Raw genomic sequence first — 72,089 nt, 5'->3', positions numbered from 1 at the left:
CTGTATCATACCTTCAATATATACATCAAAATAGCATGTGCTCAATACCTAATCATTGTGGCAGCCTACTTGTAAACACTGTATACTACATCTTTGAGTGCTGTCCACTTTCTCTTGATTTTCGTGCTAGCCAAGCAACTACTTGTTCTTCAGTCTCTTATTATGATGACCTATGGATGTCAAACTCTTGATTTCCATCCATGAAAGTAGTACTTGGGGGCCACTATTCTTTTCTCATCAACCGTGCAGTGAGTAGTATCTGTATTTCCATCTAGTAAACAACCCTTAACTCTCAAGTCAGCACTTTGCCACTGAATCTGGTGCTTTCCTTTTTTTACCATTTGCAAATACTGTCAGCACACTAATGGGGAACAAGCATACTACCAATTGACACACACTCTACCAGTGACATGCACTTTTAATTTTAGAAGTAATTATTGAAGGTGCAATGTCTACTAACCTTGAGTAAGCAAGTACACTTATGTTGAGCATTACATGCCCATTGACCATCCATCACATAACACATATTTGATATTCGTGATTTCAATTTGGCCTCCATATTTTCCATTGTTGCACACTATTTTAAATGTTCTAAAACCATGCTGTATTATCTCAAATGTGTTTCTGAAGATACTGTCTGACAATGTATGAATGTCATTCCAAAAGGATATAAATAATATATATTTATGTATAGTGTATTGTATTTTTACTTGCTTGAGATTTCCAGCCTCTTAGTGTGGTGCAACAAAACAAAGATCATGCGGCAGATGACACAGGATCAAAAGGCTGTGTCACATCACTTCCTGTGATGACATAAGGCCCGAAGGTAACATAGTGTCACTTCCTATGATGTTGTCAGGTCAAAGGTCTTGTGATGTGATTTTCTGTGCCATCATTGAAGAGGGTCAAAGGGCATGTGATGTCATTTCTGCTACTCCTGGCATTTTGGTGAATCAAAGTCCAATATAGCAATGATACCAGCCTGCCTGTACTCTCATTACTCAATTATCAGTAGTGCATTTGCTGTTGAGCTGTTGGAGGATGAAATAAAAATAAATATCTCCCAAGGTTGGACTTCTCTGGATTTAGAGTAACACAGAGTAAGTAGGCAAAATACTTTTACATAGACTACTTGATGTCCTGAAGACAAGCGGTTGTCTGCTAGGCAGAACGAAACACTGGCAACAAAGTCAAAGGCTGAAGAGGGCCAATCAACTGCCCAATTGAATGTGTGCTGTTCTGAAGGGCTGAACTAATATGTGAATGACACTGTCCGATGAATAACTGAAGAGGGATTTTCTAAAGTCCATTTCCTCCAAGCACATTTATGTATTATTTTTGAGAAAACGTGGCTGGTAAGACAGCTAAAACTTTCTTGAGACCTAATTCAAAGAGAAATAGAGCACAGGGAGCAGGAGTGCAGGGGGCCATTGGCCTCCTAGTCATAAGACATATATCACTAGTCAAGAGCATCACAATCTTCCCTGAAAGGCATGCAACAAGCGCAGTACTGCATGACCAGTGCAGATTTCCTTTAAAGACATGGAAAAAGTGTGGTACTACAGTGCCGGACAGTGCACACTTATTTCAAAGACACAGAACAAGTATGCTACTGCAGGGCCAGTCAGCTCAGGATTCTTTCAAAGGCATGGAGAAAATGTGCTACTGCACATCCAGTGCAAGTTTCTTTCAAAGCAAAGAACAAGTATGGTATATAGGGCCAGTACGAGCTTGCTTCAAAGACAGAGAATAAGCATGGTACTGTATGCACCATTTAACGCCTCACTTAGATACAAACAAACAAGCATCATTTCAGATTTTGTACAAGTGTAAGGAACCGCACTGGGGTGGATGAGTGCAAGCTGGACAAACATGCATAGCAAGATTTCCACACACAAAGCATGTACAGCACTAGACAGGAACACACACTTGCCTCACACCCATAAAACACGCATTGATCTTGTCAAAATCAATGTAAGCTTCCCTCACATGCACAGAACATGGACAGCATGTACAACAGCAGCAGAAGCCTGTTTGTAAACATGTACAAACACACACGCACAATGTGCTGCATTTGGCAACAATGTAAATTTCTTTCACACTCAGCACATGCACAAGATGGTCATCAACAGTACAAGCCAAGACATCTTCCAATGCAAATCAGGTATGACACTGTCAGCATCATCTTGATTTTTGTACAGGCATAGATTACCCAGAGTAAACTAAAGAGGCACTGAAGGCTCGAACCAGATGCTAAGCTCCAGTTCAGCTCGAGTTCCTTGTGAGCCCTCAAGCCCAAAATTAGCTAAGTTTTTTTGTGGCTACTGCCTGTTACCCATGCACTAATCTCATGCGCAGAGAATGAAACACAAAAAAATAAACATTGATGTCAAACAGGAGTGAGAAAGGGATACCAATTCAGTGGCTGAATTATACAATGTGAGACAGGAAAACCACAGCCCAATCCCCGTTTGGCCACTTGACCGAATTGTTTGATCCAAAGCAAATATTTAGAACTACGGGGTCTCCTATTTTTCTCATTATTGCAAATGAGAAAACATTGTAATATGTGAGGATGTGTGCTGCACAAAAACTCTCTTGTGCTATGAAATATAATGTTGCTCTATGTAAAATAGCAATATAGCCCATGTATGGGGTGCACATAACAACTGAGTTTCCTCTCAGTTCGTTAAAGGTATTGTCATCAGAGTGGGGGGGGGGGCATGCATGTTTTAAAGGTTATGTTTAAAAACTATCACTTTCAATCACTTTTAGTAAAGGCCTTTCAATAGTTATATAATCTGATATACTAAGTTGAAACACATGTCAAAGAAGTATTCTTTTTAAATTTTGATGACACTTTATCATATTATCACATAATATTTGTTGTACGATTTCCATGCCTAATGTTCCCATGGCTCAGCTTGTGCCTGGGCTCTTACAGCCAATATGGGCTCTTAGAGCCAAGACAGACACTTAATTTGTCTCTCCCTGTTAATTTGTTGGCTTGCACACCTCTACCACAGTATTGTGTATAACAGTTTCTCAAGTTTCCCTTCTCTCAGTATCTCGCTCTCGGAGTAACATCTTTCTGATATACTGTCCAGTTTCGCAGGTTTCAGAGGGATAACTGTTCTTGCTTGTGGTTTTAATGAGAAATAATTGTGCATTAATGACCCCAACAGGTTTAAAAAAAGTTTTAGGTGCATTTGTTTTATCATAAAATGAAACAAACATCACTCAAATCATTAATTTTCCTGGTTCCAGCAGTCTGTCCTAGATAGGTCTATTTTATTTTCACTAACCACCATCGTCTGCTCTCCACCCATCGGCCTGAATTCAGTTATTACTGTGATTGTCTTGTGTTCAGAAGACACTCAACAGCATGGACACTATTTCTTCTTTGACCTATGCTGGACTCAGCCAGCCAGAGCTGAATGGCACACTCTGCATTTACAAAAGTGAGAATGCGCACAGCTTGGCCATTCAGTACATGCACAATGAGGTCTTTTCAGGTCCCCACAGGAACTTCAGTAGATTCTGCTGCTCAGTCTCTGAATCCTGTAGCCGAGGGAATCAGATGGAACAGACAGGAAATTCCCAGTGCTGTAAGAGCTCCTGAGGCCATTGTGGGCATTGGTTCTGGAACCATTTTCAGATTAGGGGTGCAGTAATCGGTGTTACATCATTGAACTCTTAGGAATTCTGAAAAATCCAAGCATCACACGAAAGCCCAAGTGTTGCACATGAGCCACACATGTTCAGCAGGTGAGTGGTAAAGGTGTAGTATCTAGCTGGTGTTGCATTTAGGAGCAAACTGTCACAAATATATTACTTAATCATGGTGTGTTAGCCACTATCATTTATAGACAGCACAGTTTGCATTGAAATGACCACTACACTTGCACAAATATGCAATTTTACTGATAAAACTATGTAGCGCACAAACGAAAATGTGTGGGAATTGGGTTTCAGCAAATATTTGTCATTTGTGCACCATCAAGTAAAGTGTCTTGATTTGTTTTGACACTATCAAAATCACTTTTTCCATTACATGTTAGAGTTAGAAAAAAAGTGATTAATTTGGGCTTTTCTTTTTATTTATTCTGAAATATTTGTAGTTCATTTATAAGTATTTAAATTTTGTTATGTGTTAGAAGAAAATATCATACTGCTTTTCGATTCACACCAGCAAGATTCTCAAATAGTCCACTTTAGATAATCATCACATAAGTAAAAAAAAAGAAAAGAAACTGTCTCCTTTTTAAAAGGATAAACAGCAATTTATCAGAAGATTAGCTTGACACTTGACCATTGTCTTTGAATGCATAGCAAATGGGGCAAGATAAAAACAAAATTTAAAGTCATCTTTAATGCTTGTTCACCTTGAGAACTATAGCATGGTTAATTAGGTGCCCTGCCTGGGTTCAAGGGGCTATTGTAGTTGCCTCCCCTTTCACCTCTGGGCCCTGGGCTTTGCAACGTCTGCATCACTGGTAGGTATGCCTCTGAATTTATCTTATGTGGATATTGTGGATATCTGGCATCGATTCTCTGTGTTTTAATGCATGGGCAAAGTGGGCTCTGGCCCAGGGCCCCAGCCCTTCAGGGGGCCCCCTGACAGAGTCAGCTCCGTTCTCCAGAGTTTTGCGCTAATGACCTTGAATATTTCTTAAACAGATTATTTTAAATACTGTTTTCCTTATATTTGTTTCTTATGTACGTGATGTGTGAGAGTCTGGTACAGCCATTTTGAAGAGAAGAGAAATGTTGGGGCAGATTTACAAGCCCCTCGTGCCACTTTTGCGTCACTTTTAACATGGGAAAAGTGACGTAAGCGTGGCTCAAGGTGCTCGTAAATAAGCCCCGTTGTGTTTATGTTTCATGCAATAAACATTAAAAAAGTTTCTTTTAGATCAAAACAAGGCCTAATATATAAGAAATGGGAGGGCGTCACAAAGATTATTTGAAGTAATATTGGTGAGCTGCTGATGTGTTACAATATTGAAAACACACGTAACTATCCCTGAATATTAGATGTAAACACATTTAGGGCCTTATTTATGAGAAGTGCTGCATCGCGGTGTGAAAACAGAGATGCGTCACTTCTTGCGACATGATGGATGCGTCATATTTACTGTATGACGCATCATGTCGCAAGGAGTTACAGATACGTCAGTATTTCTGACGTATCTGTATTCGTGAAAGTGATGCATTGCTGAGGTGTGTCTGAAAATAGACACAGCTCCAGCAATGTGTCCTTTCACATGGGGCAAGCCCCATGTGAAAGGGCCTGCATCAGTCTTACGCCTGCTGTGAGGTAGGTGTAAGATATTGATGCAATGGCATCCTAGAAGTGGTGCACTGAGTTCTCATAGATTTCAATGCGCCACTTCTACGAGGCTTTTTGCGGGGGAACACCCAGCCTGCATACATTATACCTGGCGCAGGTATAATGTAGTGCAGGGGTTTACAAATGATGCATTTGCCTAGATGCGCCACTTTGTAAATAGGGCACAATATGGCACATTTTTTACGCTGCCAGTGCGTCACAAAAAGTGACGCACCGGCGGCATAAAAGTGAAGCAAGGCCTCATAAATAAGGCCCTTAGAATTTGGACGAGTGTTCCTGTGATCGGTTCGTGGATCGACCTGACCATTCCAACATGGCGCCGACAATGACCCCGACCGGAAGTGCAGGCAGCGGTCCAGTCGCGAGGGAAGAGGACAACAGAAAAGGGGCAGAAAGGAGGATAGTGGTAGATTCGGAGACAGCGAACGCGGAGACTAGAGAAGAGAGACCGGAGGACACTACGGAGGCAAGGGAGACCCAAGACGAAGTCGCCAGCATCAGAAATCCTCACGGAGAGGTGGAGGTTGGTGAGAACGTCGGAATCCAGGAACTGGCCATCACCAGAGAAACCAGCTCAAGGAGCAAAGCGAGCGGGTCCAGCACTCTCCCAGTGGAAGAGGAGGCTGCGGCTCCCATCCCCATGGCCAAGGAGGGTCATGGGCTCAGGCAAGTGGCACAGAAACCTTTGCACTATGTAAAAGGGTGGTGGGCAGGGTTAAAGGGCACCCAAGTCTAAACCTGGCACAATTTATCCCCGCACTAAGGCACGAGGCAGAGCAGGGACGGTAAAGGGTGCACTTGACCTCTCCCCCTTGTTCAATCTTAGAGACACTTCCCACTTCCTTACCCCTGCCTTTCTTTACTTTGTTTTTCCGGTACCTTTGAAAGGAAGAGGAGCCGGACTGCATGGCCATCAGGAGTACAAGACGGGAGCCAAGATTACCACTGACTTACCTGCTGGCCCAGACTATAATTTAGGACTATGCTAAGAGATGCCCCTGCATTGTTTGTGACTCATTACTTTCCCACCCCTTTCCCATCGCATCCTAAGGACTGTGATGGTATTGCGATTGATAAAACAAACACTAACCATATGCCCCGGGTCGTGTGATTGTAAGAAAGACATCTTTTCCGGACCCTCCGGAACCGGGGAAGCTTACAGTTCCTTTGCACTGTCAGGGACCTAATGAAATTAAATTAAATGAAATAGTGTATTTAATAAAGCACGCACCTACTCGGACTAGAGTGTCCTGGCGCATGACAGCGGGAGGAAAATGTGCGTAAAAGACCCATTAGTTATTAAAAAGCCAGATTTTAAATTTCTTCCTGAAAGACAGTTGGTCTGTGGTTAGTCACAGATGCTCAGGGAGTCTATTCCACAATTTTTTGCCTAGAAAGCCGAGGAATCTGCCTCCAGTGCAGGCACAGCATATTTTAGGCAGGATGGCCAGGTTGGCATTGGAAGATCTTAGGGGTCTAGATGTTGTGCAGCAATTAATGCGCTTATTTAGGTAGTTGGCTCCTAAGCCGTGGAAAGCTTTAAAGAAGATAGTCATCGCTTTACAATCGATCCATTCTTTCATGCGGAGCCAGTGTAGCGATTTAAGGATAGGGGTCATACTAGATCTGGGTTTAGGTCTCAGGATGACTCTGGCCACCGCGTTTTATACCACTTGTAGGTGCTGGATAAGGGATTTGGGAATACGAGGTACAAGCTGTTGACATAGTCAAGCTTTGATGTCATCAGAGCCTGCACCACAATCTTTTTGCTCTCAAGCAGTCACAGTGGCAGGATTTTTTTAACCTCTGGAGTATACCCAAGCTAGCGCCAGTTAGATTTTGGATTTGAAAGTGCATGGAGAGTGTCTTGTCTATGACAATTCCTAAGTTTTTGACTTTCTCCTTTTCCGCGGGCGGCAGATCTTTTGGTCAACAAGAGCTCCAGTCAGGCGTTTCTGGATTACCAAAGAAAACTACTTTAGTTTTGTCAGGATTGCACTTCAGCTGATTGATCTTTATCCAGTTAAAAACCTTTGTGAGGCAAGATCTAATCATTGCCCCATCAAAATTGGTTACTTTTTCACATGTAAAAATCAGCTGAGTGCTATCAGCATAGGAAACTATTTTGGAGCCCTCTTCCTCTACCAGAAATACAAGGGAGGATAGATATGTATTAAAAAAGGTAGGACTGAGAATGGAGCCCTGATGGACACCTATATTTATGGCCGGAACCGGGGATGAGAAAGGGGGGAGCCAGATGTCCTGAGATCTATATGCCAAGAAGGATGACATCCATGTTAAGGCGGTCCCCCCCGGCCGATGTTAGCAAGTCTCTCCAGGAGCCTCTCATGTGGGACCGTATCGAAGGCTGCCGACAGATCGAGCAGTATCGGAACAGCCTTGCCTCCCTGGTCCAGCTTACCCTTGAGAAATTCAGTCACTTTCAGCAGAGTGGACTCCATACTGTAGTTAGCCCTAAAACCAGATTGGGACTCATGAAGGAGCTTCCCATCTTCAATGTGCTTTTGGAGGGCCTTGTTTAAATGCTTCTCTAATACTTTGGAGAGGGCCGGAAGAAGGGAGATTGACCTGTAGTTGGCAGGGTCCGTCGGTTTGGCGTTAGCCTTTTTATCACTGGAAGAACCTTAGCATTCTTCCATAATTTTGTCATGTTTCCTGAGGAGAGGGAACCATTAAACAGCTGGTTTACAATGGGGTTTATGGTGGGAGCTGATATGTTCAGGATATTCGCTGGACATGGGTCGGTAGAAGAGCCAGACTTATGGCTTTTGAGAAGGGTCAGTGACTCTTCAAGCTGAAACTCAGGGAAAGCTAGTAAAGATAGAGGATCCAAGAGGTGATATTTGCTATTAGAACTAAGATAGAAGGTCACTTCTTCCTCTGAGATGTTAGTGAAGGCTTTTTGGATCACAGAGATCTATTTGTGGAAGAATTGAGCTATTTGTTTAAACCATTCTTCCGTGCATGGCCCTTCCTTTGTGCCGGCTTTTGGGGCGGGAAAGGATTTAACTATGCTAAAGATTTCCTTACTCCTATTTTGGGCATTTTCTATCTTGGTTTGAAAGAAGTTTTTCTTGACTGCCTTCACGAGAATGTAATGAGATTTTAAGGTGTTCTTATACACCTTCCTGTCCTCAGATACATAGGATTTACGCCATTTCCGTTCCATTTTTCTACAATTTCTTTTGCTAGATCTGAGGGAATTGTTAAGCCATGGAGCTGGTGGGCCGACCTCTTTGAGGAGCAGGAAACAACAGGTACCGCTACACCAATGTTGGTTCATAGCCATTAATCTATTGAGAGGGCGTCCGAGTCAGGGCAGCTAGACAGCTCCGATGAGGAATAACCAAGGTCATCTGCTAACATCGGGATGGATATTTTATGGATCGTCCTGTAATTAGGGACCCTCTGCCCTGTGTTAGCCCGAGGGGCTGTGGCAGAGTTGGGAATGACGAATTTTAATAGGAGGTGGTCAGATCAGGTAATGGGAAGAGGTAGGCTTACTGATATGTCAAAGTTGTGAAAGATTTGGTCTTGGGTATGGCCCTTCTCATGAGTGGATGAAGAAATAGATGGAAACATGTTGCAGACCTGCAGCGTCTCCATCAAGGAAATAGTTTGAGGGTCTTTTCCATTGTCCATATGTATATTGAAATCTCCCAGAATAAGGCAGTTGTTGTATTTTAAGGACAGGGAGGTGGTGGCTGTATTAAGCGTAGTAATAACATTTCCAATTGCACTTGGAGGTCTGTAAATCAGAAAAACAGCTATGCTATGATGGGGGGATAAGGTACAACGGAAGCCTAAGAACTCTGCACACTCAATGTTTTCCATCGGGATGGGAGAGCAGTCTAGTTTTTGATTATAAATTATGGCGACACCGCCCCCCCTTTCCACTTAGTTGGTCCCTCCTAAGGATTTTATAACCCGTAGGGATAGCCGAGGTGATAGTAGGGTTAGAGGGTTCAGACAGTCAGGTCTCAGTGAGAAAAAAAGATCAGGCTGTTCATCTAAAAGTAGGTCATAAATGTGTGGTTCATGCTTTTGCATAGAGCCACGAATCCTCTGTTTTCTTATTCTTTTTACACTTATTATTGCATGGGAGGATCTTGGGTGCAAGCTTCCTGGGCTGGAGGAGAGACCAGTTGCACTAATTGCATCGAAAGTCTACCTCCAGGCCTAGATCAGCCACTGTACAAGAACTTAATGATAGCTGCCTAAGGCTAAGCATTTTTCCCTATTGTAATATAGTGGAAGAAACTCACCGTAGGGGGAACTGTACAGCATGGCTGGCGCTGGACGCCTCCGGGACGCTGACGGGCGCAGACAGGCTTGCCTTTGGCGCGCCTTCAGCATGCCAGCATCGCGTCCGCTGCGCGCGTCCGTTTGCATCAGGAATAAATAGGCTAATGCCTATGATGCAAACTGGATCGCTAACGCAGCTGAGGAAGCGGAAACTACGTGGGCGGAGGTGAGGAGCACGATAGTAGCCCTAGCCCTCCGCACAATTGGCCTATCAGCCGCGGTGGAGCAGGACTGGAGGAAAAGCGAGATGAAAATCGGAGCTGCTAAAGAGGTGTAGGCAAGCAGAATCAAGTAAAGTGCAACTGTGCATAGGTAGGAGAAGTTGGTAAAAAGCACAGAGTAATTCAGCCACTCATATACAATTTTAAAAGTATTAAAAACCTAGTAGCAGGGCAGGAAACACTAAATCCTACCGCTGTCAGCTGCACGCGTCCTTTTACATCGGGAATATATAGGCTAATGCCAATGATGCAAACTGGATCGCTAACGCAGCTGAGAAAGCGGAAACTGAGTGGGGAAACAGGGGCTCAAATTGGATCATAAATTCAAAGCTATTCTGAACAGGGGCCCCCAAAATATGTTTGGCCCAGGGCACCCAAAATCCTTAAGATGTTCCTTCCTCTGGGAACTAAACTAGAAAACTCGAGCCCAAAAGCAAATTGCCCCTAAAATCCTTGAAGCTTATCTTCTAATTACGAGCTGTGTGATACCAGCATGATATGAACTCTTCTCTTAATCACAAGTATTATGAAGTATAACTCCACCATTACAGTCCAATTGCCACATCATCCCACAGAATAGGAAATCATTTAGGGGCTTATCATGATGTCAACCTCACCGACATCTGCCCCTGCGTTCCACCCGCCGCATTACTATGCGGCGGGCGGAGGCATAAGGTGGGTGGACCATCTGCTGTTGTTCCGAGCCCGTCAGAGCAACAGAAATGCTCATAATCCCTTAATGATGGCGGCTCGGCCATCGGGATTATTATGTCATTTTCCGACAGTCTTTCGGGTCAAGATCGCGCTATAAAAAATACCTCAGAAAAAAAGAAAATCCTGTATTTTGTTACTGTGCTATTTTACCAACCATACAGTGTTGACATGGGCAGACTAGCCATAATACTAAACGCGCGTTTTGTAATCCATAGTGGTAAAACAAATTCTAGTTTTGCTGCATTCCTAATATTAATATTCTCATGGAATTTCACTTCGGATTTTCAAAAAGGCACTTTAGTGGAAAAAGTAATTTTGCATTTTAAACCTACCAGATATTTTCTCAGACTGGGTTTGCCTTTTAATATCATAGACTCATTACCTACCCATCCTCGAATTTCCTAAAAAAAAGACAGATTTTTTATAGGGTTCATCTCCTTCTACCGAGCTCATCGGAACTTCGAACCATACCCTGCTGATTCTCTGCTACTCAGATGGCAAGTTCTGGCTTACAAAAAAGGGATTGTATAGAAAGCATGTCTTCACCAAGCCTTTCATCTATTATTCAATTTTTTCAGAAAACCGGACATGAGATTGGGAGATCATTGGTTTGTTTTTGTTACAGTTTTTATTAATTTATACAAGCTTTACTCAACTGAAAGCATTTAAGCAACGTATGCAGGACTTGTTTCTGCTCACGCTGTTTCACAAATGGGAGGGTGGGTTGGCTTAAGGGCTTTAAATCCCACCAATCAAGGAGGCAATTCACAGTTTAACATTACAAACTGGCTTAACACACAGAGAATTCCCTACGCAATGCATTCCCTCTTACTGGTTAAAATATATTTGATGCTTATGCATGCATGTAAGAAAGTAGAGTATTAGTTGAGGGGGATGAGAATCCACCACAAATAATAATAACAATCTTTTCCAGGGTGAAGCAGTAAGGTCACTAAATAAACATGGATACATTTCTGGTCGCTTGCCACACAGCAGTCCGGCTTAATGTAGGGGGAATGTGTATACTGTTTATGTAGTAATCAAAGCATAATAAAGTGAAAAGACCACGCAAAAAAAATCCTAAACTAATTTAGAATATTAGTAAATATTTTCATAAACAAAATGACAAAAATCCAGTAACGGGAACTAGTGATATTAGTTTTTAAAGTTTGAGTGAAAAATTGTGCTAAAAATCACAAAGCACCAACCACGATTATGTGGTCAGTCTAGACCGGGTCAAAGTCAAAAGATAATGACAACGGTGAAGAAGCACAGGTCAAATAAAATGACTAGGTTCATCCCAGTGCAAAGCTTGTCTTCTGACTTACAATCTTTTATGGAGAAAAAGTGGTTGTCAGTGAGTGGTTGGTGGGGTAAGCTGCAAGTTGTATCCGAAGTGGGGCTCAACAATGGTGGGTTGCTGAAGAGCAGAGTCCCTGCGCAGTTGTAAATGAAGGAAGGAAAACTCCAAGTGGGAGAAGTCTACAGTACATGCCAAGGAAAGCCTTTACTTTGGCTGTATGCTGCTCGGAGTCGGTCCCAAGGAAGCCCTCTATGTTTGGATTTAAAAACTTTTCTGGAAGTCAGATTTCATTCAGCAGGGCAAATCAGCAAGCTGAGACCGACCATTGATTTGTCATCGAGGGCTGTGACTTCAATGGCAATCCCAGTTTCCCTCGTTCCCAGGCAAAATGTTAGCAAAAGGTTTCTAAGTGCCACTTCTGACAGTTTGGGGAGAGAATGAGTACACTCTAATACCAGCCAAGGGTCCAGGAGACTTTAGGTAGGGAATAGACTAGCAGGTTAGATATGTGTGATGAAATATGATGGGGCCCATCTAAAATTCACCCTTGTCTGCCGATTAGCTGCAGAGTTCTTTATAATAACCATGATCATTCAAAAAACACTTGCTTTGTAGAACATTCAGGCAAATAATATTCTTTCACAGGTTTGACAAGTTTGTGGGTATCCTAACACTACTTGTTTAACGCAGCATACCTCTTAAGAGAGGGAAGGTGAGAAATTCACATATTCTCCTGTGCTCTGAAAAGGGTATATTTTCTTTTGGGTCTAAGGGGATCTACCTTCTGTGACCCCCAATGAAAGCCACAGTTTTGTGGATGTTTACTGACAACAAAACCTGGTTCAATTTTTGAACACAATATTTTGCAAATATTGGGGCTTCTTTATTCAGCATATTATAATATTTGACCTGTCATTCTGAAAACTCCTTCATCCCATCTTCAGATCTCACACTTCATGTCAGTGGATTCTTTTGGTTAGGAAAAAAGGCACCAATTTCAAATTTTGGGAAAAAGCTTGATCTCTTTGTGAACTCCTGTGTGAGTAGGGAACAGAATTTTGAGGTCGGCAAGTTTCACCACAAGGAGAAATTACAGAGAGGCCTATTCACAAATGTGACTTTACCTGTGAGTTAATCTACACTGGTAAGGTTATTCGTACACTTGTAAGTAACTTTTGCTTTTTACTGTTCACTAACACAAGTGGAAATGTACTCATAAGTGTAGACTTACATGTCTCCAGCCCTTGAAATATGTGGTGTAGACCATAGAAATGTTAAATACAATAGTAAAGGTTTTACTTGTAGTGATTTTATGACTGTATTTTACGTTCTGCAACACTTAGCAGAGTCCTCTACAATCGGGGAGGAAATCTCCTTATTTTATTTTCATTGCTCTTTATTGATTTTTATTTCTAGTAAAACTAGTGGATTACAGTACATATTATATATTATCATCTAGTATCAATTTAATAATCAACATAAGCTGTAAAATAGTCATAATTAGGGCTCTCCTCCCGTCATTGGTTTAGAAGCAACACTTAACTTTCAGGATGGATATCCCCTTATGGTAAAGGAATTGGAAATTTAGAAATGTTTTTAAAGATTTTAAAAAAAAAATTAAACTTTTTGGTATGTTAAATGTTAGTGTTAAATAATTTTAGATGTTTTAAATGTAGATTTTTATAAAAATATTACTGCATTCATGAATAAATGTTAAATTGGTTTTAGTAAATTTAGGCATATTAAATTACATTAAATTTCTATATAAATGTTTATATTTGCATAATATGTATTAAAAATTACTAAAAGTGATGTAAAAACTCATTTAATTTAAGTTAATTCCATTATTTTTAAAATACAATATATTTTTTAATTGAAAAAAGTCATTACAATTATTTTAAAATAAAATGAATCTTTTTATAATGCATATGTAATTTTTTTAATTAAAATATTTTATAAGTATTTTCAAAAGTTAAAATGACTTAATTTAGTGAACATGATTTCATAGTGGGTTTTATTTTAATTCCTTACCTTCATTATTGTCTATGTGAGTGTGAGTTTCAATACCAGTGGTTGGCCTTGTGTGATGTTGGACTTACTCCAGCTCTGAGCTGGAGTACATTTATGTTTTTTTTATTGTGGTAACTATAAAACTGCAATTCCGGAATACCAATAGTTTTTTTTTTAGTTTTCTTTTTTTGGGGTGGTTGTCTGTCTCTCCCTAAGCCCCTTCTGAGACCTTCCTTAAGCCCACCCTACTCCTGCTAAAATCCCTCCCCGTAAGTCATAAGTAATTACCCTTTTCCAGTCTGACCTGTCTGTCTTAGCCACATTTACTTCTAAAATGTGTACCTATGTGTGAGGAGATCTCCACAATCATAGTGGAGAACTCTGCACACAAAAGATAAGGGAGGTAGAAGAATGTAGTATTACTCTTGCAGTACTATTAAACTCACTACAAGATGAAGTTTAGGACTAGGCTCCTGAGTGTATTAAATAATGCATCCTACAATTTCTCCCAGGTAAATTTTAGTATGTCAAAGTTGTCAAAGTTTACAGTGGAGAAAATGCTCGTTGATTACCGAGACACGGCACATTTGATGTGGTTGGCACATAATTCCGTGTATTATTCCCTATTTCTGCATGAAAACTCAGAATAAAATGTACTTTTCATACCCATTGTACACCTCACCCACAGCGTTCCTATTTACTGGGTCTGTTAATGCCTCAGCCTTCGCTGGGGCACTCTCAATCTCAGCAAAATTGTCTGTGATGAACATGACGTAGAACTGAATACAGAGCTAACTCTTAGTCACATCAGAGTGTCCACATAGCGATTGAGATACTCCCATGTCACGTATGGCTCTTTAAACCCTCTTTAATCACTTCTGACTTTTTACAATTTGTTTCAGGGTTGTGTATGGTCCACCGTGTATTCAGCATACAGTTGGATAGTGGATTTAACTGATAGATTGACAATAACTTTGTGGTTAGATTGCCAGTATTTAGCAGTTTAAGGAATTCTACAAAACACAAACATATTTACAAGTTGCAATACCTGACACACCTGATGGGCACTGGAGGACAATTATCATGGAATCTTTAAGGAGGCAGCAGAATTTTATGGAGTGCCCCAGCTGGTTAGCACCTATCTCATGTGGATTAGAGGGCTATTTGAAAGTGGATTTCTTGGAAATGCAACTCAAGTTTCTTTAGCAAACGAGATATCCATAAAAAGGCCTGGAGCTCATTTGATTAATTGTAAAAGAACCAATGTAGAATGGGCAACACTGTATAGAAGGCTCTATGTCACTGACAAAAATGCTGTCTCTCTAGTCCTGAGCTTTCATTTGAGAACCTAAGGCATTCTGGGAGTTGTACTGTTTGGATACTGTAATTAGAATGAATCCCTAGATGCCATGCCAGATTCAGAATAGCTTGCAAAAGAAAGCCAAAACAGCCAAAGTCGTATTAAAGGGAAATAATGAGTTGTAGAAATCCCATCATATCATATAAATATTTCGATGTATTTGCGAGAGAGAGAGATAGTCTTTGAGCCTCCGCTTCCCTCTCTCCCCCACATGTCTGCACAGGATACTCTCATCCCTTTCTTACTCTGATTGATTTCACAGAGATCCACACATTTCACAGTTCCATTACAGCTTCTGTCTACAAGGTGATTTAAATTCTATGCTTTTTAAAGCGAATATCTGTGCAGTGTAAGCACTTCAGCACATGCCATCATCAAAAACACAGCATGATTCTGTTGCCAACATGATTTTCCTTCATGTTCTAATGTGTGAATTTCAAACAAATAAGCTTAACATATAGTTTTTTTAATGTCCTTTTTAATGTTTGAAACGCCAATGTCTGTACCCTTTCAGGTCTGCCAGTCACTTAACTCTAGGGGGCAGATTTATGTTTACTGGCGCATCCCTGCAAATCAGCAGGGATGCGCCAGGAAAGATGAGTCACACAAGTTTACTCTTGCGCCACCACAGATGCGCCGCATTTACAATGCAGCGCATCATGGCGCAAGGATAAACAGATGCGTGACGCATCTGATGGCATAAGGGCGGAGCATTGCTGGAGTTGTGTCGCAAGCACGACGCAACTCCAGCAATGCTCAGGGGCTGCCCATACCGAACATGCGGCGTCATGCCTTACGCCTGCTTCAAGCAGGCGCAGGGTTTTAACGCAGAAGCGTTGGAAAAGTGACTCAATGAAATCTTGTAGATTTCACTGCGTCACTTTTCCAAGGCTTTTTCCGACGGAACACCCACCCTGCATACATTAAACCTGACGCAGGTTTAATGTAGCGCAGGGCTTTACAACGTGACACATCTCCCTAGATGCGTCACGTTGTAAATAAGGCGCAACATGGCGCATGGTTTACGCCTCCGCTGCGTCACAGAAGTGACGCAACGGCGGCGTAAATGTCTCGCAAGGGGCTTGTAAATTTGCCCCTTGGTGTTTTAAATACAGGTAATTACTTCTTTATGTAATGTCATCAGTGGGTCAGTTAAACCTTCTGCATGGCGCCTCACTATAAGAGACATGTTGCATTTTTTAAAGCCTTCCTTGTAAAGACAGAACATATTTCTAGTAGCTTTCACTTCAGTGGGTGGCAGGCCAAAACATTACACCTAGTCCTGCTCGACCTCACTTTGATGAGTGAATCATGCTGGGAAGGAAACCTGAGATTTAGCACTTTAAAAACACTTGAAGCATCGTTCACACATTGTGCACTTTGCTGTTGACTTTGCACTCGGCCAACTGTGAAGAGTTTGGCTGTTATCTGACAAAGCTGCTCTTTTTAATTAGGCAATTATAAAATGTTTATGGTGATCTATTTATTCCCGGTTAACGTCTCTAATGTGCTACTATCAGTTACACATGTGTAGTACTATATTTTGCTGTGTGTATTTATGATTGTATTGGCTGTTTTACTATATTGCAATGGTTTTTAGTAACTATGCAACTAAAAATAAACTTGAAACTTGAAACTAGACATCAGTAACATTTAAATTACTCTGAAGACATCCGTAGAATTCTCAAATTTTGAAAGTTTGTAAAATGTTTCCAAATTTTGCAGTATGCAATTTTCCTTACATTTTTTAATTAAGTGCACACAATGCATAAAAAAGCCTCACAATATTTGTATGGAATTTCATAAAATCTTTAGAGGAAAAATGATTGCACACATTACATGCTATGCAGTGTTAACAGAATCATAACTAATAAACAGCATTTGATGTTATATAGATCATTTTATTCAAAACTAGTGTAATCAAACCGTAACATCAAAATAATATTATTTGAGTCAGTATTGGTCTGACATAGCAGTCATTGGAGTAGAAAAAGTATTTCCTGCTGGGATTATTGCTTTTCAAGATTGGATTCCTGAAGTAGAGCTGTTGAATCTGGAGTCTCCTTTATCCTGAAGTTGTTATGCATAGTGGAATTTGATGAACCACTTTGGGCCAAATTACAATGTTAGTCGGAAAGCCTCTGACTGCTGGGCAGAGGCTTTCTGACGAAAACATTATAGGTTTAAATTCCGACTGCCGTATTACAATGGTGCAGTCGGAAATAAATCGGCCAGGGAATCCTTGGTCGGAAAGGCCTCAGAATCCCTTAAGGACGCAGTTTCCACCATCGGGATTATGATGACACTTTCTGACAGCAGTTCTATGTCAGCCTTTCTGACATGGAATTGCTGTCGGAGAGTGTCTTTGGGGCCCCTAGCAGGGCCTCCTTTCCCCCTGGCCCTCCGCATGTGGCCCAGGGTGGCACCTCTGGTGCCCCCATTCACATCCCTGCACCGTGTGAGCCACATGGTACAGGGATGTTTAATAACGTACATTTTACAATGGGAGCTTGTGCTGCGGCCGGATTCGGCCCACCTCACAAGCTCCTATTGCAAAATGGAAGTTTGCGACTGCGGTGTTGGTTCTCCATCCGCAGAGATGTCGGTCGGAGGCAACTCTGACCGACATCGTAATTAGGGCCACTGTCTCTTCATGTAGTCAGTACAATTGAATGCTGGGAAATTATTTTTGTGTCAGAGTAACCAGGTTTTTCTGTTATGTATTTTTATATTTTAGCACAACTAGACCATGGGGGTATAGAGGTGCTTTACATATAACCATATTACATATAACCAATCAAAGTAGTGCAAGAGATACAGGTGCACGTTCCAAAACTTTGGAAATAAGGAAGTCACTCACTCCTAAGGTGGTGTGCAAAAGTTCATGCACGCACTCAGGAAAGTAACAGTTGAACAGAAACATTCTCCGACCACTACTTTAAACTGTGTATTGACCTATGCATTATTGTTTAATGTATCTCAATAAAACATAATGGTTATTACTAATAGGGTAATATTCAAATATAGGGACTTCTTTTTTCCCTTACTAACCTCTCTAATCACAGTACTAAATATCACACTTACATCTTCCTTTTTCTAATAGGATTTTGGGCTGTATATGTATCTCATACTTTGCTCCTCATCCATGTATGATGCTAGGTGTTCAGGTTTTCGAGAGACATTTGTCTACTGGTAACAACAGCTTTGCTTGGCTTACAGAATTCTATTTACGGGTGGGAGAAATCACGTATTTCTTTCCTGCGAAATTTCATGAAATATCATAAACATTTCACAAAATTACACTTTTCAGGTGAAGTTTGCTTTTTTGGTATCCCACACACTTTTTTTCATCCAAGCGAGAACTTATGGTAAAAAAAATGACACGAAATTATGTAACATGAAGTTTCAATTAATCTCTAAAATTTTGCAGAACATGAAATTTGGTACCTAAGCAAATTGCCCTAGGATAATCAACATTTCTCCCAGTTAAGAGCGTTGGAGCGTTGGGTCTGGGTGGGGGTGGGGGTGCGTGGATTTCATCAGACGATGAGCTTAAATTAATTATTTATTTAATTTTCCTTCGTGGTGGTCTGTCGAATTCCCCCAACCCGGCCCCACCACTCCCATCTCTAGGAAAGGCCGTTACCTTGTTAGAACAGAGATTCGTAACTCTGCATCGTTTTTAAATTGTTGAAATCTTTTTAACTGTTTACCTGTATGAATTTGCTTGTGATACGTAGTATTGTCAGGCTATTTCCGTTCTCGGCGATCAGCTGGCTCTAGCCTGCCGGTCCTTCCTATCTGGGGTGACCGATAGTGAAGGGCAGGGGGAGGAGTCTTAGTCAGTCATTCGGCACAAATGCTGGCTGAAGCACGGGAGCGCAGCGGGCGGGCGCAGCGGGAGCGCCAAAGGCAAGCCTGTCTGTGCCCGTCTGTGCCCGTCTGCGCCCGTCTGTGCCCATCCGCGCCCCTCCGTGCCCAGGGCCCAGTCATTATGCCCAAACCCATATATATTCCTCATTAGAACTTAGAACGCTCCACTCCGCTTCACTTACATTAAATTTGGACATCAGCATCAATTTGATGCATCACTCAATCTGGCTGCCACGGAATTCTTTTCCGGAAGTCAACAAGCCCTTGTATCACAGTGCTGAGCACCAACAGAAACACAGATGCTCGAAGCTCTCAATTTACTATCTGAATACTCGGTCCCTTGTTAAACATCAGCTCAATATCTTTACCCTCCTGGATCTAGAAAAACCTGATATTCTTTTACTTACGGAGACCTGGCTTACCCTTGACTCCTCACCTGATATACTGGCGGTGTTGCCAAACACATATTTTATCCTCCATACTAACCGTCCACAAGGTAAAACAGGCGGGGGAGTGGCGGCCATCATCCGTAAAGAGTTTAAATTCACTACTCTCACTCCACTCTGTCTCCCAACAGTCGATAATACGGTAATCAAATTAGAATCAGGTTTTGCCCCGCTAGTATGTATCCTTCTTTACAGATCCCCACAGCATATGCCCTCATTTCCTTACTCCATGGGCGAACAAGTCCCCAATTTGGCAGTAGATCATGCGAGAATGTTACTGATAGGCGACTTCAATTACTGGGCAAACGATAATCAAGGAGGGCCGCAATCTGCTGAGCTGACCGAATTACTAAATAATTAGAATTTTGTTCAACAGGTATCATCAGCCACGCACGTTAAGGGACATACTTTGGACCAAATCTGGACCATTAACTTGGTAGTGTCTGCTCTATCTACCTTACCATGTATTTGGTCAGATCATTATTTGATAACATTTACTTTAGAGTACCCCATCAGGAATACAACTCTAGCTAAAGGGGGGGCTGGGTACGTAAATGGAACGCTATTGATACAAATGACTTCAGTAGTACTTTGGCAAATACAATACCAAAGCATACTCCTGATGTTAACACCTAGGAGGAATATATTTCAGCTTGGCTACTGAAGGCTAGCAACAAACATGCACCATTGAAAAAATTAAGAATGACTCGCCGTTTGGAGGCTCAGCGGTGGTTCTCTCCTGCACTAAAATCTCAAAAACTCACTCTCCGCCAATTGGAAAGGAAGTGGAGGTTGAGCTATTCACTAAAAGACAAAGCAACCTACCTAACGGCCATGAGGGAATATAAAAAATGCATTCTTAATGCTAAAGCTGTTCACTTTTCTTCTAGAATTCTTACTTCCACCAATCAAACTAAAGAAAGATTTAACATCGTAGAAGAATTGTCTAACCCAGACAGAGTATTACGCAAGCCCACTCCTTCACAAGCGTTATGTGACAAATTGAACAATTTCTTTTTTGAGAAAATTTCCCTCATTAAGGCTAGTTGTCCTACTCATATCGCCCAGGAAGTTTCCCCCTCCATATATAAAAATTCATGTTCCCTTGACACTTTTGCCCCTATTGATAGTAAGATCTTTCACAGCCTTTTGCTTAAAGTCAGCTCTTGTTCTCCTACGGACTGTTGTCCTCTACATGTTTTAAAGGAGCTCTTTACTGTCCTTCCAGGTCCTGTTCTCACCCTGCTAAATGATTCCCTATCTCACGGCTGTGTACCCAAATCCTTCAAAGAGGCTACTGTGATCTCTCTTTTGAAGAAACCGTGAGCTGACCCCCAGACACTATCTAATTATCAACCTATCTCCTTGCTCCCATATCGGGCTAAGGTGTTGGAGGCCCATGTGGCAAAGTGTCTGTCCAATTTTTTGGAACAAACTAATTTTCTTGATCCACACCAAGCGGGCTTCCACCCCGCTCATTCCACTGAGACAGTCATTACTGCAGTAATGGACGCCCTACGGGAGTAAGCTGATAAGGGTATAACCCAGGCCCTAGTGCTGCTGGACTTATCTGCAGCTTTTCACACGGTCGACCATGGTATCCTGGTGGACCGTGTCACGGAAGCAGGCATTCAGGGGCCAGACTTAAGTTGGATATGCTCCTTCTTGGAGGATCGCTTCCAGGCAGTTCGTCTGACCCAGTTTATGGCTCCTAAGCAAAGAATCATGTGTGGGATGCCACAGGGCTCTTCGCTCTCCCCACATTTATTCAGCTTGTACCTCCTTCCTTTGATCAGGTCGTTGAAGGAAAAAAAATTGTTACTTTCAACTATGCTGATGATTTACAGCTGCTCTTCACCATTGATAACTCACCCCATTCTAAAACTAAACCCAGGAAAGACTGAACTAATTTTGACAGGTGGCAGCCAGAAATTCTGGGGTCCCCATTACTGGCTAAGAGAACTAGGCCCCCTCCCACCCCTTCTTCATCCGCCAAGAGCCTCGGAGTCATAATATCCAATGACCTGTCTCTAAAAACGCATGTGGGATTTGTTATCTCTTCTTGTGCCTACCAGCTGCGTAAAATCAGAAAGATAAGTAGGTTGCTGACCCAAGCTGCGCTGATACAGGTTGTAATGGCCATTGTTTTATACCGCGTAGGTTATTCCAACGCAATCTATCTTGGATTACCAGCTGGTCTTATGAAACAGCTGCAGATAGTCCAGAACCAGGCGGCTAGACTGATCTACTGGCAAACTAGGTGGCATCATGCCTCCCCCTTTTGAGGGAATTGCACTGGCTCCCCATGCCCCAACGCTGTGTATTTAAGATTGGTTGCCTAGTATTCAAGTCACTGCACGGTCAGGGTCCTGGATTTATAGACAGTCTCATTTCCAGGTTCCCTCATGGAACCTTCGCTCGGCCCACCTCCAGCTACTGTCAACACCTACCTTTAAGAAGGAGCCAGGTTTGCAACTCCGGCCCCTAAGTTATGGAATTTTATCCCTCTGGAAATCAGGTCCACTACTGATCTACTGAAATTCAGAAAATTGCTTAAAACTTGGCTGTACATTCAGGCTTACAATTGATCTGTTAAACCTTCCGGCACTTTCTAGATTCAGCGCCAAGAAACCAGCCGGTGAACGAGCGCTTTACAAAACATTATTAACATAACATAACATCCTATTATAAAGAGTATCTGCCTACTATCAAAGTTCAAGCCTTAACAGTTGGAGGGAGCTAGTAGGACTTCTACATAAGCAAGAGGTCACACTCTCCTTCAGTTAATACATATCTCTGAAACTGACATAGATTGCATTTATTGTTAAATTAACCTGTGCGTCACTCTTGCGCCACACAAGATGACATAAGACAATGGAAAGGCTCATTTGGATTTGCAAAACCATGCATGGCCTGATTAACTTGGCCGTGCCTGGCTTTTCAAAGAAATGTGACGCAATGCAGCAGTTTGTGCTGCGTTGTGTTCCATTTCTTAGTGGTTGGCGTTCTATGGGTGGAGCAGGGGCATTCCCATGCATCCAACCCATGAATTTCACACAATTCCACATTTACTAAGTTTTTAAAGCTGGAATTGCTTAAAATTGGTACACCTACCACAGAGAGGCTTAACGTGGAAAAAAAATCTCCCCGTAATTTCCTCTTTCTATGTGTAATGGAAATGTTTCTGTAGACTGTTTTGTGCAGGAAGGTATCCCTTCCTGCAAAAATCAATTCTGCCCATATTGCAGTCACCCCCGCACCATGGTTTCAAGGGTGTCTAAGTTGGTGCTAGGCAACCTCAAGTTTGCCAGTGCATGAAGAGAGCTGCCCCCAACTGTATAAAAGGGCATATAACTGCACACCATAACCCATGTCAGAATATTCCCAGTGCTCCATTAATGCAGAGATAGAGTGAACAGCTAGTGAGCAGGATAATGCGAATATACTCTAGAATGTCATCAATATGAGTATTAATTGTGTGCTTTGAGGAAAAATTAAATGTATGCAAATCTGGAAACACTTCCCATGTTTGGAAGCTGACTAGGGGAAATTCAGCACAGCAAGCTCAGCAGAATACGTTTTGCATACACTTCATACGCTACATCTGTCACTTTGGTGCCGCACTTTACCTCAGACGTGCGGTCAATTTTTAATATCCTGATTTTATAGCACTTGGGAGAAAAGATCATGCTCTGGTGCTTTGTCTGCAGAGCGCTCTCAACAGCAAGAACCTATCAAGATGTAATGATGCTGAACTGCTAATTGGGCCTCAAGAGGAGTACTAACTCCATGCTGTGCATCACAGCCATGCCGCGAAAGGACCTTTAGAGCAGGAGAGAAGTGAGGGACGTTCCACTGTAAACACGGTGGGGGGGCGCAGGAAGGGGCTGGACAGATGATGGAAAAATCTGTTCACATGCTGGGTCCTAATTAGGAGACATGGCTTATTAGGAGCGCTGCTACACCTCGTCTTGATGATAGTGATGGGGAAATGGCACAAATGAGGGCTCGCTGATTTAATTTTTTCTCACAGTAAGAGTCGGAGATCTGAGATGAAATCTTCTCAATGCTCCATGTTGCCTTTACTGGTGAAGGTAAACGGTGCCTGAAGACAACTTCTTCTAAGGCTTGAGCACCAATCTCTTCATAGACTCCTTCACCAATGAGTGGCTTTACTAGCATTCCTGCATGTCATTATCTGCAATCTTTCCCACGTACATCACTTCAACTTTTTTAGCAGTGCAGTTCAATTTTAGTGCTGTCCCAGTGTATCTCTTCCCCTGCAGTCATGCACCAGTGGATTGCTGCCTTTACTCTTACATTCAGTTCATCATGATACGTATACTCCACCCAAGTGGATAGCTTTACTTGCAGCCCTACCCAACTGTATTAATTTGCATTTAATTATATTTGGCCCTACCCTAACACATTATTTCATTGCTAGACGTTTAACACATTTGCTTTTCGGACTGTCCCAGTGCACTTCTTCAGCTACAGCTGTGCACCAGTATATTTCTTCCACTGCAGGCCTGCCTCAGTGCATTTCTTCACCTATAGTCATGCCCCGGTACATTTTGTCAGCTGTAGATATGTTGCAATGCATTTCTTCACCTGTAGCTATGCCTAGGTGCATTTCTTCACTGGTAGCTAAAGCCCAGTGCATTTCTTCACCTGTAGTTATGCTCCAGTGCATTTCTTCAGCTGAAGCTATGCCCCAGTGCATTTGTTCACCTGTAGTTATGCGCTGGCGCATTTCTTCAGCTGTTGCTATGCCCTGTTCCATTTATTAACCTGTAGCTATGCCCCTGTGCATGTCTTCAGCTGTAGTCATGCTCCAGTGCATCTCTTCACCTGTAGATATGCCCGGTGCTTTTCTTCACCTGTTGCTATGCCCCAGGGCATTTCTTCATCTGCAGCTATGCTCCGTGGCATTTCGTCAATTGTAGCTATGCCACAGTGCATTTCTTCAGCTGTAGCTATGTCTTGATACATTTATTCACGTGTAGCTATGCCCCTGTGCATTTCTTCATCTGTAGGTAGGCCCCAGTGCATTTCTTCATCTGTAGGCAGGCCCCGGTGCATTTCTTCACCTGTAGGTAGGCCCCAGTGCATTTCTTCATCTGTAGGTAGGCCCCAGTGCATTTCTTCATCTGTAGGCAGGCCCCAGTGCATTTCTTCACCTGTAGGTAGGCCCTAGTGCATTTCTTCACCTGTAGCTATACCCCAGTGCATTTCTTCATCTGTAGGTAGGCCCCAGTGCATTTCTTCATCTGTAGGCAGGCCCCAGTGCATTTCTTCACCTGTAGGTAGGCCCCAGTGCATTTCTTCACCTGTAGCTATACCCCAGTGCATTTCTTCATCTGTAGGTAGGCCCCAGTGCATTTCTTCATCTATAGGTAGGCCCCAGTGCATTTCTTCAGCTGTAGCTATGTCCCAGTAAATTTCTTCACCTGTAGCTATACCCCAGTGCATTTCTTCATGTATAGCTATGCCATGCTGCATTTCTTCACCTGTAGCTATACCCCAGTGCATTTCTTCATGTATAGCTATGCTCTGCTGCATTTCTTCACCTGTAGCTATGCCCCAGTGCATTTCGTCTTTCAATCCTACTCCCTTTGCAGTTTGTTGGATGTACTTCTGCCCTAGCATGACTTTCACCATGCCTCAATGCATTTCTTTATGTGTAATCCTGAGCTTCAGCCTTTCATCATCCTTTAGTCTTGTATCTAATTAATGTTGCTACTTGCACTATATCCCAAGTGTTATTGTACTCAGTGCAGTATCTGATTGCAGTCGTTCCCAGTGCATTACTTTGCTTCTAGTCCTGTCCTCATGCCTCAGGATGGTTGTGAGTGCTTTCACGGAAGGAGGTGGGCTTTGGTCTGGCCCTCAGAAGCGGCTGGTGTGGGGGTGGACGGGGAGGGGGGAAAACAGACTACAATATACACAAAAAAAATACAAAGAACTTACCTACCGCCCAACGCCCTTTTCTGTGTCCTTGCTGCCGCAGGCTCTGGATGCGGTCTCCTTTCTCCTGGCGCTCCCCTTGGGCGGAAAGGGGAGGACTTCTGCCCTAGAACACGAAACTAGCCCATCTTCCAGCTGCGCTGCCGCTCCAGGATTGGCTGAAGCAGGCTAACCCAGTGCTCATTTTGAGGCTGGGGGCCTTCGGCTGCAATCCCTCGGGTGTTTCTCAGCCTTGGGATTGCAGGCTTTGAAGTACACATGTGAGTTTGGTCAGCTGTAGGCAGCCAGCCAATCTCACCTACACACTGGCAGGGGGCTGCATTAGTAGTATAATCGCACTGAACAGCCCCACCCCCTGTCATGGCGCTGAGCCTTGGACACAATCATAAAATGGCATTTAATAAAATGTTATTAATGTGTGTGCCTGATGCACTTGCTGCAGGCGGGGGCGACGCTCCTCCGCCATAATGAAGGACTCGCCCATGCTGGCCCAACTCACAAATATGCTTCCAAAGTAGTGGAGGATCATTGCTGGCAATGAGCTGTGGCACATGATGCATTTAACTTTACACTTTACATTAGCAAGTCAGATCTCACACGGGGCCATTTTCTTCCATTGGGGAGAGGAGTTGGCCTAACAGCTAGGGCGCTCGACCTCAGACCTGGGGATCTGGGTTCGAGTCTCGGTAATGATGCTGAACATCCTGTGATTCTGGGCAAATCACTTAGGGGCATATTAACAAGCCAGGCGATAAAATTATCGCCGCTTTAGCGGCAGAAAACTGCCGCTAAAACGGCGATAATGGGCTTGATAATATGCTCTATGGAATTCCAATTGAAGCCCATGCTAGATGTCCTTCACATCTAACATGGGCTTCAATTGGAATTCCATAGAGCATATTATCAAGCCCATTATCGCCGTTTTAGCTGCAGTTTTCTTACGCTAAAGCGGCGATAATTTTATCGCCTGGCTTGATAATATGCCCCTTAAACTCCCCGTGCCAAACAAAAAATGAATGTGTGTCCTCATGTAAGTAACTGGTGCCATGTAAAGCACTCTGATACCTGATTGGATTTGGGTCAAGTTCGCGCTATATAAAACTCTGCAAAAATAAGAATGTCCAGTGTACCTCCTGCCAAAACATTACTCTACCCCAGTCGGCTATAGACCTTGGCCCAGCCATTACAGCAACACTCTTCAAGCATACTGACGATGACGTGTGACATTTATTTGTTTATATTTTGGTAATATTGCATGCAACACAGGCCTAACGTTATATTAACTTAATCGTGTTTTGTACATAGAGTGAATGAAAAGCCCTCCTTTTAAGCCCTATACCATTGTACGATGGCTTGAAATGCAGACTTGCAAAATTAGTTGTGCTCAATTTCCACATATTTCCCTGCTCCTTGACTTATTGATAATTATTAGGGTAGTTGATACTCACACGATTTATAGAAGAATAGTAGATAATTATTAAACACGTTGTTATAAAATACCAAAACGTGTTTGTATGAATAATAATTCTGAGTTAAGGCAGCTCTAGAAATCACCAGCAGATGAGAGAGCTCTGACAGGTCTCTCCGACGTCTAACACTCAATCAATCAATCAATCATAGCATTTATAAAGCGCACTACATACCAGTGAGAGGCTCAAGGCGCTAGGGGGGGGCGCTGCTACTGTTCGAAGAGCCAGGTCTTGAGGAGTCTCCTGAAGGTTAGGAAGTCTTCAGTCTGCCGCAGGCGGATGGGGAGGGTGTTCCATGTCTTGGCGGCGAGGTGCTACTGAGATGAGCATAACTCATTGAGAGGAGTAAGAAACAACTGATAGATTTCCTTTTTTCCAAAAAAGGTCACGGTTTCCTTTCAGGGCTTATAATTTCGTCAAACACGACATTGAGGACATCTTTGTGTAACCGTTACATAAAGGTTCAACTTTTTATCAGTAAATGGCCAAGTCCTTCGTTCTTCTGCAGTTGATAGAATGACAGCCCTTGGCATATTCCATTAGTGTGTTCGGTTCCTTGGAACGTTTTGAAGATGCGATGGTGAATAAAACAAATGTATCCTTCCTTTCAAGTACAACCTACCTACAAAGGTAAAATTGTTCCCTCATCTCCAGAGAAGAGAGATTTTGTACGAAAACATATTTTTTTCAGTGCTTTGGGGAACTGCCTTTCTTGTGCTTTGCAGATAGGAATAGTATTCTTTTTCTTCAACAGATGATTACTTTGCATTTTGACCCTTTGATTTTCCCAATCTCTGTCGGATTGCACTACCTCTCGCAAGTGGCAGGTCAGAGCCAGCAAATGTAAAAAAAAAAACATGCTCTTGCATCATTTTATTTTACATTTGCCAGCTCTACCAGTGGTGTTGAGAGGGGCGGGGCTGAGGGATGAGAGGGGTGAGGAGGAGTACTACATGCATTCCACATTCTAATCGTGCATATGTGTTTTGGCTGGCCGTTTCAGGCCGACCAAAACACACATGCGCACTTAGGTTTTCTCCAGCCTTGCTTCATTGTGCAGCCGGGCTGGAGAAACCCACAGACTCCCTGGTCTGAGTAGGGCATCTTCCCTGCCTGCTCTGACCAATCCCAGCGCTGCTCTGCAGCACGGCGATTGAATGGGAGCCTGGGTCCCAGACGCTGCTGGGACCCAGGAAGAGGAGAGGCGAGCAACGGGACACGGGAGGCGGCCAGCCGCAGCAACAAAAGGTACATTTTATATATTTTTTTATATTGTGTTCTGTCCCCGCCGCACGGGGTATCCCGCGCGACCCCACCGTCCACCACCCTTTGTTTATGTCAGCCGCCACTGCCTCTTGCGAGCAGAGCAGTTATCCCTGTATTGTAATTTCAATCCTTGTTTCTTCCTCAGGTGGTCCGCCGTTTGCTTCTTTCAGCTTGGTGATAAGGATGTGTACTTTGGATTTTAGGAGCATAAGCCAGTGGAAAGACTAGGCAGAATTTCAGAGACTAAATGCCTTAATAACGTGTGTGTCCTATTATGCCACTTGCACGATAAAGTAATATGCTCTGAGGAAATTATTGCAAACAGAATGAATGCAAACGTAATCCCTATGTCAATGGCAGGACTATGAGCTCTCTATTCCCCAATTAATCTACAAGCTAACCTTCTCTGCTTGTACATTTGAATTGTGTTGTCTGTGATCTGAAGCAGAGCAGGCCTTTGCTCAAATAGCACCTTGTGCGGAAGGAAATCAATCAATCAATCAATCAATCAATCAATCAATCAATCAATCAAACAGGGGCTTAAAGAGTACAGCTACTCACTCAGGAGTGTCACAAGGCTCTGGGGGAGGGGCTGCTGATCCCTCTGGGGGTAGGATCTTTCGAAAAGCCAGGTCTTGAGGTTATTCTTGAATTGGGTCAGCAATGGCGATGTCCGCCCTGCTGCTGTGAATAAAATGGGGCTGCATGGAGCACTCTTTTGTGTCCACCGGTCAGTCCCTGGCTGAAGATATCAGACAAGTGACTGGACCCTCGATCCAAACATCTCTCCTACCCCAGTTCACCTGAATCATCCACCTTATAGCTCCCTCAAGCTGGTGCCCGATTGTGGATCCAGGGAGTTGGTGTGTGTCAGCAGCGAGTGAGAGGGAGATGGGAGATGAAGAAAGAGAGCTTATGTGGTGTTAAAAACAGTGCCTGTGGCATGCAACAATGATTAAAAGTAGTTTAATCTAAATAATAAGAGCCACTTCTGAGGGACGCTGCTTTTTGGAGGATACTAATGCAGGCATCTCTGTGAGCCCCTCTGAAGTTTGGTGCCTTGGGCATGGGCCCAGCTCATCCGTGCCCAAGGCTATCCCTGATCGCAAGTAATGCCCACGGGCCCCTTCCTGGATGTCAAGCAATCAGATATTTACAGCCATTTACTGAGCAGCCTGCACATTCTGCATTTAAGGGAGGAATAACAAACAGGCACTTGTTGGCCATAATATGGTGCCTTTCCTAAAAATGACTGGTATATAACAACACTCCTCCTCTCTTTTGCACATGTGCTTCACCATTCCCCTTACACCACCTGCAAAATTGCCAAATGACGATTGTGAGAAGTTGGCCTGGCATATGCTGGTCACTAGTTATAGTGGCCACCTTGCACCAGTCCAATTCGACCCTTATGGTAGATAGGTTTAAGACAACCTTTTAAAGAAAGCTATCCTAGTGGTAGCTGTGGAGAGCAGCCTTCAGGCTAAGTCTCAGAGGAATGTAAAGCAGCTTGTTTTACCTTATAATCTCTTGAATTACCAAATGAAAGGACACCACACAGGTATATATATCAAATATATATGTATTTATTACTAGACACATTCTACTAATCTCTTTATGAGATTAAAAGTCAGATACACATTCAAATGTCAACGTTTCACAATAAATTAAGCACAAATATGGCTGGAGCCCTAGGGGCGTACCAGACCATATACTGAGCAAATGGTATAAGAGTGTCGACTTGTAAAATGACAAGGCCTAGGGCCTGGAGAATCGCTGAGGCTTCACTACTGCAGTGTTAGCAGGTAAGTAACAGGACCACAGGAGATGCGTGCAGTATGTGAACACAGCCGCGGGTTCCCTATTGATTATAATGGTGCAAGTCGCGGTTTAATTATTAAAGTTTTAGGGTGCTTCGAGGAAGTCTACAAGTAAGCCACTTACAAGGTAAGTAATTCGAGGACCAACACACACTAGGGCACCGGAGTGCACGAGTTACCTCACCCAGGGAAGCCGGGTGCATAGGTGTCTTTTGGAGTCGGGTCGCGTCGCTGTTTTCTATGGAGACCAAAGAAGACTTGCTGCTTGCGTCGGCTGAAGAAGTGTCCGGTGGAATCCAAGGGTAGATTCAAGATGCTGAAGACCTGAAAATTGAAGGGACAGTGTTCAAACTCACTTGCCAGTGACCAGGGGCCAGGAAGATGGCTGACCACGGATGTCGGGTGATTTCAGGTCATCGATGGTGTTTTGACTCTTTGCTCACGAGGTCCAGGAGGGATCGACGATGACCAGCAGCTGGATTCGTGGTGTCCGACAAGGTCTGCAGCTGATGGCGGTGTTGGCAACCAGATTGGAGCCAACAAGCCTTAGCATCTGCAAGTCTTGTGTAGACTGAAAAAAGTCGATGGTGCAGACCAGCAAGGTCTGAGGGACTCACCCAGCAAGGGTAAGTGAGGGCAGGCCTGGAGCAACCCGGGGAGCCCTTTGAGTTGATAGGAAAGTCTTCGGGGGACCCGCAAGCCAATGGGCAAGGGATCGCAAAGATGCCTCTTCAGGAAATGCTTCACAGAAGCCCCACGGTCACTCGGGATGGGGTAGGCCACTGATATTCGCTGCAAGACCTGCTGGAGTCTTGGGCCAAAAGTGGTCCAAAGTACAAGTTCGTTGAACATCGTGAAGGGGTTGCACTTGACAATAGGGCATGGTCCCCGGGTATTGCTGTTCCTCGTCACTCGTGGGGTCCACTCACCACAGCTCTGCTGGGGACTCACAATGGCCGTCGAGAAGTCAGGAAATCTACTTTCAGGGCAGCAGGGACTTCGAACTCCGGCGGGAGCGGGAACGTTTGCAACCGTTGATTAAAAGTTTTGGTGCCTGCCAAGCAGGGGAGTCACTCCTTGACTCCAAGGGAGATTCTTCTGTCTTCCAAAGGTAGTGGAACGTCGAAAGGCCAGGATTCTTCTTTGTAGAGCGTCGTCCAGGGTTATATGATTTGCAATGGCAAGGTTTGCTATCTTATAGTGAAGATAGGGGAGGGACTAGCTCTATGACCACTCCTCTGGGAGGGTCAGGGTAGGGGGTGGTTACACCCACTTCCCTTTGTCCAGTTTCGTGCCAGAGCAGGGACATGTAGCCCCTGAACCGATTTGAGCTGGCATAGGCACAGAGGAGCCTACTGCTCCCCGAGTGCAGGACTTCAAAGCACTCTAGGAGTGCACCCACCCAGCCCCAAAACACTAAAACCTGTCTGGAAGGTGGTGACACCTCCCTGTGACAGGATGCCTTTTGTTGGGCTTCCTCCACTGCGAGTTTCAGTCAGCAGCAGGAGAGCAACCCAGTGTCTGTGCTGGTGGCATCCATTTTGTGATGCCAGGGCTCTGTAGGATTTCTATCGTTTTACATGCCGTCCCCTCTAGAAGGGTGGGATCATGCTCCCACATCATGGACTGATGTGGGGGTATGATTCCAGGTTGTTTGACACCAAACACAACATGTTTTGATGCAGTCATTCCAAAGTTAGCATTTTAATGCATTTAAGAGTATATGGTTTAACCGCATCCACAAACAGCCATAGAGAATAGACTCTGGTAGCTGTAGAGGGGCCCTGCTCATGCATAGGCACCCCCTCACATTGTAAACCAAGCACCCTGCCCTCAAGATTGATAGGGCCTACCATAGGGGTGGCTGACAGGTTTATATGTGTGTGTATGGTGAGATATAGAAACCTATATCTCAGTGAGGAGTGCTAACAGTACCTCACACAGGCTGCAGTAGCAGGCCTGTGGTGTCAGATTGAGTCTGCTTCCCAGGGGTGGCATAATACATGCTTCAGACCCTGGTAGGCCTGTAAAGTACCTATGCCCTTGGTACCTAAGGTACCATATACTAGGGGCTCATAAGGCACCACAGTATCCAATCACTAGTGCATCTAATATGCACACCAAGTCGTTTAAGGGAGAAAGCAGATAGGCTGGGGTCCTGGATAGCAGGATCCCAGCCAGACTAGTCAAAAACCATTCAAACACCGGGAAAAAAGTGGGGGCAACCATATAGTCAGATTCCACCTTCCTACAACGATTACCCGAATTTGGTGGCAGATGATTAAAGTGCGCAGAAGTCAAACTCTAGAACAATCTCTCCAAACACCTAAAATGTAACAGCTTCACCAGCTTTAATCATTACTTAATTTGCAAAGAAACAAAGTAAGTTCTGGTGCCCAAAATGTGTCCTATGTAACGACTGCCCATTTCCACTGCGGGCACAGTCCACTTCTACTCTTGTATCACCTACTTCTACTGGTGGCTCCAGTGGTGTAACAAGGGTGCAATTCGAGGTGGTGTAAGCAAGGGAAATGGGACCCCCTTCCTCAGTATAAGTAGTAAAATACAGCCAAAATTGGCGCTCAGTGGGCAACAAAGACCCCTGTGCCCAGTGTCATTGCATGTGCTGCACTATTTATACCTACATCCCTGATGGGTACCATCCAATGCCTGGTGTAATACTTGACTCAAGCATGTTGCAAACAAGTAAGGTCATACTACTTTCCTCATTTGGGGTTTGGGCTAGGTTCTCATGAGAGCATTTAAAGAATGGTATCAAATAGTGCATTTTAAAGCTCAAGTCTAATTTTCCTTGGCTGTAGCATCTGAAAGAGCCTAGTAAGGGCACTCATGAATAGCAGCACAGATAACAGGACATTATCACCTGTTGGACCTTGCCTTTTTTTACAGGTTTATCCCCAAATGTTTTGCCGTTTGCCTCCTATTTTTCTGACACTCTTTTTGTTGGCTTTAGGACTCTGGGCAATTTACCACTGCTAACCATTGCTAAAGTGCATCATATACTCTCTGTGCAATTTATAATTATGATTGTTTATACCTGATTGGCATATTTGATTTACTAGTAAGTCCCTAGTAAAGTGCACACAGTGTGCCCAGAGCCTGTAAATCAAAGGCTACTAGTAGACATGCAGCATTAGTTATGCCACCCACACGAGTAGCCCTGGAAACATGTCTCAGGCCTGCCACTGCAGTGTCTGCAAGTGCAGTTTTAACTGCCATGGCAACCTGGCAAGTGAACCCACTTTCCAGGCCCAAACCTTCCCTTTTACTGAATGAAATGCACCCCTAAGGTAAGCCCTAGGTAGCCCCATGGGCAGGGTACACTGTATGTGAAAGGTAGGACATGTAGTGGTGTGTTTTAGAGTCCTGAGAGTGAAACACAGCCAATTTCGTTTTTCACTATTGCAAGGACTAGCACTCCCTTAGTTATCATTGGAGCTGACTTGTAACATATTTCAAGTGTAACTTTCAATTGGGAAGAGCTAGAGGTTTTGAGTTTGGGTCTCTGAGCTCAGAATTCAAATACATCTTTTAGTGAAGGTGGTTTTGAAATTGTGTGTTTGAAAATGCCACTTTTAGAAAGTGGGAATTTTCTTGCTTTACTATCCAGTGCCTCTGCTAGCTGTGGAATACATGTCATTAGACTGAAATCTGGGTTGTTTGTGCATTCATTCTAGACAGTCACACAAAGGGTGCTGAGGTGTGCCTTCATATCCTGATTGACCATCACCAGGCTGGTGGGCCTTCCTGAGTGGTGGGAGGAGTTGTCACTGACACCTGAATAGGGCTGTGCCTGGCCTTTCACAATGCTGTCCCCACCCCCCTGTAGTATGTCGGGAGCCAAGACAGGGCGAGACAAGATCTATGCACTACAAAGACAATCCTTTGAAGTATGCCTTCTTCAAAGGACAAAAGGGGTATAATAATTGAAGCTATAACCCCAGACGTTTGAGAACACTTCTGGATCAAGAGGAGACTCTGCCAAGAGGAAGAGATGGAGTGCTGTGTTACTTTGCTGGTTCGGCCTGCAGTGGCAGCTTCTGTCTTGGAGAGAACAAAAACTGAACTTTACTTTGGTATCCTGCTTAAGAAAATTGTCCAAGGGATTGTGTGTGCTTGCCTCCTGTTAAGAAGTCTGAGGGCCATCAAAGACTTAACCTGCAGCCTCTCTGAACTCCACTGCTGAGAATTCTGGCCTGCCAAGTGGTGGCAATACCACCAGGAGCGGCCAGTGCAGGTAAGAGCGATGGGGTGGAGTAGGGGGGAGGTGGACGAGACAGATGACGATGAGGGAAATTTAAATAAATAATAAATGTTCCCTCATCATCGCCTGTTGAGCTCTCCCCACTGCCCTACCGCTTTTACCTGCACGGACTGCTCCTGAGTACCACCTAGAGGTGGTTCTGCTGTTTCTGGACTTAAATATCCATGCATCACCCTTTCAGTGCCGTTTTTCCAGCCGCAAGCTGAAAAACCAACGCATCACTGCAGTGAGGCTGAAAATTCGACGCAGCACCTGTCCGCTCTCCGAAGAACCACCACAGTCCAAGTCCAGAGGACCATGTTTCCAATGACCGAAACCCCACTCTAACTCCGACGCAGGCCGTGCTGGGCAGCTGATAGAATCGATGCATCACTGGTACATGGCTGAAAGAATCGACACAGTGCATGTTTTGCTACTGCCGCATTGACCGAGTACATCTGGATTACTACGCATTGCCCCATTGCACCAAGTTTCCATCGTTTTGCCCCGCCGAAAGGAGTCACCTATGGAAATCAAAGCATTGCTTCTCTTCGCAGTTTCGAATCGATGCAACACTTCTTCTGCGTGCAGCAGAACTGACACCTCCATTCCCCAGTGGCTCAAGAACCAACGTATTGCTGAAGTTTCTGCTGTTTTCCTCCTTTGCGGCTGTTTTCCGTCTTGGATTTTGATGCATCAAAGGTACTTTGTGCTAAAATCAACGCACCATAGAGTTCTATGGACAGAATTTCTTAAACCTTTTAAAAGTGACATTTTGAGTTATGTATGTTGGATATTTGTTGTTTTGGTCTTGTTTGATTTAGATGAAGATTGTTTATTTTACTAAACTGGTATTTCATCCATTTGTAGAGTTTTAACTGTGTTACTGTGTGTGTTATGTACAAAAGCTTTACACATTGCCTCTGAAATACGCCTGACTGCTCGTGCCAAACTACCAAGGGGGTAGCAGGGGTTATTTTGGGTGAGTAACTGCCTTAGCCTGACTGGAAGGAAGGGTCTCTAATTGTGCAGTGTGCATACCACTGCCAATTAGAGACCCCTATTTCTAACATCACCATATTTAGAAACTTTTGTTTTTGTAATTCTTTCTCTGAGGTCTTGGCAAACAGTACTGCCACAGTATGTAATGGATGTAGCAGGCTTACTAAGGGAATGTATGAACTCCCTATCTCTTAATGTGAAGCTACACCACACAATGTCAGTCTCTATGCCAGTTGTAATGGGTTTCTCCAAGTTTTCCCTGCTGTTCTATTTTCACATAACTGTAATGTTTAATCAAGACTCCCTCTATTTCTATGATTTCCAAGTGGTGGGCTTAGTTGAGTGCTCAAGGCTTACTCTAGAAGCTGGTTGGGAGCTAAAATATAGCAATAGTGGACAGTTATAATAAAGATGGCTGTACAGTAATGAGTATTTAACTGTTCTATTTTTCGACCTTTAAAAGAATACATGCACTGCCCTTTTTTTTGAGTTATAACATTGTCTGGACACTGTTGTTATGTGGTGTGATTTAATGTGTCAGATTGTAAAATTGTGGTTCCAGACAACGGCGGACACAATGACCGCACTTCCCTGTGTTGTTCCCTTTTTGTAAACAGGTAGTCAAATATAGGTTGAGCGTTCACAAAACTGCTCCAGCACTCGCCGTCGTTGAGTGCCAACTGCTATGCAGAAAAGTGAGAGAATGGGATTTGTGGAGTGGTGCACTGCTCGTTATAGTGACAATAGTAGTCAATTAGTCAATGAGCCTTGATGTTAGTAAGTCTTTAGTAATTCGTTATTTTCAAAAAAGAGGTTGCCAGCCAACGTGTTTCGTTCATGAAATGAACTTCTTCAGGGCATGTGTAAGCATTCTTTGTTGATTAGAGTAGTAAAAATGGAAAGTATTCCGCGCTGTGGGGGCCGCCTTGGTAAGGATTAGAATTTTTCAGAGCAGTAATTTAGCTGGTTTCACAAAAGTATAAAAATCTGAACTGGGATGCTACAGGACAGGATCCACTGTACATGACAGGATAATGTGTTTCAGATACAATTCGAGTGCCACAAAGCAGAGGAGAACTTAAGTGCTCCATGTTTGGCACAAAAGTACCACACGGCAGGATATGGGATTCATGGTACTGAGATAATGTGCTGCATGGCACCTTTTGGGTGCAACATGACAGGATTAGAGTAGGGGTGGGCAGAACTAGCAAAGTCTTACTCTGCGGAGTTCGGAAGAGTAACCCAAAAGGCCAAAACCTCTGTGAGATTCCGCAGATTTTTGAGAGTGGCGGACTTGTGGTACATTGTGCTTCTCAAGCTGGTTTTTAGGGCCAGGAGCGTGTCCAGTGTTGTAAAATCAGCATGCACGGTACCACGTGGCATGACAGAAGGGCCTGATTTTTTCTGCCATGGAAGTAGATTTTCGATTTGAGTGGCAGATTTCTAACCACAAGCAGCAGCTTTCTCAACGCGAGCATTGACTGCCCAAGTTGAGAAATCTCACTGGGAGGCGATCTAGTGCTTGATTTTCTCGCTCATCAACTTAACAATGGCGAGACGCGCGTGAGAAAATACTCCACCATGTGATGGTTGGTGGAGTTTTTCCGGAACTCCGTAATCCACAGAAAGTGCAGAGTCAACAAACTTTGTAAATTCCGCCGGACAATGGGAGTTTACTGCCGACCCCTAGAGTTTAACAGGGAGCAGAGCAGGAAAGGGGAGTCATAAGGCAAATTTGAGATGTGTAGAAAATATTGGGGTGCAGATTACTGGTGGGAAATGTGAATGAGAATGAATGTACTTCAAGTAAGTTGTGGAAGGCCTATTGAGGGGTTTTAGAGTAGGGTTAGCATCCATAAAGTTAGGCAGTGGTTTACACATCAGGGTAGGAGTGCTCCAAGCATGATTAACGTGTTCAAGGTAGAAACACTCACAATGGAGGCTGTATCATAATGCTGTTTTTTGCACTGTGCCAGCGCAGAAGAGAACTGTGTATTTCTTTTTGGCATAACTATCTCTGAGTTAATACATGTTTTGCTGACAGTAGACTCAGAAACAAAGGGCAGTAAGTGCCTCTTTAAGTTTCTGAACTCTACTGTCAGTAAAACATGTGCTGACTCAGAGACATTTCAAGTTAATGAATGCACTTCAGACACAAGAAGAAGCATAGACCCCTTGCATTTTGGAACACTGTAAAAAAAAATCATGATACAGCCCCAGAATGCCAGTGTTAAATGCAGAATTTGCATTACAGTAGAATAGCACGGATGCCCTGGCCCTAATGCAGGTAGGGGTAATGTGCCCACTGAACCTCAGTTGAGTAGTAAAAAGCAGCTATTATTAAGGGGGGAGTCAGCCACTGCACCTGCTGCACTGATGATATCTACGCACATGGAAAATGAATTTGATATGCAAGGTGGGATTGTGATAAAAGGCAATGATTAGATTGCTCTGAAAGAATGTCATATGCAAAGCAGGGTTTGAGGCAGTAGGGGCTGCTACCAAATGGGCATGGGGGAGTTTGGGGGTGCAGGGAGGGGGTCGGGAGTGGGGAGGGAATTAAAAATAATAAATAAGAAAAGAGAAAAGAAACTTACCTGGAAGTCACGGTCACCGTCGCAGCCATTGCGTTTTCTCCAACAGAAAGCATACAGCCTCCCAGAATCCCTTTACCAATAACAATGCCTCCTTAAGCAACATTGTGATTGGTCTGAGTGCTGTGGTTCAGCGCTCAGACAGGGGCTTGGAGGCTGGGCATATTCTCTACTAAGGCTGTATATTATAGCCTGTGGAGAACCTGCATAGTTTGCATGACGGTATGGCCGGCCCGAGACGGCCGGCCAGACCTTCATGCACACCTCAGGTGCAGCCACCACTCCTCCATCAGCCTCAACGTCAGGAGAGCCCAGCCCGCCCTGTGCTATCAGTGCAACTGCAATAGTAAAAATAACATGATAATAATGAAAGGCCCTTATTATAATTTTATATTTACTTTTCACTGCTTTAAAGTAGTGGATCGCTGCTTCTCCACCATAGCAGAGGAGCTGTCCCTGGTTTGACCTGTGCAAAACAATCAGCGTTCTGGTCCTCAAGTCCAGCTGTGGAATGGAGAAGAGGAATGTGATGAGTAATGGGGTGTACCATAATGACTTGAGTTGTTATATGGTATTTAGTGGAGAGTTACCCATTGCTTGCTCTTTGAAGCTGACCCCATAGCCCTCTGCACCTCCACTGGGAGAGGAACGACCGAAATCTCCCACCTTTCACCCTGTCCATCCCTTCAAAGAGCTTTGAGGTGAGTCCCACACCTTCATATGCTTCCATTGAAAAGGTTTGAACCAAAACTTCCATGTCCCATCTGTGCGAGGGGTGAAATCCACAACCGGCTATTCCACAGAACACAGCACGATGAAGAGAGCCCCCTCAGAGCTCAAGAAGTAAGATGAGCCCACTTCAGTGCCCAGGCTTGACTATACCATCTTTGTTGTTGCAGTCTCTGATGCCTGTCATCTCTTATGGTGTTGTAACTCAAAGCCTCAGGCTTCTCCAGCCCTGCCAAGAATCACTTATGAGGTGCTAGGCTAAAACAAATTAGTCAATGTCTCCACATTATTGCATTGGCACCTTTAAGCCCCCCTTTAAAGCTTCCAGCTCAGTTGCAGGTGCTTGAGCTGTGTCAGCATTTATAAAGTTATTATTGCGTTTATTGAGTGGGGCTGTCTGTCTGTCATTGTGACCCCACATTGACACTTTTGTGACCCTCCCCGTATTATTATTGGACTGAGGCACTGTGTGGCTGCGGGTTCAGTGTCTTCCTGGTTAGTGCCCCATAGCAAAGGCATGCCGATGAATCATAGGTCTCAGCAGTGCTCAGTAAGGTGCGCTTCTGGATTTGAACAGGCAGTTTAAACCTGAGTTCCAAAATCAGTCTTTGCGGCAAAGTGGGTAGTGCAGGGCTGAAACAGAAAGATGTGAGATAATCCATACACATTACTCTGGGAAAACTCGGAAGCCTACTTGGGGTGACCGGTGTCACCAGCCATCAATCTCCACAATTTAGGATGAAGATTTCTATGTCCTTGACAGAGCCTCTTTTCCAGAGTTCACCTGCCTCTGTTCATTTATTTATATATTTATTTTTGAGTTTTATATAGTCCTAGCTAGACGCGAGGCTTTCGATAGTTTGGTTTCCAGGTATTTGGGGTTCTATGTATGAAGCGGTTTGTGGGTGATACAGGCTACCTTGTAAAGGCATCTTTCCTCAATGGGAAGCCAGGTGAAGCTCTTAAGGGCAGGTGAGATGTGGTCAAACCGTTTGATTTCTATGATGAATACAGAACTGCATTGAATTGCTCTTAGAGGCGCAAGGTGACTTTTTGAAGTTCCTGTGAGGATGGCAGTGCCGTAGTCAGGTTTCGATAGGACTAAAGATTGGACTACCGTCTTAAGTATATCACGGGGAATAAACGGATTGATTTTCTTGAGGTGTTTTAGTATGTAGAGTGCTGCTTTGGCTGAATTGTTGATGTGCTCTTTCATAGACATGTTTTTGTCCAGGGTGATACCCAAAGATTTTACAAAGTTGGCTTGTGTGGGAGAACAGTTCAGTGCATCCAAGTTTTTAACCTCTTCAGTGCCCATGACGAGATAGTCTCGTCATGGAGCACGGTTGGGCTGTGCCCATGACGAGACTATCTCGTCATGAACCCCGCCCGTTAATATAACGCCCGGCACAGGGCGGGGAAAGGGCGGGGCACTGAAGGGGTTAAGCCATTCTTGGATAGTTAGGGGTTTATTTTTTGGGGAGAGGAAAAGTAGTTCAGTCTTGTTGGGGTTCAGCTTAAGGTGGTTGGTGTGTAGCCAACATTGTATCTTAAGAGGTGTAGGATTAGGATGCTTCATGTTACTGGGAGGTTTTTTTTTGCAGTAGAGTTACATGTCATCGGCATATAGGTGGTGTTTGATCCCAGTTTCATTCACAATAACTGTGAGGGGGTTCCATGCTAAGATAAAAAATGGCCGGGGAGAGTATAGAACCTTGAAGTACACCTTGTGTGAACTGGTGCAGGCTTCAAGAGACCAGTCGTGGCCGGTTGAGGTAAGCGTGGTGGGGCAATGGAGCGTGGTGGGGCGGGGTGTGGGGGAAGTCGACGGAATAGGTTTTATTCATTTATTTAATTTTACCTATTCCATCGTCTGTCGACTCTCCCCCTCCCACCCCGCCGGCTGCCACTACAAGAGACCACTGTTGATTTTTATTAGTTGTGAGCAGTGCTGCAGATAGGACATGAACCATCTCGGGACTGTGCCATTGATACCAGTGCGGGATTTGAGTGTCGCCAGCAAAGCTGAGTGATGTGCTGTATTAAATACTAAAGATAGGTTGAGTAGGATTAGGAGGCAGGAGTCGCTTTCATCAAAGGATCCGTGGATGTCATCAGTAATATTGAGCATAGCAGTTTTAGTGCTACAGCCTTTCTGAATTCTGATTGGAAAGTATTGTGGGGGTTGAATTCCTCAATGTGCTGGTTGAGTTGTAGCAGGACACATTTCTCCAAAGTTTTGGCTAGGAAAGAAAGGCTGGTGATGGGTCTAAGGTTATTGAGGTCACAGTTTTTTTGAGCATCGGTGTGATATGGCCTAGTTGGAGGTATTCAGTTATGTGTCAAGATGGAAGTAAGGCATTGATGATTTTGGTCCTAAACATTGAGATGATATGGTTGAGGTTCTGTATGAGAATGGAGAAGAGGGGATCAGTAGTGTGGGATGTTGGTATCAAGTTCACAATTATTTTGAAGACTTCTCCTTCAGACATAGGTTTGAAGTCTCTCCACTAAAGGTCAGATTACGAGTTTCAGCAGTGCTGGAGCAAGCGGTATGCCACCACCGCGCCTCTGCACTACTGAGACTCGCTGCCGCACGCCCGCCAGATTATGACTTAAAAGTGGTCTGGCAGGGGGGCTGAGTGGTGGTCTCATGGCGGTGCCTCTTTCAAAGGTGCTTTTGCCTTTAAAAAAGACACTACAATAGGAACGCAGAACAAGGTCCCTCAAAACTCGAAAGTTCATGCCGTGTAGGAACTATAGTGCATGCACACAGGGGAGCATATTTTATGCCCCCTGTGTGCATCCACATGTAGGGGCAGCCCAGGTGGCCCTGTAGGTCCTCCTTTGTTTCCTAGCTGCTACAGTGTACATGGATGGGAATCCTCCATGACACCGCTGGCGGAGAGGAAACTCTTAATATGCTTGGCAGGACTGCTGTGGTCCGGTCAAGCATATTGCGGCCTCTGACTGCCACAACACCACCAGAGATTGTTGTTTTCCTCGTGGAAGCAGCGGTCCAAGGGAGGTCCGACCACCCAACTCGTGACTGGGCAGTTGGACCGCTAGTTGAGCGTTAAATCCTGCATTTGTGAAGCGCAAACTACTCAACCCTAAGACTCTCAAGGTGCTGGGGGCAATCAGGGAGATTAAGTAAGCAATTGCCCAGAGTCTGATGCTGAGCTGCAGCTGGCATCAGGGATTGAAACGTGAGCCCTGCGCTCCGTAGTCAGCCACCCTCGCCTATGCGTCACACCTCGCTAGTGTTGTTTTTAAGTTGTAGGAGGTAGTTTTTGTCTATATTTTGCACAGGGTCATTCCTGTGTGTAGTTACATTTTGTAGGGAGTTTCCAGGTGACCTGTGTGTCAGTGGAGCAGGAGGACTGGGATGTCAGTTCAGTTCAGTTAAAAAATGCTTTATTCGGCATGTATATACAGCCACATAGCAAACATGGGATGTCAGATTAGTGTAAAGGAGCAGAGATCTTTCAATTTGTGCAATTTTGTCAATGAGCAAGTTTGTTATTTCTTTACATTGTTCGTTGGTGTCTATTATTTCGTATTGGGGTAATGGTAGTTTGTTGTTTCATTATGCTGAAGAGCTCCCTTAGTCTGTCCTTTGCATGGTCAAGTTGATTGTGAAAAAAAGTGGCATTTTCCCTGAAGATGTCTTTCTTGTAGGTGAGCCGCTTGGCTTGTATCTGAGCAGTGAGAGGTGTGCGAGTGAGAGGTTCTGTCTGCATTACCTTTCGGTCTGCCTTAGTTGTCTTCTGTCGTTGTTAAGGTCTAAGTGAAAGAGGATCTAGATTTGATTTTCTAGATCCCATATTTTGAGCGGGCCACTTGGTCAAGCACTTCTGTCATTGCTGAGCTATAGTGGATGGTGAGGACACCTACGGTGAGAACGAGAGTTTGTGGAGGTATTTGGGCCCTGATCCTGGATTCCAGTTCCGTTATTGGGGTTTGCTTGATGTTCCTTGCCCAGTGCGTGGGTTTGTTGGATGGGGCTGGGCAGGATAAGGGGTGAGTCTTGAGATTGAACAGAATTAGATGGTGATCAGATCAGTCAATGGGTTGGATGTAACAGAAAGAGAAATTTTGACTCATTGAATATCACGTCTAGAGTTGAGCCATTATTGTGGGTCTGTTTGTTACAGAGTTACTTGAGGTCAGGGATTTCAAGAAGGTTTATTAGTTTAAGGACTGTGGAGTTGTCTGTGTCATTCCAGTGCAGGTTGAAACCACCTAGGGACACATCATCTATGTCAGGTAGAAAAAACTTGGTTTGGCTATTTCTTCGGCGAAGAGTTTGCAATCAATGGGTGGGTGAGTGATGGTATGAAGTTTGGTAGGAGTAGAGCCTTTGGATTTGATTTCTATTTCGAGATATTCGAAGGTTGAGTAGATAGTGGTCTCTAGGGGGTTACGCTGGGTTTCTCCTTTGTGGATGATTGCAAGCCTGCCCCTTATTCATGTTGGTCTGTCCTGTCTAATGATGGAACAGCCAGGTGGAGTGAGCAAGTCTAGTAGAGGGGTTGAGTGTTTGTTAAGCCATGTTTCGGTTAGGAATGCAGTGTAGATTGCTTCAGAAAGTATAGTTTCACCTATTTCTGTGGCATGTTTCACTGCTGATCTGTAGTTCAGGAGCATGCAGGTTAGGGACCACGGACTATTTTTAGTAGAGTATAGTGTTGGGATGGTGGTAAATTGAGTGGAATTCTGGGCGAAATGTGATATTGAGGGATTCTATTTGTGCCAATGATTAGTGGGATGGTGGATGGAGGCTTGGGGTCTGATTGCGGGGTTATAGTGCTGTATGATTTGCTGAGTGATTCCACTTCCATAGAAGATAGGGAGTTGAGAGCTTGGTAGGGTCTGTGGAGCAGGTGACTCAAGGGAGTCAGCTTCAGATACATTTGGGGAGGGGACATCACACCCACCTTTCCGATCCATCAAAAGGCCACTGGGATCCAATCCTCCAGGGCCCACAGAATAACGGTGTCCTGGGGACCCCATCTCCTGGAACAATGTTGTTCCCTGCCCACACAAGCACAGACAGGGAGAATGTCAGCTCCTTGCCCGTTTTTTCACTGGTAAGGAACACAGGACTTCTCCCGCCGAGTGGAGCAGAAACTGATCCTGCTACCTAGGGCAGGAGCAATCTTCTGTACCTTGCTCCTGCCGCACCAGGGGTGGGTGCTGGCAGGGAAGCCTGTGGGTCAGTGGGGGCCATGGAGATTCCCTGAAAGCCCCCAATGTATTGCAAGTTGTGGGGGCCTAGGTCGGATTGGGGAATCCACTAAAAAAATGTAAAAGAATACAAAAAGTGTAGCCGATTCCCTACAATAGGGGCTGTGTTAGACCTGGACATCCTTGGCATGGTTTTCCCCCTAACATTTTACCTTCAGATCTCCTATTTTGCTGATTTTGTTTTTGGGGGCCTTAGGACTATACCACTGCTAACCAGTGCTAAAGTGCCCGCCTTAAAACTTGGTACAATTGGCTGATACCCAATTGGCATATTTAATTTACTTGTACGTCCCTAGTAAAGTAGCACTATCTGTGCCCAGGGCCTGCTACTAGTGGGCCTGTGACACTGATTGTGCCACCCACTTTAGTAGCTCTTTAAACATGTCTCAGGCCTGACATTGCAGCCTGTGTTTTCAGTTTTAAACTCTCATTTCAACCTGGAAAAATACAACTTTTGCCAGGCCCAAACCTTCCTATTTAATGCACATGTGTCACCCCTACAGTAGGCCCCCGGAGAGCCCAGAGGACAGGGTGCAATGTATTTAAGAAGTAGGACATATCTTTTTAAGTTTTATATGTACTGGTAGTGAAACACTCCTACATTTATTTTTCACTACTGCAAAGCTTAAACCTGCCATAGGCTAAAATTGGCACTACTTTATTACATTTAATAAACTATATTTTCTAAAAGAGAACAGGTAACCAGTTTATGTTTTGGTGTCTTTGGAATTGTAATGAAAAATCCTAACTTATGGTGAAGAAGAATTTTAAATTACAATTTTGAAAATGACACTTTTTAAAAGTTTACATTTTCTTGCCTAAGGCATTTGGTGCCTGGAGCCTGTCTCTGTCATATGCCTGGGCGTAGTTGGCAGTTGGATTTTGTGCATTGCTTCTAGATAGCCAAACACAATAGGGAGCTTATGTGTGCCTGGATAGGCCGTCACTAGCAGGATGGGAAGGAGGAAGTGGGCACAGCCCCAGTTACAAATGAATAGGCTGTGTCCTGCCTCCACACAAAGGGCTTCATACCCCCTTTAGTCTGGAGCCAGGACAAGGAAGGCAGGGCACTTGTGCACTTCAAAGCCATGCCTCAAGAAGATAAATATTGAAACTCAGACACTAGCTCTCCAGTACACTTCTGGACCTGAGGATACTTTTCCTGGAAGAAGGACTGCTCTGCTGCTGAAATGACTGCCACTCTGCTATTCTGCTGCTCTTAAGGACTGCAGCCCGCTTTGCTGACCTGCTGCCTGCTGCCCTCTTGCCTGTGTGAGAAGGACTAGACCTGCATCTATTGAACCCAGGATCACCATAGTGCGGCAGGAGCCAGGTACATATGATTGCTCCTGCCCTACAGGGGCAATCCTCTGTTCCTTACCCGTGAGAATATCCAGGACCTACTGTAGGAGCTGACATTCTCCCTGCCTCTACTCATGTAGGCATGGGACAACATTGTTCCAGGTGATGGGGGCCAAGTGCTAGCTGTCAGGCCTCCTGTTTTGAGCCTTAGGGACAGAAGACTCCAACAACTTCGACCCCGGAACAACTCTGTTATCTTTGAATCTACCTTGCCAAGTGGTGCCACCCGAGTCCTGGATAAGCCTGGGCAAAGCACTATGCTACGCTTGCGTAGTTTGCGAAGTTCGCGCTACTGTGTACTACGCGAACTGCACGTAGCACAGTGCGAACACGCGTAGCGCAGTGTTGCGTAGTGCTGCGGTCATTTTTTGCTTGCTCGCGGTCCTCAACGTCAAGTTGGCGACCGCGAGCAAGCAAAATGATATCCCGGCGAGACTTTTTCCTTGTTCGCGATCAGCAACTTACAGTTGGCGATCGCGAGCATGGAAAATGAACCTCCCGGCGAGATTCCCAACGCGAGGAGGTCAGGTTTCTCATTGCGAGTGGTCGCGTATGCTCGTGACCACTCGCGATGAGAAACTACCAGTTCGCGTTGGGAAAGCTGAAGCTCGAGTAAAAATCTACTCGAGCAGCAGAAAACTACAGCTCGCACTGTGCAAGATGCCATTTTCAATGATTGCACTGTGCCGGTTGCTTGTCCGCACTGTGCAATCATTGAAAATGACAGAGTCCTGGACCCTTGGAAGTGGGCCTAAGGTACTCTGTCAGCCTCTGTGAATCCAGCAGAACCAATGTATCTCCTCTGCTGCATGGTGCAACCTCAAGCAGAACGGATGCATCGGCAATGATGCGTGGATTGGACCTGTCACAAAGACCAACCTCGCCCACACAGCCTCTTCAGGACTGCCACTGCACAACACATTCTCATCACAGGCCCTCACATCCCTTGTTAATGGCAGCCTCAATGATGACATCAGACTCCTCATCGCAGCCTCGCAGTTTCTCATAACTGACGCATTACCCTGACTTTGTAACACATGCTCAATGCCAGACTTTGCATCGCAATCCCTCATTGACAGGGTCCTCGACAAAGATGTAGGACCTCACATCAAAGCCTTGCCACACGGCAGGACAGATGTATTGCTTCAGCTATGCAACACATCTTCAAAGTGAATCCTCGCAACACTTCGCAAACCAGGATATAAGGTACTTTGTACAGCAGGCCTAACTTGGTCATTGTGACCGGCATGCACTCCATCATTGTTGGCCTGAACTTGTGACTTTGTCCTGGTCCGACATGAACAGAGATCCACAGGTAGCTCTTTGTGCATTTTGGCCTTTCTTTCACTGAAATCTTTAAAATTGCATATCTTTGGATCTACTAATCATATTTGAGGTGTTTTAGTTTTGTTTTATGTATTAAAAATCACATTATTTGTCTAACTTTGTGTGGGACCCTCTTTGTGTTGTGTTTTTCACTCTAGTAGTGTTTGAAGTGTAGCACATCCCAGAGGGTTGAGCACAGGTTAATCTAAGGTTGGCTTGTGCATCACTCTGACATGGATTTTGGTTGCTGCTTAACCAGGGCTCACACCCCAGTCAACCATCAACTCAAATTCTTACAGGCTGTGCCTAGTGATTCAGTGGGCCGCAGGTGTCCTGGGGATTCCCCTGTGGCTCCCCATTCCTGGGTGGAACTAAGATGGGCAAATTAGTACATATTATTGTTCATAATGTTTCCCCAGTCTGGTCCGGGGCACAGCCAGCATGTTATTCAAGTGTTGTGGGGGCTGCAGGGAGTGCACCAGCCCTTAGAATAGAATTTTCAAAATGTAACCCAATGTAACATGACCCCATAAAAAGTTTATGATATTTTCAACCATTACCAGAGCTGGAGCTTTTTTGTTCAACTCAGGAATTCAGGGACCCCTTGTAGTTGGTATTCTTGCTGCATTGTGTGCCCTAAGGAGTATAAAAGAAAGCCTCTAATAATTGTAAGCAGAGCCAGTGTGTTTGCCTTTATGTATTGAAGTGGTAATCCCCTGACAAAGCCAACAGTCTCATAGTTGTTATTAATGTAGTCACCCCTTGACAAAGCAAATAGTCCTGCCTTTTATACATTGAGGGGATTTTACATTTAAAAAACAAACCTAGAAATTCACTAAATAAAAAAAAAAGGTTAAAGTGACAGTTAAGGTAAGCATTGTGAAAAAGGCCTTAGTACCTCACTGTAGAAAACAAAGATAAAAGTGACCTATAGTTGGGTGAAAATGTTGCTTGCAACATAACATTTGAATTAAATTAAAACACTGAGATTCACCAGTTATAGTTAACTGAATTAACTATAACTCGCCCTCACCATGCACTGCTTCGACCCTCACATACTGCATCACTCACAAGATGTATAATGACAGCATTGATAACATCATTGATGACATCTGAAAATACATTATTTATGACAACACTGTGCATGACTGGAGCGAGAGTTATAGTTACTTCTTGACGCATGTTATAGTTACTTTAGATAATTATAACTGGTTAATTTCAACATTTCTTTAGTTTATAATGTTATTCTGAAAGCAACATTTCCACTGACTATAAAACCACTTTAATATTTGTTTTTTTCAGTGAGTTTATTTATGTGTGTGTGTGTGTGTGTGAGTGTGTGTATCTCTATCTCTATCTCCAGCTATATATATTCTAATAGGAATACTAAAGCAAAAAAGAAGTGAAAAAAGAAACAGCGCAGATGAGAGCAATGGAAATTGTCAACAAGTTACTTATTGGATGGGGAGTGGAAGAATGAAGAAAGAACAATTCAAAAATGATTTCATATAGAAAAATTACAAAGAATAAATAAAATATTATTGCTTTACAGGTTTTTCGCTTGGTGTTTATTGGGCAGTGTAAGTGAATAAAAGCATGCTTCTCAATTATCATTGTGTACAATGAGTAGAGAAACACCCCAATCTTGTCCTCCTGCCCATGAGGAATTATGTGTGGGACCAGACTGAAAATTGAAAGTAGGTTAATCTGAAATCAGTCATTGTTTTATAATGAAACCAACCTTTATCACTTTTTGTAGTGATAGATTCCGAAATTCCTTACCCAACAAAAGAGATGTTAATGTGAAGGACACATGACCCATTTCATGAACATTGATGAGACAGGATCTGACCTCATTACCTATAGCCGTAAAAGTAATGACTGAGGTCTACATGAGACAGCAGACCTCAACACAATTCGAGACCAGAAGCCTTTGAACATGAACCTTGAATGATTCAGTCATCAGTAACATAAAATCACTTTGCTGACAATAAATCAAATGTCACAGCAAAAAGCAGATGACTTGCTATAGTTTCTCACTTATACAGAAGGACATACCTTCCCTCTCTGAAACTGAATTCTGAATCTCTAAATCATTTCTGGTGCTCTGTACTATGACGGTGGCTCGCAATACCCTGATCAGCATCATCCCTGATTTGATTCCACTAGGTTTTACTTATGTCTTCCTCAGAAATATGCATTTAATGGACCACCAGGTGATTCTGCAACTCTATGATTAAAAATGTGACCAGTAGGTTACCCACCAATCTCTGCATAGGGCACTGATCTTAGAGACCTATCTTACCTGTGGGTAAACTCTTCAATGAAATCGTAACATGATGTTAATGGTTTGTAGGAGAGATGCTTCTCCAGGGCGAGGTACGTGCAGTAGAAATTACACAGATGTGTGTAGATCCTGTAGCCCTTGTCAAAGGGATGATCAATTACCCTAGCAGAGGAACGGTTACTTTCACATCTCTCTTCTCTTTGACTGGCTCCTCTAACCCCAAATTAGACTTAATTAGCAGAGTATACATATTTTGTACTGTTTGTTTTGCTATAAAGTGACATAAGATGCTCACTTTACTAGGTCTCATCTTCCAGCTCATTCTGCCTAAAACTGCATCTTGATATTCTCCAAACTCATCAAGCCGCTATCAGTGGCACCTTCTAAAGGAAGGGTAGATTTCTCACATTCAGTTTCACATTGTGCCCAGCATTCTGCATAGGTTGAACCTTGATGGTGGTGGTGGTGGGGGAGGGGCAAGGGTAGATAGAAAGCAGTGAAAGAGTAGTACGTTATGTGACCTTTACATCTGTACAGCCGGGCACTACGCCAAGACCAGTACATGCAACAAAATGCAAGAAACTTTCTCTTGCCAAGAATAGAGGTGTCTTCCAGGGGTGATTCTACTCTATGGGCACTTGCCAAAGCTACTTTTAATTTTACCTTGATTGTAAATATCTGTTCATGGGCACTGAGCCAGTATCCCGACGTGAAGCACGTGCTATGAAGCATCTGGCAGTCATGTAGCACCAAGCAATACAAAGTGCAACCCTATAGCAGAGACTAAGTTTCCAAACCCGCATGCAACTGATTTATGATTGTCAGGTTTTAACCGCAGAGCGCACATAACTTATTGGTTTGTATATAGCAATGCAATTTGTGAATATATATTTTGTGTGCTCTATCGACGTTTACAAAGGTCTGAGGGGTTCATAATGTATGAAATAGTACTTATTTACCCCTAGTTAGACATTACAAAATGGATGCCATTTTGTGAGAGTGGATTCCAATTCATGTTGTCCTTTACACTGGATGTATTGAAGTCATTACTCACAATACAGTGTGTGAACAAGCTTGCTGTGCAAGGGAAATTAAATACTGGATTAAACCATCATCTGATGAGAAGACAAACTTCGAATGATCACTCTATTGACCTGATCTTATGGATATATATCTATATTCAATGAAAAAACCATAGGTTTCACACACGTTATAGTTAGGAATTAGCATTTAAAAAACCTTGCAAATTCACTGAAAAAACCATAGGTTTCACACACGTTATAGTTAGGAATTAGCATTTAATAAACCTTGCAAATTCACTTAAAAAACCATAGGTTTCACACATGTTATAGTTAGCTGGTCATTTTACTCGTAAAAAACCAATGAAATTCCCCCGTTATAGTTAGTTCAGCTAACTATAACTCGCGCGCCTGCAATCCACTGCTGATGACGTCACATATTACATCACTCATGACATGGTCAGTGACATCACTCATGACATCACTGATAACATCTCAAATGACATCACTGATGACATCACTGATGACGTCATCCATGAGAAAAATTACCACATCTTCTTACACCATAATATAACCTTTGATACACCGAGTAAAAATTTAACAGTTCCATTCTCAAAACCATATATACTGCAATACCAATCATTACATACCCACTTATTAACTCTTTGGTCTTCATATACCTCCACTTGCTCACCTGTAAAGTCACTCATACTTACAGTCACTCCATACAAAACTATAATATACATTTAAACACTTATATAGACACTCACACACTAACAAGTATCCATAGAGCTACTGTTACACCAACTCAGTCATGCAAATAATCACACTCCCATTTTCTCACCTATGCAGTAAAACACACTCAAGTTCACTTACTCATAAAAATAGTATCACATTCTTACACTCTTATAGAATCATTGATACAAGCACACAGTCATCCATACAGTCACTTTCACAATCATACACTCTCATATCTACTCACTTTTATACTCTTACACGCACATATACTGCCTTTCACATATGTAGTTAGTCACAAATGTACTACTGAAATATATATTCAATCCCTAACACACCCATACATACACTCGCTCAACCATACAGTCCATCACAGATGCACTCCTAAAACCATTCATCCATAGAATCACCAACTCACACATCTATGCATAGAGTGACACACAACCTACCCACACAAACACTCACGAACCCATACTGATACTCAGACAACCAATCAATTACCCATATAGAGACTCATATAGCTGTTCTCAAAACCATGCAGCCACTTATACACCAACATACAGATACATACACACATTTACACAGTGTAGTCGCTAGTCTGCAGTAAGATACATTTAATGACTTACTTAAAGAATAATGTTATGCACCACAGAAAATCATCCATTTACACACTTGCACACCCACTCATTCTTCAACAGGCCTTTCTCTATATATAATAAACATATTAAAATTGTTAAGAAACAGATACTCAATGGATGATGTCATCAGTGATGTCATCAGTGATGTCATTTGAGATGTCATCAGTGATGTCATGAGTGATGTCACTGACCATGTCATGAGTGATGTAATATGTGACGTCATCAGCAGTGGATTGCAGGCGCGCGAGTTATAGTTAGCTGAACTAACTATAACGGGGGCATTTCATTGTTTTTTTACGAGTAAAATAACCAGCTAACTATAACATGTGTGAAACCTATGTTTTTTTAAGTGAATATATATATATATGTCTATCTATGTTCAGGATAGCTATGTTAGATACCGCTAAGGCATTTGATTCAGTTGAATGTGGTTGTATGTTTGCGGTGTTGCAGTGCATGGGGCTCCCTCCCAGTTTGCTGTTTGCGATCTTTGCACATAATGAGGCACTAGCACTTTATCAAGCACCTTATTGATTGTGATTATTGCACATAACGAAGTACTAGCACTTTAATAAGCGAGATTTGCACTTTGTTAAGCTGAATACATTTTAAATTAATATTGTCTTAATAAGTGTGTGACCTAGACAGATTTTAATACATGTCTCTCCTCTTGATTTTCTTTGACAAGGGTCTATTGGCAGATTGACTGGACACAATTTCTATAATGTGCCTGATTGAGAGAAAAAAACAATAAGCAACTGGATCAGAGGCAGGGGCACTTGCCCAGGAGATTATCTTGGTAAATATTAACAAAATATTTTGTGTGATAAAGATAAACACAGAATGTAAAAAGGAATAATGAAAACTAAAATGTATTGCTGCATGATATTTAATGCACGTGTGATTTGAATAATGTCTTCTTTCTCTTTTCTAATCTGTTGGATAATTCAGATTTATAAAGTTTTTTTAAATTCTGAATGACTTACACAGGAAAAAAACGAAAAAAAATTTAAAAAAGAAGAAAACGGAGAGTAAGAAAACTTGCGACAAAATTAATGTATCCATTCCTTGATAGCAATACATGGTCTGCTTGTCAGTCTGTTTTCCTTGTCTATTTGAAAAGAGATCATGTGACCTTGTAACCTCTGTTTAAAAATGCTTGATTTTGTGCGACTACTCATGTGAACAAGGCAGTTGTGCCGAAACGCGTCAGCGTGAAGAGAAATAAAACCCAAGCTGGATAGCGAAAGCATCTCCTGTGTTGGTGTCCGATTTTTACTCAAGTCGAGATTGGTTGCAATATATATATATATATATATATATATATATTCACTGAAAAAACCATAGGTTTCACACATGTTATAGTTAGCTGGACATTTCACTCGTAAAAAAACAATGAAATTCCCCCGTTATAGTTAGTGCAGGCAACTATAACTCACGCGACCGCAATCCTCTGCTGATGATGTCAGATATTACATCACTGTATTTAGACACCTATTTACCCATGTCTTCTTCCATTAATCTTTAGCTATACATATATTACAAATATTTATTTTTCATAAAGACACATATGTCATCAGTGATGTAATATCTGACATCATCAGCAGAGGATTGCGGTCGCGTGAGTTATAGTTGCCTGCACTAACTATAACGGGGGAATTTCATTGGTTTTTTACGAGTGAAATGTCCAGCTAACTATAACATGTGTGAAACCTATGGTTTTTTCAGTGAATTTGCAAGGTTTTTTAAATGCTAATTCCTAACTATAACGTGTGTGAAACCTATGGTTTTTTCAGTGAATTTGTACGGTTTTTTAAATGCAATTTTTTTTTTGAGATTTTTGGTAAACCTATGTATTAAATAATATATGTACTATATCCTGCATTATGGAATGGTTAATTTTTTTTTTAATGCATTTTTTTCCGTGCACGTACAGTAAGCTGACGCTACGCGCTCCATACGTCATAAGTACGGTGCGCTTACGTGATATGATGCGCATACGGTAAGCTGACGCTACGCGCTCCGTACGTCATAAGTACAGCGCGCTTACGTGATACGTACGTGACGTACGCGTACACGCGGAAGCAACGTCGCGGTTACGCAGGGGCGTGTAATGCGCATGCTCGAGTGCGTCTTACGTACGCGCTCCGTAAGCGCTCCGTAAGCGTCAAGTTCGCGCATGCGTACTTGTTTCCGAGTGCGTACCGTAAGCTTACGGAGCGCGCATGGTAGGTCATGTGATCCACAAAGAACACTTTTCATTGGTTGAAACTACTTTCAGTTCCAGAAACTTCCCACACCACACCCATTCCCCTCATTACTGCTTGAGATCCCCTAGGAGAAGGAGCTGAATTGACATTGAGATACAATGGCAGAACAGCAGACCTCTTCTGAGAGTGAGGCTAGCAGCACCACCATCATCCAGAGAAGGAGGAAACAAAAGAATTCTTTTGTATGGGAGTATTTTACTTTTCCAGAGGGGGAGAAAAAGGTCAATGCTCCATTGGTCACTTGCACACTTTGTGACCGTGTTTTATTTAGAGGAAATCCAAGGAAGAAGTATTCCTTTGGAAATCACTCTATGATGAGACAACTTAGGGATAGACATCCCAGGACCTTTGCTCGACATACTGGAGAAAACTCTTCAGTAAGTCACCAGAGCCCAACCTCAGAAGCTCAGCCGAGTACATCATCGGCAGCTCAGCTGAGCCCTTCCTCTGAGGTGGGAGCATCACCTTCTTCTGCTCCTCTGGACGTTAACCCTCGATTTGGGAGGGTTGCAATGAGGTGTACAACGTGTTGTGGTCTTATTGTTTTTGGGGAGACCAGTGTTTCCCTTATTAACAATAAGATAGACCAGCACGTTTGTAGAAGCTCATAATATTCCCATTCTTTCTTTCCTCCATCCCTGTATGAACCCAACGGCTCTTTTAAGAGCCAACCTTACCTCACAATTTTTTTTATTTTTTTTAAGCTTTCCTTTTTGAAAATTTTTTTTTGCCGTGCGCGCACGGTACGTGTAATTACGCGAAGTTCGCGAAATTTCTCCGTTTACGCCGTGCGCGTACGCTACGCGCATTCGGCGATTTTTAAAAAAAAATTACAATTAATTTTTGCCTGGGGGTCCTTCTGGGACCCCCTGACAAAGGCTAGGGGGTCAGGAACTGTCCAGCCTGCCCCCTTTTCACGTTATCCACCTTTGTTTTTCACCCCCTCAGACTGCGAGAGACAAAATGGCGGCCGACACTTCCTGGTTTCGACCGATTCGAATGTTTACTGAGATCTAACAACCAATCAGAATCGCGCTCGCGCACGGCAGCGTGCGCGTACGGTAAGCTTACGGTACGCGCTCGGAGCGCGCCCATAGATATATATATTGATTTAAATGCTATTTTCTCAGGAAATACTGAACAGATTTACACGAGACCTTCAAAAGGCACATCCCTGACCTGAGGGCTACCTCTCTGCCAAATTTCAACTAATTCTGTTCAGCCGTTCGGGCTGTAGCTCGGACTAAAGGTCCTATGGAAAAATGCATGGGGAAAATGCGTTTTGGGACCCCCCCTTTTTCTCAGCCCCTGCTTGACGAATCCCCCCGAGACTTTCAGGGTAGGAGCGGAGCGGAGCGCCCCACCTATTTTGAGAATTTCGCGAGGATTCGTCAATCGGCGCCAAAGTTATTCCAAATAGAATGTTGCGGATTTCCTATGGAAACACGGTCCTAACTATAACTATCTACTGGCGACCGCCAGTAGATAATATATATATCTATATATATCTATATATATATATATATATACATATATATATATATATATATATATCCACCACCACACTCGCCTCTTTGCCAAGAAACGGGTCCGACACATGCTTTTGGACATATCAGGTAGGTTTTAATTGCCGCCATCCAGACAGGTACACGCTTAAAACACCTGGCAGACGCGTTTCGGCGAATGCCTTAATCATGGCCAGCATTGTGTTTAAAAATTAGTTGAAATGTGCAGGGACTTTACATACTGCTCATGGTGTTCCTATTGGTACTCATTTGTCCAATCGCAGCTCTTGTTCTTCCATCACTGTGAGCAGTAGACGCCAAGGATGCTGGTAAATGTAGTCCTGCAGTCTGTAAGGGTCCCCAAATATAGTGCATGTCAGCATTCCCACAAAGCGGACTTTGGTACAGTGACCGGTCCTTACATTCAGTAATGCTCCAGCTTTTTGCCAGCCTGTGAGTCCGCTCATCCACTGCCGCAGGGACCATGGCAGTAACCATCGCCTATCGTCGTCCAAATTAGCAGCAGGCTGCTGCTCTCTCCTCGATACCAGGAACATTATCTTGGGCGAGGGGGCACCGCTTTGTACAACCAGCACCAAACACCACAAAGTTGTCGACTTGAAGCGGAGCACCAGATCGAGAGGCATGTCGGTCATGCAGCGTCGACTGCTGCGTACAGATCCACCACCACACTCGCCTCTTTGCCAAGAAACGGGTCCGACACATGCTTTTGGACATATCAGGTAGGTTTTAATTGCCGCCATCCAGACAGGTACACGCTTAAAACACCTGGCAGACGCGTTTCGGCGAATGCCTTAATCATTGCCAGCATTGTGTTTAAAAATCAGTTGAAATGTGCAGGGACTTTACATACTGCTCATGGTGTTCCTATTGGTACTCATTTGTCCAATCGCAGTTCTTGTTCTTCCATCACTGTGAGCAGTAGACGCCAAGGATGCTGGTAAATGTAGTCCTGCAGTCTGTAAGGGTCCCCAAATATAGTGCATGTCAGCATTCCCACAAAGCGGACTTTGGTACAGTGACCGGTCCGTACATTCAGTAATGCTCCAGCTTTTTGCCAGCCTGTGAGTCCGCTCATCCACTGCCGCAGGGACCATGGCAGTAACCATCGCCTATCGTCGTCCAAATTAGCAGCAGGCTGCTGCTCTCTCCTCGATACCAGGAACATTATCTTGGGCGAGGGGGCACCGCTTTGTACAACCAGCACCAAACACCACAAAGTTGTCGACTTGAAGCGGAGCACCAGATCGAGAGGCATGTCGGTCATGCAGCGTCGACTGCTGCGTACATATCCACCACCACACTCGCCTCTTTGCCAAGAAACGGGTCCGACACATGCTTTTGGACATATCAGGTAGGTTTTAATTGCCGCCATCCAGACAGGTACACGCTTAAAACACCTGGCAGACGCGTTTCGGCGAATGCCTTAATCATTGCCAGCATTGTGTTTAAAAATCAGTTGAAATGTGCAGGGACTTTACATACTGCTCATGGTGTTCCTATTGGTACTCATTTGTCCAATCGCAGTTCTTGTTCTTCCATCACTGTGAGCAGTAGACGCCAAGGATGCTGGTAAGTGAAGTCCTGCAGTCTGTAAGGGTCCCCAAATATAGTGCATGTCAGCATTCCCACAAAGCGGACTTTGGTACAGTGACCGGTCCGTACATTCAGTAATGCCCCAGCTTTTTGCCAGCCTGTGAGTCCGCTCATCCACTGCCGCAGGGACCATAGCAGTAACCATCGCCTATCGTCGTCCAAATCAGCAGCAGGCTGCTGCTCTCTCTTCGATACCAGGAACATTATCTTGGGCGAGGGGGCACCGCTTTGTGCAACCAGCACCAAACACCACAAAGTTGTCGACTTGAAGCGGAGCACCAGATCGAGAGGCGTGTCGGTCATGCAGTGTCGACTGCTGCGTACATATCCACCACCACACTCGCCTCTTTTCCAAGAAACGGGTCCGACACATGCTTTTGGACATATCAGGTAGGTTTTAATTGCCGCCATCCAGACAGGTACACGCTTAAAACACCTGGCAGACGCGTTTCGGCGAATGCCTTAATCATTGCCAGCATTGTGTTTAAAAATCAGTTGAAATGTGCAGGGACTTTACATACTGCTCATGGTGTTCCTATTGGTACTCATTTGTCCAATCGCAGTTCTTGTTCTTCCATCACTGCGAGCAGTAGACGCCAAGGATGCTGGTAAATGAAGTCCTGCAGTCTGTAAGGGTCCCCAAATATAGTGCATGTCAGCATTCCCACAAAGCGGACTTTGGTACAGTGACCGGTCCGTACATTCAGTAATGCCCCAGCTTTTTGCCAGCCTGTGAGTCCGCTCATCCACTGCCGCAGGGACCATGGCAGTAACCATCGCCTATCGTCGTCCAAATCAGCAGTAGGCTGCTGCTCTCTCCTCGATACCAGGAACATTATCTTGGGCGAGGGGGCGCCGCTTTGTGCAACCAGCACCAAACACCACAAAGTTGTCGACTTGAAGCGGAGCACCAGATCGAGAGGCGTGTCGGTCATGCAGTGTCGACTGCTGCGTACATATCCACCACCACACTCGCCTCTTTTCCAAGAAACGGGTCCGACACATGCTTTTGGACATATCAGGTAGGTTTTAATTGCCGCCATCCAGACAGGTACACGCTTAAAACACCTGGCAGACGCGTTTCGGCGAATGCCTTAATCATTGCCAGCATTGTGTTTAAAAATCAGTTGAAATGTGCAGGGACTTTACATACTGCTCATGGTGTTCCTATTGGTACTCATTTGTCCAATCGCAGTTCTTGTTCTTCCATCACTGCGAGCAGTAGACGCCAAGGATGCTGGTAAGTGAAGTCCTGCAGTCTGTAAGGGTCCCCAAATATAGTGCATTTCAGCATTCCCACAAAGCGGACTTTGGTACAGTGACCGGTCCGTACATTCAGTAATGCCCCAGCTTTTTGCCAGCCTGTGAGTCCGCGCATCCACTGCCGCAGGGACCATAGCAGTAACCATCGCCTATCGTCGTCCAAATCAGCAGCAGGCTGCTGCTCTCTCTTCGATACCAGGAACATTATCTTGGGCGAGGGGGCACCGCTTTGTGCAACCAGCACCAAACACCACAAAGTTGTCGACTTGAAGCGGAGCACCAGATCGAGAGGCGTGTCGGTCATGCAGTGTCGACTGCTGCGTACATATCCACCACCACACTCGCCTCTTTTCCAAGAAACGGGTCCGACACATGCTTTTGGACATATCAGGTAGGTTTTAATTGCCGCCATCCAGACAGGTACACGCTTAAAACACCTGGCAGACGCGTTTCGGCGAATGCCTTAATCATTGCCAGCATTGTGTTTAAAAATCAGTTGAAATGTGCAGGGACTTTACATACTGCTCATGGTGTTCCTATTGGTACTCATTTGTCCAATCGCAGTTCTTGTTCTTCCATCACTGCGAGCAGTAGACGCCAAGGATGCTGGTAAATGAAGTCCTGCAGTCTGTAAGGGTCCCCAAATATAGTGCATGTCAGCATTCCCACAAAGCGGACTTTGGTACAGTGACCGGTCCGTACATTCAGTAATGCCCCAGCTTTTTGCCAGCCTGTGAGTCCGCTCATCCACTGCCGCAGGGACCATGGCAGTAACCATCGCCTATCGTCGTCCAAATCAGCAGTAGGCTGCTGCTCTCTCCTCGATAACAGGAACATTATCTTGGGCGAGGGGGCGCCGCTTTGTGCAACCAGCACCAAACACCACAAAGTTGTCGACTTGAAGTGGAGCACTGGATCGAGAGGCGTGTCGGTCATGCAGCGTCGACTGCTGCGTACATATCCACCACCACACTCGCCTCTTTGCCAAGAAACGGGTCCGACACATGCTTTTGAACATATCAGGTAGGTTTTAATTGCCGCCATCCAGACAGGAACACGCTTAAAACACCTGGCAGACGCGTTTCGGCGAATGCCTTAATCATTGCTAGCATTGTGTTTAAAAATCAGTTGCAATGTGCAGGGACTTTACATACTGCTCATGGTGTTCCTATTGGTACTCATTTGTCCAATCGCAGCTCTTGTTCTTCCATCACTGTGAGCAGTAGACGCCAAGGATGCTGGTAAATGAAGTCCTGCAGTCTGTAAGGGTCCCCAAATATAGTGCATGTCAGCATTCCCACAAAGCGGACTTTGGTACAGTGACCGGTCCGTACATTCAGTAATGCCCCAGCTTTTTGCCAGCCTGTGAGTCCGCTCATCCACTGCCATATATATGTGTGTGTGTGTTTGTGTGTGTGTACACATTTTGTTTTACGGTGCATAGATGTGGACAGTAGCGGCTGCTAAGGGGCAATAACGGTTAAGCGGGGGAGACTGCCGCTTCTCCTACATCCTCTTCTTCTTCCGTTGATGCAGGAACAGGAAGCACCCAGGCTTCTAGACTCCCCTAGTCAATCACGATGCTGCTCATAGCAGCGTTGTGATTGGTCTGAGCACCGTGGTTCAGTGCTCAGATGAGGACTGAGAGCCTGGGTATGTTCTTCATTCAAGCTGTTCAACACAACCTGGTGGAGAACATGCCAATTGCGCATGTCGTTTTGGCCAGCCCAAGATTGCTGTCCAAACCATCATGAGCACTTAAAGAGTGCTCACCACTCCTCCCCCTGCGTTGTGGGCAGTCCAGCCTGCCCCCCACAACAGAGGAGCACTGAAAAATAAAATGATAATAACATGCTGGTATTATTGTAACTTTTTTCCAGTGTGGCAACGCTCCTCCCCCTTCGTGGAGGAGCCGCCCCTGAATGTCGAGTTAAGAACAGTGAATCCATATCTCTCTGTGCACTTAGCACTTACATATTTTATTCCTTGGTATTCTGTTTGCAGTATTGTGATCCTTCCATCTTCTGCCTTGGATATTTTCTACCACAATCACCATGGAACATGGAACACTCAAGTGTTGTTGCTGGGTCTGTGGAACCCCATGTCCTGCAAATGTACTGCGGAAACATTACTGAACATATATAAGCCTTATATCACTTATTAACATGGCCACTGAAACAATACAGCAGTAGAGGATCTTATTTTGCAGCATAGTTTGCTAAATAATGCAGCAAGAAAAGGAAATTTATGCAGTGTAATGCTTAACATTTCATGGCATTTTTTCCTCATTATTTTGTCGATTTAATGCACATTTGTTAAAAAAGGTTCCGAAACGTTATGTGAGCTTCAGCTGTTTCATAGGCAAAAAAGTATGCATGTCAGATTTTATTCCAACTAAACAAGTTATTAATTACCAAATATTTTCTTTCTTTCTAGGAGGCTCAGCAACCATATTTTGTATGTTCTCTCTTCTAAGTCCACAAGAAAAACAGAGGTGGCTCCTCGGCTAAGGCAGAGGAGCAACGCCCCACTGCTCTCAAAGAAGTGGAAAAGGGGAAAATAAAATGATAATAGCAACATTATTATCATTTTATTTTTCAATGCTGCAGGGCTGGATTAGGAAGGGGCGGGGCTGGTGGCTGTTAGACCTGACATCCTTGGCGTGGGTTTTTCCCCTATCTTTCGCCTCTGCTACATGGATTTTTGATGCTGTTATGGATTTCGTTTTTGCTGGTTTAGATGCTTTGGACACTCTGCCACTGCTAATCAGTGCCAGAGTGTAAGTGCTCCCTGTGTAAAATGTCATATTGATTGGATATACCTGATTGGCATATTTGTATCACCATGAAGTCCCTAGTAAAGTGCACTGTGTGTGCCAGGGCTGGTGATGACAGATGCTACTAGTGGGCCTGCAGCGCTGATTGCGCCACCCACATGAGTAGCCCTAAAATGATGTCTCAGGCCTGCCACCGCAGGCCTGCCTGCAGTCCCCGGACTGCCATGTCACCCTGGTCAGTGTCCCCACTGACTAGGCCTAACCCTTCCCTTTTTGTGCACATCAGTCATCCCTCTGGAAGGCCCGAGGTACCCCCCTGGGCAGGGTGCAGTGTATGTAAGAGGTAGAGCATGTACTAGTGCAGGTACCATGCTCTGGTAGTGAACCGCTGCCATTTTGTGTGTTCACTGCTGCAAGGTTATCTTGCTCCATAGGCTAACATAGGGGAGGCTGGTGCCAATGGTTATCCGCCTATCTTCTCATAGGAACAAGATAAGACATGAGTGTTTGATATCCCTGAGCTCAGCATTTAATAACACATCTTTTAGGAGAGGTTGTTTTTAAATCCTAGTACTTTTTAGAGAGTAGCTGTTCTCTTGTCTGACCCTTCTGTGTGCCTGGGCATGCTTGTGGATTGACTGTCTGGCTTGAGAGTGACAGGGGCTGGGGATCCCCCAGGAGGTTGGCTGAGTCAGCCCTCTGCTGAATGGCGACATTTGCAAGGAGAGTGGAGGGAGGAGATAGCACCTGGGAGTGAATAGGGCTGTGCCTGCCTGCCACACTGCTGGCTCCACCTCCTGCTGGGCGGCTGACGACTCTGCCCCTCACTCTGAAAAGAAAGCAGAAGCCAGGAAAACAAAGTGCTCCAGCAACACCCAGAGCTGGATCAGACCGGGCTCAGGACCCACTTGCACAAAGACTTCAAAGACTTTTAGGGGTATAAGTACAAGACCCCTGACAACAGATTTTTAGATTCTACAATCAAGAGGAACCTCTGCCAGAAGAAGGACCGCTGAAGAACTGAAGGAAGATTGCCTTGCTGTGTGCTCCAAGGGCTGACCTGGTCTGCTGTGCAACTGAAGGAGAGAAGAAGGGCTTGCTGTGTGCTGTGCCCCTGCCTACTTGAAACTACCAAGACTTTGCTGTGTGCTGTGTCTGTAACTGAATCTCCAAGGGCCTGAGAAGAGCTGGCCTCCTGTTCTGGAACCCAGGGTTAAAAGGTTCCCAAGAAACTGACCTCAGCTATCACGATTGTGCTGTAAGGGCCGGGAGCGTGAGTTTGCCAGCCGCTGCTGAAATCCCGATCGGTGTGTACATCGACACACGGCGGTTTGCGAAGGTCGGAGGACTGTGTGGCCTCCCCTCGTGAATCCTGCTTTAGGCTATCAACTGAGACCTGAGGGCGGCCTGTCCATGGCCCACACCCTCCAATCCCTATTGCCGTGAGGATTTTGCCCTGCCAGAGGGCCGCACATCGCCCCGCAATCTCGCCGTACCTTGCCGGCGCTTCCAAGGCGAAGATCGAGCCCGCTGCCCTCTCATTGGTGGAGAGGACCGAGCCCCCTCACTAAACGCCGCGCTGGGATTGGCCAGCGTCATTGAGACATCCTGAGCAGTCGTTGCCCTCTCATTGGTTGAGAGCGTCGAGCCCCCCTCGCTGAAGCCGCGCTGGGATTGGCCAAGCGACATCCGGACGTCCCGAGAAGCCGGTGGAGTGGTGCCCAAGTCTACGGTGTGACCCGTCTTCGTCGAGGGAGCGGCGAGTGCCTTCAGCGTGCCCCAGCCTGTGAGCCAAGGAGGAGAAGGGCCGCACTGCCTTCCCGCCGCTCGTTGGATTGTCGAGAGCGGGCGGAAGGGTGGATGTGACCGGCCGGGGCTGTCACGGAAGAATTTGCCCACGCTGAAACTGCCGCATACCGCGCACGGTGAGAAGAACTGCCTGAATATTACAGCACTGCTGTAATACCCCCTGTGATAGCGAGAAGAGACTTGAGACTGTTCGTAGAGTAAAAGAAACTTCCTAGCAACCTAGTATAACCATTAAGTTTGTGTGCAACATACCCTGAAGTGATCATACTTCTTCCTGCTACATCATATAAAGATATATTTTTATATACATACCTGTGTGGTCTACCTTTGTGGTGTACTGGTGGGGTCATTGTGGGGAGAGAGTGCAAATACTTTACACATTGCCTTGGGGATAAGCCTGTCTGCTCGAGCCAAGCTACCTAGAGGGTGAGCAGGGGTTATCTACCGTGTGTGTCCCTGTACCCTGACTAGAATCAAGGGTCCCTATTTGGTCTAAGGTACTTACCTCTGCCAACTAGAGACCCCCAGATCTAACAGTGGCACAGGGAGGAGGAGTGGTTCATGCACACTGAGGGGTATATGTACAAGAACTGATGCTAACTAACGCTAATGCTAGTTAGCAGCAGTTTTGTTAACGCGTCCTATCACCAAAAACTATTGCCCTGTTAACAATGTATTTACAATACCTCCCTACATGGCAATAGTTTCAGGTAGCTGCAGTGAAAATTGCGAGAAGGTGATACATATTCTGACGTTAGTGGGGGAAACTGACAAAAGGCCCATTAACGGCAAAAAAACTCTAGAGGCAAAAATAGCCTCCAAAGAAAAATAGGAAACAAAACCAATGGAATGCAGAATGGAGCAGCCAGGCCCAAGTGCAGCACAGATCAACAACCTCCCCCAGGCACCCAAACAGCCAGGATTACCAGCCAGAGTCCCAGAAGAAGAGAAAATTCAGGGCTACAATCATGAAAAGACTTGCATCGTTTGGCAAAACCAGTGACGCATCATTTATCATTGTGCACTCCTTGCAACACCATGGCAGCCAAAACCTTGACAGTGCGGACAGTCTCCAGGGCCTGGAGGCTTCTGTGGGCCTGCGTCTGGGACCCGGATTGTGATGCAGAGGTGCTGTGGAGTTGCTGGGCAGTGGCAATAGACATTGAGGTATCAGTGATCACCCTTTCCAGGTGGTGAAGTCTGTGAGGTCGCATGGAGACACGTTGCTGACCTGTGTGAGAAGACCGCCAGGTGCCCCATGGAGCTGTGAATGGTAGAGGTGCTCCTGCATGCCAACGTAGGGAGGTCTTCATCACATACCACGTGCCACCTCTACACTGTGATGCACGGAGGAGATTACCAATGGTGGGATATGCCTCTCATAAGCCAGAGGATGTTGCGCTGGCTGGACGCTGTGGAGGGTGAGGCCCCTGAGCTGCCCCAAACTTGTGTGGCAGAACTGCTGCAACTTCACTCCTAAGGGGGCCCTGTTGCATCACCTGCATTGGGAGGTTCCCCAGTGGACTTGGCGGTGACTGTTGTACCCAGGCTTGGGAAATCCCGCCTAGCTGAGGCTCCTGCTGGATGAGTCACAGATTTGGTGAAAGTGCAGCAGATTGCGCCATGGTGTCAATTCTCAGGTGAGGAGAAGGTGGCATGCGTAGCGGAGGAGGTGCAAGGTCGAGTTGGGCCCAGGTCCAGCAACTGTGGGTGACATACCCCCAGTGACAGCTCATTCACTATGACGGAAGAGCATTGCCCCACTGCTTTCAAGCAGTGCAAGAAAAGGAAACATAACATGATGATACAATCCTGATGTATTCATGCTATGTTTCCTTTTCGGGTGGAAGGGTAGGTGGGGCTGCTCTACTCACGGAGCAGGGCAGGGGCGCAGTGGTATGCCCACTCAAGTGCACATGTCAGCCCTTTCAGGATGCCCAAAGCAGTCATGCGCACATCCCTGTTCAAAATGCAGGCTGCATTACAGCCTTCATGGAGAACATGCCCATCCCTCCAGCCCCTGGCTGAATGCCTTGTCATGCCGCTCAAGATCAATCACAACTCTGCATTGCAGCATTGTGATTGGCTTAGTGGAGGAAGCCTGGCTGCTTGCTTTCTGGAAGTAGACTCAGGAAAGCAGGAGAACAGAAGACGCGGGACACAGCCCCGAGGTAAGAATTTGTAAAAAATATATGTACAACCTCCGCCCCCCACGTCCCCGCTCCCTCCAGTGTCCTTTCCCACATTTCCCATCTGCCAGCTGTCCAGTCCCCCCTGCAGCACTACATAATGGCACCCTCTGTGTGGCCATGTGCAGCAGACATACCACTGGTACGCCGAAGGCAAGCTCGTCTGGGTCTTTCCACCCCTGGACCGTGCCCAGTACCAAGGACCCTTCTCTCGGACACTCCATGCTACAATGACAGCACCCTCCTGGCCATCAACCCTGGATGCCACACCGCCTGCCATCTAGCAACACTGTAGAATTCTCTTGCACCCTGCACCTGTAGAAACTGCAGAATGCACCTTCTGCCACATCAGCACACCAGAGCCTCCTGCCGCCCAGCCGACCAACAGCGCAGCCGACTGGCTCAACTGCATCCTCCTCAAAGTACGGTCCCTCCATAAACACACAACAGAAATCTGGGACCTTCTTGACGCCACCTTTTCAGACATCGACTTCTTCATGGAAACCTGGACCAACCTCTGCTCCCGACCGGATATCACCATCACCATCCATGACGGCTACAAATTCACCCGCATGGACCACCCCAAGCAGCCAGAAGGAGGCATTACCGTTGTCTGGAAAAGCACACTCCGACTGACCACAAACTCTAATAACCCAACAGTGACCATGGAACTACTCCACTTCCAGATCCAGACCTACCCCAACACCACCCTCCATGGCACTCTAATCTACAGGCCCCCCTCCACAAACCTCATCGCAACCCAGGCTCTCCAATGCACCAACTACATCCTACTCGTAGACCTCAAGTTTCACCTGGACCACCCCAGTGACCAGAACACCACCCCCCTCCTGGGGGACCTTGCTAATATCAGACTCAAGCAATTAGTCACTGCACCAACCCACATACCCGGACACATGCTCAAGCCAGTCTTCTCCACCAACGGGAACTTCAACTACAGCCAAACCACAGGACTCTCCTGCGCCAACCTTCATTGTTTACATCATGCCTTCACCACACTCACCATACACCATTGCCATCATTGCCCCCCGTCGCAGTTGGATCAAGGCCAACCAAGAACTTCCCATCAACTCCCTCACCACCACCACTCTGCTAACGCTTACAGATGCCAACACCGCAGCACACAACCCCTCAAGAAAAGACCAGGCTAACAACACTCCACTAGTCCAGCCCCACCTGCAGACGTCTCAAGAAGAGATGAAGCCACAACATCAATCAACTCCTCAACACAGTCACCCTTCCACCTGCTGCGTTGGCTTATGGCTGCTATTGTGCACCAACTTAGAGGAAAAAGACAAGGGGGCTTACTCATGAGCCCCTTCTGTCAGTTTCTCCCCACTGGTCCGTCATTTTCTTGGCATGCTTACAGCGCGATTCTTGCACCACGCTCCGCCGTATTTGCAAAGTGATGCATCTAGGCATATGCGTGATCTTGTGAAGCCCTGTGCCACGTTATACCTGCATCAGGTATAATGTATGCAAGGTGGGCATTCCCACGCAACAAGCCTCATTTGAGTGACCCAGTGAAACATATTACATTTTACTGCAACAATTGTAGGACGCCACTGTGTCAGTACCTTACGCCTGCCTCCTGCCTCCTGGCAGGCGTAAGTGTGATGCAGTGCCACAGGGATAGGTTGGCCCCATGAATTGCTGGAGTTGCATCATGCTTGTGACACAATATCAGCAATGCGTGATTTTAGCGTGAGAGATATGTCAGGATTCCAGATGTATCTGTCATTAATTACGACAAGGAGTGCCGTACAGTGAATACAGAGCATCCACGGTGTCGCAAGAAGGGCGTAGTGAAAAGTGTTGCAACGCTGTTTTGTCGCAGCAATGCAACACTTTTCATGAATGAAGCCCAGGAATGCTCCCTATCTTATTGATGGTGTGCATTCCTGCCCTGTAGTTTTGTTGCAGCGCAGCAACATTCCTTGCAGCGCTGTCCAGCATCAAAACCTTCAGAAATGAGGCCCCAAGTGTTTGCACCATTTTTAAGACCAGCTATTTTCTGGTCTTAAAAAACTGCCTCTAACTGGAGTTAGACGCAGTTTTTTTGGTTTTGCACCATACAAGGAATTCCTTGTAAATATCAGAACGTGGGGTTAGCAGCAGTTTTTCCACAAGAAAACCTACCTTGCATCTCATTTTCGTTAAGTCCCGCTAACAGAAGTGGTAATCCTAAAAATTCACATTTATGCCAGAAAACTGCTGCTAACATCAAACTATTTACACTACTGTTGCGTTAACTCCTTGTACATATGCCTCTAAATGCGCATGACTGCTTGGCCGACTACCTTGGGCCGGCCAAACCCTTCATGCGCACATTTTATGCACAAGCCAGGAGCAGCCTCCCTGACACTCCACCTCACAGCAATCCACACATTCCGTTACATCACCATCCACACCAACATTCTACACAACATAATCATACTGGCTGAGCAGAAGGGGCAGAGAAAAAGGGAAGATGCATAGTATCAAAACCCAGATATAAACCTTTTTTCCCTAGCCGTGAGTGCCTTCATGAAAACAGCAATTGTATTCATATTTTGGTTTATAAAGCACACCTTTTCACAAAAAAGCATCTTGGCTCAAGAGGATTAATTGCAAATGATACAAATCAAAGAAAGCTTACAAAATACTGATCAGGTAAATAAGGTATTGAAAGCTTTCCAGAAATTTGACTGATTTGAGTTTTGTTTGGGGTAAGGCCAGGAAAGGGACAGGTTAGCTGGATAATCCCCACAACCTGAAGTCCCGCCTTACACTTTCATCAGCTTGGTTTTAGCAAACCAAAACGGGAACTGTTGAGCTGACCCGAGTTACTGAGGGAGATGATGCCATTTAAAAACTTCTCAACAGTGGTTCATATTGATAATTATAAACTAATTTACATCCAAGACACTTGAATCTGAACAAAATTCTCTGCTAGGTAGACCATGAATGATGTCAAACGTAGGTTCAAGATATATAATGGCTTCTGGGGAAACATGGCACAAGCCTGTCTGATCAGTTCTGTGTCAACTTCAGTCTATGTGAGGAAGTGATAGGCAGATCCAGAAGTGGCAGCCCGTGCAGGCAAGCACGGTGAGATGGGTTGGGGGAAGGGTGCGGGTGGGGGGTGGACATCGACATACGATGGGATAGTGAACAAAAAAAATAAAACAGTTACCTTGCGCTCACCGCATCACCGACTATATGTTCACTATCCCTTCATATGTCGACTTCCACTCCCCAGCCCCGCCGCACCGCACTTACCTGCATGGGCCGCCACTGAGATCCAGTCAAACTGCTCTGTAGTGGACCACTTGGGAAGAAGTGAAATACGTTCATTATCCATTTTTTGTGAGGGGAAAGAAAAAAAGAAGACGTTTTTGGAGCGTATGAAGTTGAAAAAAGTAAGAGTTTACAACTAACCTAATTTGAGAACTCAGGGCTATGTTTATGGCAAAGTCACGCTGAGTAGCACAGCACAACAATTTACCGTGCGGCACTGTGTGGCAGGGAAAGGGCAGGACTTCACCGTATTTTAAAGAATATGGTGCATTCCTTCCTTTGTCCCTGTGCTGGCACCAACTCAGGCACCCTTGAAAAATGGTACAAGGGTGCCTTTGTTGTAATGAGGATTGTTTTTTTGCAGGAAGGGGCACCTTCCCAGAGAAGTTTTAAAGGCATGGACAAAGTGGAGTGCATTGCCCTGATGACTTTTCACACTTCTGAAACAGATTTTTTAAAAATATTGTTTTCCTTTATTTATTATTAATATGCTTGGTTTATAAGAGTCTATCACAGATATTTTGCAGAGAAATTTTAGGACTTATTTACTAGTGCTTTGTGCCACCAGTGCATCACTTTTTTGATGCGCCAGTGACACAGTGTGCCTGTCCATATTTATAAGGCCACATAAAGCCATCCTGCATGGCTTTTCAAGGCCTTGTAAACATGGCCCCCTTTCACTCATTACTGTGGTTGAAGGGGGCACTCAATGGATGTTGCTGTGGGGGGGGGGGTTGTTCTCACGCAACATCCATGGAACCTGGCGCATTTCCAAATATACAAGGTTATGAACCTGGGAATTCGTCAGATTCGTATTTCTTCCTGCACAAAAACAATCACCTCTACAACGGAAACACTCATGCGCCATGGCGCAAGGATACCTGCATTGGCACATGGCAGCGCATTGCGCACCAGTGTAGGGGAAAAAAACAGGAATGCTCCGCATATTGAAGATACCATGTATTCCTGCCCTTTTATTTGGACGCACTGCAGTGCAGTAGGAAGCCTTAGTGTGCTGCCATGTGTCAAAATAGTGCAAATGAGGCCTTTTGTGTTTATATTTCATGCAACATCCATAAAAAAAAATATTTTGGATCAAAACAAGACCTCATATATGAGAAATGGGAGAGTGTCATGGAGATTTTCAGTAATATTAGTGAGATACTGCTGTGCTACAATATTGAAAACACAGATCACTATCCTTGAATTCTAAATGTAAACACATTTAGAATTTGGAGCATGTGCCTGTGCAGTCAGTGACCTAGCAAAAGAGGGCATGAAGGAGCTGGCATTGGATCATAAATTTGAAGCTGTTCTGAAAGGGAGCCCAAAAATGCATTTGGCCCAGGGCCCCCAGAATCCTTAAGATGTCCCTGCACCTTCCTGCACAAAAACAATCCCCTGAGGCATGTTCCTCTTTCTATGTGTTCTGCAGAATAGAGCACACTTAGAAAGAGGAAGTAACAAAGAGAAATAAAGATATTTCTCCTTGTTACACCTTACCTGGGAAGGTGTAGCATTTTTTCCCATTCCTAGGTCTACCACTTTTGGAAAATTTGACAATGCATAAAATCCATGGATGTTGTATGGAAACATCCACATAATCCTCATGGAACTCCTTACTGGTGGAGAGTAACGTAAAGCAGCGATTTGCGCTGCGTTGTCCTACTCCGGATTTATGAACCCACTCAAGGCCACTCAAGGTATCATAAATCGCATTTTGTGCTTGCATCCCGCATGCATCTTGTTGTGTGGTGCAAGCGCGACACAACCCCACTCATTATTATGACCATCAATATTCAATTTTGAATCATTTTTAGTGCCCAGATTTTTCACAGTAGTGACTGACTTAGGAGGATTGGCTGCAAATTGAAGTCAGAATGTGCGGTACCAAACTTGAGTTTGAATCAATGACACAATAATCTTTGTTTTGCCACTATTTGCTTTCAGCTAATTATGGCACATCCAGATGCATATTGTTGAATGGCCCGTGTTAAAATTTGTAAAAGAAAATTAGGTATCTTTCAACATTGTTAACTGTCTGCATGTGACACGCATAAATAAAAAAGTGAAATGGAAGATATAAACTACATAAGCCGTTGATACATTTGATCTAGAAATAAATTATTTTATATTAAGGGTCTTATATACAAATAATTAATGCAGTGCAGTGGCGCAAGCCATTTGGCTGCACCGCGCTGTGTTAATTCCGAAGCACATATCTACAAGGATATGATGGATCCCTTTGCTCTCCTGTGCTCTGGAGCACAATTAGCTGCCATGCACCAATGCAGGCACCCTTGAACCATGGTGCAAGGATGCATGCATCATGAGGATGCTTATTTATGTACAGGAAGGTGTTCCTTCCTGCACATAAACAAACTGAAATGGCATTTTTCAACTTCTATGTGTGCTGCATTAGCACATATAGAACTTGCAAAACTTAATTTTTTTTATGATTGTTTATGTGCAGGAAGGGACACCTTCCAGCACATAAACAACCATAAGAGGTGATTTTTTCGTTCTATGTGCCCTGCAGAATGCAGCACACATAGAAAGAAGTAATTAACGAGGAGAAATTAATACATTTCTCCTAGTTGCGCCTCCCTACGCCTCCCCTGGGGAGGCGTAGCATTCAGAAGCATTTCCAGGTTCACGATTTATCATAGGTCTGGAAATGTTTGAGGTTCCTTGGGTTTTGTGTGGGAACACCCACAGCAATACTCATGGAACACCCCTCTCACGCAAAATGTTGCTTGTAAAGGGGCCATATTTACAAGGACAGAAAAAAGCCACGCAGGGTGGCTTTTTGTGTCCTTGTAAATATGGGGCAGGAAAATGCGGCACCAGTGCGTCACAAAGAGTGCTTGTAAATGAGCCCCTAAATCTTCAAATAATGCTGCAGGTGGTGGAATATGTGGCAGGTCTCTTAAATCCATAACTTAGTGAACATGCAACAGTTGCATAACCACATAATTCCAATGGCCTCCTAATAGATCATTTGACGTGTAGCTGATTCCTTTGTTAAACGAAGTAAGCATGATCCATGAATAGAGAAAACGTTATGTTGCTCTAGTTTTGCTGCTCTTTTACTAAACAATGGGACAACATAATAATTCGCCTCCATGTTAGTCTTATCATTTACTTGTCAAACTTGGTGTAAGTGTATTTTTATTTTATTGTGCAAACACCAAAAATGTTTTTAAATCAATGTTCCCAATATTTTTACACTGTAAACTGTGCTTCTTTGGTCCAAATATATTTTGCGTCATTGCCTGCTACACAATCAGCACATGTATTGCAAATGGATGTGCCCTGTTTATTTACGCCAGGGAAAGCTTTCTGGAACGTTGCCCAGTTCTGTTGAGGTGCAGATTATCTAATTGTCCGTTTTTCCATTTGTGCTTTATAGCAAATGTGTCTGTGATCTGTCTTCCTCTAGATCTCTTCTCATTTCAAGGTGTGCATGCTGTTTTTGAGGGAAGTCTGTTTCCTGTCTCAGTGCCCCATCTCAAAGGGGACATATGACTGTTTCCTGCTTTCAGGCTGCCTCCTACTTGAATGGGCATTTAAAGCCTGAGATGTGAAATTTCTATTTCTATAAACCGTACACCAACTTTTTACGAATGGAAAGTAATTTTGCAAACCGACCTATGTTCTAGTAGAACATTTCACAAAACTCTGAATCCTACTGGCTTGCAATGAACTTTCCACCTCCTCGATATTTATGAAGCAGATCATAAGTTGCAATTCACTACGATCATGTGCCATCAAAGGCATGGTGGCCTGCTGGGGTCAATACACCACCATGTCTGTGATAGCATTTTAAATAAAGTCAATTTTTTTATTTTTTTTTTTTTTTTAAATGAAGCCCATCTTCCTTAAAGGAAATTGGGCTGCATTTAAACTGAACATATTTTTTGTTTGAATATTTGAGAGTTAGCAGTGTTCCCATGGACTACTGTCTACTCTCCAACAAACGTTTTTTAGCATTCATGAAGGGGAAGTGGTCCTACTTCACTTTAAGTG

The sequence above is a fragment of the Triturus cristatus genome, chromosome 3_1 (assembly GCF_964204655.1).
Source record: "Triturus cristatus chromosome 3_1, aTriCri1.1, whole genome shotgun sequence".
Lineage (NCBI taxonomy): Eukaryota > Metazoa > Chordata > Amphibia > Caudata > Salamandridae > Triturus > Triturus cristatus.
The sequence above is the reverse complement of the archived record's forward strand: the minus strand, read 5'-3'. Positions refer to the sequence as shown.